Source organism: Nerophis ophidion, linkage group LG14 (assembly GCF_033978795.1).
Source record: "Nerophis ophidion isolate RoL-2023_Sa linkage group LG14, RoL_Noph_v1.0, whole genome shotgun sequence".
Lineage (NCBI taxonomy): Eukaryota > Metazoa > Chordata > Actinopteri > Syngnathiformes > Syngnathidae > Nerophis > Nerophis ophidion.
In genome coordinates, this window is record NC_084624.1 from 7,052,141 (window position 1) to 7,121,278 (window position 69,138).

The following is a 69,138-nucleotide window of genomic DNA, read 5'->3' on the forward strand; positions in this document are numbered from 1 at the left end:
GCTCAACAGCCATACAGGTCACACTGAGGGTGGCCGTATAAACAAGTTTAACACTGTTACAAATATGCGCCACACTGTGAATCCACACCAAACAAGGACAAACATGTTTCGGGAGAACATCCGCACTGTAACACAATAGAAACACAACAGGACAAATACCCAGAATCCCTTGCAGCACTAACTCTTCCGGTATGCTATTCAGAGAATATGAATGATAACACAAAAACCTTTCTGCCACTCATGCTTAATGGTTGTGTGAAGCCATTTATTGGCATTCTGTGTTTACCCTTTTTAAATCAATATGACAAAAGAAAGTACCCAAATGACCCTGATCAAAAGTTGACACACCCCAGTGACTTTGATCTGATAACATACACGAGCATGTTTGAATGGCTAATCAAGGTTCCAATCCTCACCTGTGACCTGTTTGTTTGGAATTAGTGTGTGTGTATGAAAGGTCAGTGAGTTTCTGGGCTTCTGACAGACCAGTGCGTCTTTCATCCAGTGCTGCACACATCTTTCTGGATTCTGAGTCATGCGGAAGGCAAAAGAATCGTCAAAGGATCTGCGAGAAAAGGCCATTGAACAGCATAAAACAGGAAAGAGGTATAAAAAGATATCCAAGGAATTAACAATGCCAATCAGCAGTGTCCAGACGCCGATTAAGAAGTGGAAAATTAGGGATTCAGGTAGACCAGCAAAGATTTCAGTCACAACTGCCAGGAAAATTTTTCGAGATGCAAAAAACTTCAGCTAAAACACAGGACTCTCTGAAAAAAATGTGTGGCTGTTTCAAGATGCACAATAAGGATGCGCTTGAAGAAAAATGGGCTGCATGGTTGAGTCACCAGAGGAAAGCCATTTCTGCTCAAATGTCACAAAGCTTCCCGCTTACGTTACGCCAAACCGCACAGAGACAAGCCTCAAAACTTCTGGAACAAAGTCATTTGGAGTGATGAGACCAACATTGATCTTTATGGCCACTCGACCATGCAGCCCATTTTTTTTTATTTTGTGCCAACTTTTGTGCATGTTATCAGATCAAAGTCACTTGGGTATGTCAACTTTTGATCAGGGTCATTTGGGTACTTTCTTTTGTTTCATTTTGATTTAAAAAGAGTAAACACAGTTTGCCAATAAATAGCTTCAGACAACCATTAAGCATTGTAAACTTTTGCAGAGGGTCATTTGGGTACTTTCTTTCGTCATTTTGATTTAAAAAGAGTAAACACAGTTTGCCAATAAATAGCTTCACACAACCTATAAGCATGAGTGGAAGAAAGGTTTTTGTGTTATCATTCATATTCTCCGAAAAATGGCCAAGAAATTATACATTCTCCCAGGGTATGCAAACTTATGAGCACGACTGTATTTTAAGTCATGACCCACCTGGAGGTTGGGGTAACTCCCACAATCGCCCTGAACTTTATTTCGATTGAAAACTTAATATTGTAACGCACATCCGTCATATACGTCACATTTATTCTCCTCTTTACTGTCACAAACTTCTTGTACTTGATACTTCTACTGGGTAGAACAGAGAGTCTGTTATTTTAACAGAGCACCGCCGCCACCGAGCTCATCGTTCTAACATGAATACTAGACTGAAAGCACTGTTTGTTAATATACATCAGGGTTTGGCAATCCAAAGTGTAGAAAGAGCCATATTGGACCAAAAATACAAAAACAAATCTGTCTGGAGCCGCAAAAAATTAAAAGCCATATTACATACAGAGTGTGTGTCATGAGGTATAAATTGAATTGAGAGGACTTAAAGGAAATTAAATGAGCTCAAATATAGCAACAAATGAGGCATAATGATGCAATATGTACATATAGTTAGCCTAAATAGCATGTTAGCATCGATTAGCTTGCAGTGACCAAATATGTCTGTTTAGCACTCCACGTGAGTCAATAACATCAACAAAACTCACCTTTGTGCACTCATGCACAACGTTGAAAGTTTGGTGGACAAAATGAGACGGGAAAAAGAAGTGGCATAAAACACGTCCTAGAAAGTCGGAGAAAGTTATACATGTAAACCAGGGTTGTTCAAAGTGCGGCCACATTTTAAAAATACTATGGGAAAAAATCAAAACATAAAAAGTGGTATAAAAGAGCAAGTAAGAAATGTAACAAACATTTTGCAATGTTTACTCTAATAACACAAAGCTGCCATGCAGGCTGTTTTTTTCTTTAAAAAATAATAATGAATCAAAATCAATGTATTTATGATTGATTGATTGATTGATACTTTTATTAGTAGATTGCACAGTTCAGTACATATTCCGTACAATTGACCACTAAATGGTAACACCCCAATAAGTTTTTCAACTTGTTTAAGTCGGGGTCCACGTTAATCAATTCATGGTACAAATATATACTATCAACATAATACAGTCATCACACAAGTTAATCATCATAGTATGTACATTGAATTATTTACATTAGTTACAATCCGGGGGGTGGGATGAGGAGCTTTGGTTGATATCAGAACTTCAGTCATCAACAATTGCATCAACAGAGAAATGTGGACATTAAAACAGTGTAGGTCTTATTTAGTAGGATATGTACAGCCAGCAGAGAACATAGTGAGTTCACATAGCATAAGAACAAGTATATACATTCGAAGTACATTTGAGTTGTTTATAACCCGGGGAGATGGGATGTGAATGGAGGAGGGTATTAGTAAAGTGTTGAAGTTGCCTGGAGGTGTTGTTTTAGAGCGGTTTTGAAGGAATATAGAGATGCACTTACTTTTATACCTGTTGGGAGTGCATTCCACATTGATGTGGCATAGAAAGAGAATGAGTTAAGACCTTTGTTAGATCGAAATCTGGGTTTAACGTGGTTTGTGGAGCTCCCCCTGGTGTTGTGGTTATGGCGGTCATTTACGTTAAGGAAGTAATTTGACATGTACTTCGGGATCAAGGAGGTGTAGCGGATTTTATAGACTAGGCTCAGTGCAAGTTGTTTTACTCTGTCCTCCACCCTGAGCCAGCCCACTTTGGAGAAGTGGGTTGGATTGAGGTGTGATCTGGGGTGGAGGTCTAAAAGTAACCGGATTAGCTTATTCTGGGATGTTTGGAGTCTAGATTTGAGGGTTTTGGAGGTGCTGGGGTACCAGGAGGTGCAAGCGTAATCGAAGAAGGGTTGAATGAGAGTTCCCGCTAGAATCCTCAAGGTGTTTTTGTTGACCAGAGAGGAGATTCTGTAGAGGAATCTCGTTCTTTGGTTGACCTTTTTGATCACCTTGGTTGCCATTTTATCACAGGAAAGATTAGCCTCTAGAATGGAACCTAGGTAGGCGATCTCATCCTTCCTGGTGATAACAATGTCACCCACTTTTATAGTGAAGTCACTGACCTTCTTAAGTTTGATATGGGACCCAAATAGGATGGATTCCGTTTTACCTAAGTGTATGGATAGCTTGTTGTCAGCGAGCCAGGTGCAAATATTGAGGAGTTCAGCACTGAGGATTTGTTCCACCTGTGACTTGTCCTTGCCGGATACCAGCAGGGCCGAGTCATCCGCAAACAGGAACAATTCAGAGTGGCATGCTGATGGCATGTCATTCACGTATATTAGGAACAGTAAAGGTCCTAGTATACTCCCCTGAGGGACTCCACAGCTTACTGAGAGGGGAGGGGACATGGTGCCGTTCACCTCTACCACCTGTTTCCTCCCCTCCAAGTAAGATTGCATCCAGCTTGATGAGGTTTCGTCGAATCCGATTGCTTGGAGCTTATCCAACAGAATAGCATGGTTAACGGTGTCAAAGGCCTTCTGAATGTCCAGCATGACCATGCCGCAGTATTTGCCCGCGTCCACCTCATGTTTGATGTGGTCGGTCAGATAGAGAAGGCATGTGTCAGTGGAGTGGTTAGTTCTGAAGCCGGATTGGAATTTGTACATTAGTTTATTAGTAGCAAGGTATCTATCAACCTGTTCATAAACTATTTTCTCCATTACTTTTGAAATGGAACTGAGAATAGAAACAGGTCGGTAGTTACCAGGTTCTAATTTGCTTCCTTTTTTATAAAGGGGGGTTACTCTTGCTATCTTGAAATCCTTGGGTACTTGGCCTTGTTTGATTGAGAGGTTTATTATATGAGTGATTATTGGGGCAATGGTGGTGGCAGAGTCCATGAGGAATCTGGAGGGGATATTGTCAAGGCCGGTGGCCTTGTTTGGGTGGAGCGCGCTCAATTTATTAAGCACCTCGTTAGCTGAGACCATTTCTAATTTGAAATTGTTGTTGACTACTCCTAGCTTTCTGTAGAAGGCTTTAATGTGTTCTACACCAAAGCGACCAGAATGTTGTGATAGCTTGTTTACGAGAGTTGTGGCTATGTTGGTGAAAAAGATGTTAAGTCTGCTTGCTACCTCTATTTTGTCTGTAATGAGGGCGTCACCGTCCTTGATGTTGATGTTGGTGAGTTTCATATATATACACGTATATACACATACATATATATATACGTATATATACACGTATATACACATACATATACATATATACATATATATACACGTATATACACATACATATATATATATACACGTATATACACATACATATATATATACGTATATATACACGTATATACACATACATATACATATATATACACGTATATACACATACATATATATATATATACACGTATATACACATACATATATACATATATATACACGTATATACACATTGTTGACCTATTCAAAGCTCCAATTACGTCACATTAATTATTCCACTTTGAGATATTTTTGTGGGCAAATGTTGGATATTTTGTGTTTGCCATATAAAAAAACTGACTAAATACTTTTTTGACCCACTGTATATATATACACATACATATATACATATATATACATGTATGTACACATACATATATACATATATATACACGTATATACACATACATATATACATATATATACACATATATACACATATACATATATATACACGTATATACACATACATAATTACATATATACACGTATATACACATACATATATATATACACGTATATACACATACATACATACATACATATATGTACACGTATATACACATACATATATATACACGTATATACACATACATATATATATACATATGTCTTGATTGGATTATCCAGAGAATAGTGCTCGATACCGTGGTAGAGCGCAATATGTAGGTGTGGGAAAAAAATCACAAGACTACTTCATCTCTACAGATCTGTTTCATGAGGGGTTCCCTCAATCATCAGGAGAAATCTCCTGATGATTGAGGGAACCCCTCATGAAACAGATCTGTAGAGATGAAGTAGTCTTGTGATTTTTTTTCCCACACCTACATATATATACATATATATACACGTATATACACATACATATATACATATATATATATACACGTATATACACATACATATATATATACGTATATATACACGTATATACACATACATATACATATATACATATATATACACGTATATACACATACATATATATATACACGTATATACACATACATATATACATATATATACACGTATATACACATACATATATATATATACATATATATACATGTATATACACATACATATATACATATATACACACGTATATACACATACATATATATATACACGTATATACACATACATATATACATATATATACACGTATATACACATACATATATACATATATATACACGTATATACACATACATATATACACATATATACACATACATATATACATATATATATACACGTATATACACATACATATATACATATATAAAAACATACATATATATATACACGTATATACACATACATATATACATATATATACACGTATATACACATACATATATACATATATATACACGTATATACACATACATATATATATACATATATATACACTCATATATACACATACATATATACATATATATACACGTATATACACATACATATATACATATATATACACACATATACAGTCACGATCAAAAGTTTACATACACTTGTAAAGAAGATAATGTCATGGCTGTATTGAGTTTCCAATCATTTCTACAACTCTTATTTTTTTGTAATGTAGTGATTGGAGCACATACTTGTTGGTCACAAAAACATTCATGAAGTTTGCTTCTTTTGTGAATTTATTATGGCTCTACTGAAAATGTGAGCAATCAAAAGTATACATACAGCAATGTTAATATTTGCTTACATGTCCCTTGGCAAGTTTCACTGTAATAAGGCGCATTTGGTAGCCATCCACAAGCTTCTGCTTGCATTTTTCACCACAAAATCGGTGCAGTTCAGCTAAATGTGTTGGTTTTCTGACATGGACTTGTTTCTTCAGCATTGTCCACACGTTTAAGTCAGGACTTTGGGAAGGCCATTCTAAAACTTTCATTCTAGCCTGATTTAGCCATTCCTTTACCACTTTTGATCGGTGTTTGGGGTCATTGTCCTGTTGGAACACCCAACTGTGCCCAAGACCCAACCTGCGGGCAGATGATTTTAGCTTGTCCTGAAAACTTTGGAGGTAATCCTCCTTTTTTTCAGTGTCCCATTTACTCTCTGTAAAGCAGCAGTTCCATTAGCAGCAAAACAGGCCCAGAGCATACTACTACCACCACCATGCTTGACGGTAGGAGTGGTGTTCCTGGGATTAAAGGCCTCACCTTTTCTCCTCCAAACATATTGCTGGGTATTGTGGCCAAACGGCTCCATTTTTTGTTTCTTCTAACCACAGAACTTTCCTCCAGAAGGTTTTATCTTTGTCCTTGTGATGTCAGATGACAGGACGATGACCCCAAACACACGTCAAAAGTGGTAAAGGAATGGCTAAATCAGGCTAGAGTTAAGGTTTTAAAATGGCATTCCCAAACTTAAACGTGTGGACAATGCTGAAGAAACAAGTCCATGTCAGAAAACCAACACATTTAGCTGAACTGCACCGATTTTGTGGATGGCTACCAAAAGTGCCTTATTGCAGTGAAACTTGCCAATATTAACATTGCTGTATGTATACTTTTGAGCAAAAGCACATTTGCTGGCATTTTAAAGGCCTACTGAAAGGAGATGTTCTTATTCAAACGGGGATAGCAGGTCCATTCTATGTGTCATACTTGATCATTTCGCCATATTGCCATATTTTTGCTGAAAGGATTTAGTAGAGAACATCGATGATCATGTTGGCAACTTTCGGTCGCTAATAAAAAAGCCTTGCCTGTACCGGAAGTAGCAGACGATGTGCGCGTGACGTCACGGGTTGTGGAGCTCTTCACATCTGAACATTGTTTACAATCATGGCCACCAGCAGCGAGAGCGATTCGGTTCGAGAAAGCGACGATTTCCCCATTATTTTGAGCGAGGATGAAAGATTTGTGGATGAGGAAAGTGAGAGTGAAGGACTAGAAAAAAAAAAAACTATACAGTGGGAGCGATTCAGATGTTATTAGACACATTTACTAGTGTAGACGAGTGTCCTGGGTTTGCCTTTACAGTGTACTTATATAGTAAAATAATAAACAGGAGACATTAGAGCAGGTCCGGTAGCCACCGCTTCTTTAACGTGAACTCCTTTACACCTCTCTCTCCACAACCACACACCCTACGTCACAGCCACACACAACTCTGAAAGGACAAAACTCCTCCTCCTCCTTATACTCTCTGTTAACTTGGGACACCCTGAACTGTTTGTTACACCGATTGTGGAAAATCCCTTATCTGCTTATTGTGTTCCTAGTGTTTTAGTGAGATTATATGGTAGTACATGTAAGTCGGAGGGGTGTTGTGGCCGCCAGTGTCTCCATGGGAAGCCACATTTCTCGACCAGGCAAGGCAGCCGGGCTGAGATTTTTTTTTTCCCCCTCCTTTATGGTGTAGTTTAGTTTAGTTTAGTTTATTAAAGATCCCCATTAGTCTACACCGCAGTGGAAACTATTCTTCCTGCGGTGTAAGTATCCGACGGTCGGGGGCGGCCATTGGGAGGAGGCAAGAGAATTCGCAGCTGCAGGAAGAACCACGCAAACTCTCCGCTCATGTCTACGGTAAGAGCCGACCTATTGCCACCATTTTCTCACCGAAACCTGCCGGTTGACATGTGGTGGGGAACCGTGTTCGCTTGACCGCTCTGTTCCATAGTATAGATTCACCGTCATCTTTAGGGAATGCAAACAAAGAAAAAACGGTTGTGTTTGTGTTACTACAGCCGGCCACAATACACCGCTTTCCACCTACAGCTTTCTTCTTTGACATCTCCATTATTCATTGAACAAATTGCAAAAGATTCAGCAAGACAGATGTCCAGAATACTGTGGAATTAAAAAAATCTCAGCCCGGCTGCCTTGCCTGGTCGAGAAACGTGGCTTCCCATGGAGACACTGGCGGTCACAACACCCCTCCGACTTACATGTACCACCATATAATCTCACTAAAACACTAGTAACACAATAAGCAGATAAAGGATTTTCCACAATTGGTGTAACAAAGAGTTCAGGGTGTCCCATGTTAACAGAGAGTATAAGGAGAAGGAGGAGGAGGAGTGTTGTCCTTTCAGAGTTGCCGTGGGGCTGTGACGTAGGGTGTGTGGTTGTGGAGAGAGAGGTGTAAAGGAGTTCACGTTAAAGAAGCGGTGGCTACCGGACCTGCTCTAATGTCTCCCGTTTATTATTTTATTATATAAGTACACTGTAAAGGCAAACCCAGGACACTCGGCTACACTAGTAAATGTGTCTAATATCTGAATCGCTCCCACTGTATAGTCTTTTTTTTTTTTCTAGTCCTTCACTCTCACTTTCCTCATCCACAAATCTTTCATCCTCGCTCAAAATAATGGGGAAATCGTCGCTTTCTCGAACCGAATCGCTCTCGCTGCTGGTGGCCATGATTGGAAACAATGTTCAGATGTGAGGAGCTCCACAACCCGTGACGTCACGCGCACATCGTCTGCTACTTCCGGTACAGGCAAGGCTTTTTTATTAGCGACCGAAAGTTGCCAACTTTATCGTCGATCTTCTCTACTAAATCCTTTCAGCAAAAATATGGCAATATGGCGAAATGATCAAGTATGATACATAGAATGGACCTGCTATCCCCGTTTAAATAAGAAAATCTCATTTCAGACTACTTATAGCTGGGATCGGTACTGGATGAAAATTTTCGCTACAATCCGTGACGTCATGCGTACGCGTCATCATTGCGCGACCTTTTCAGCAGGATAATTTGTGCGAAATTTAAAATTGTAATTTAGTAAACCAAACCGGCCGTATTGGCATGTGTTGCAATGTTAATATTTCATCATTGATATATAAACTATCAGACTGCGTGGTCGCTAGTGGTGGCTTTCAGTAGGCCTTTAATTAGAGCCATAATAAATTCATAAAAGAAGCAACCCTCATTAATGTAGTTCTTATGAGCAACAATTATGTGCTCCAATCACTACATCACAAAAAAAATAAGAGTTGTAGAAATTATTGGCAACTCAAGACAGCCATGACATGATGACTGTGATTATCCCATCAAGCATCATTTAATAATTAAAAAAAAAAAAATATTGCAGCGTATCGTATCCCAGATCTGGGTGCGGTTTACTCGCCGTTGCAACCGCGCCTTTTCCGGCCCGTGCGCGCGCACGTCAGTCAGGTCAGCTGACACATCGGCGGGCACGAGCAGGAAGAAGAAGCCCCGAATAGCGGCCGCGAGCACCGGAGGGGACGCACGCCTACTCTCATTTAAGCCACAGCGGAGGCCGAGCGGGGGGACTGCCGGTGGAACGTGGGGTGAGTTCAACACCGTCAAAAATGGCGAAGACGTCCGAGGGGAGAAATGAGGTTGTTTATACCCGGGCTAAACCTTCCATTCTCGGGTCGTGCTAATGTTAGCTGCCGCTGGCGACAAGCTCGCGTTAACATAGCCTGGTAACGGAACTGCGGAGGTTTTTCCCTTTCAAATTAAAAGTTCAAAACGTCGAACTTGTACTAGTTTTTATAATATGAACATTGGTATATGCAGCCTTGTGTTTGCATTTATATATCTGCATGGATATTTGTAGTGTTTTAAAGAAAAACACGACGGTGGCGCTTCTGACGGGTTTTATTTTATCGTACCGGAAATCAATTTAAAACGTCGCAGCTGCTCAACATGGCGGAAATTAGCCAGCTAACGCCACATCTCATTCCCGGGTTAGTCTCATCCATCAGTTAGTTGAAGGTCAGGCCTGCTGTCGTTTATCGAGCCTTTTCCCCGCAAATATAGTGAATGTAGCCGCCTTGGAAATGAGGAAAACCGGCAACATTTATGAACGCCGAGAGAAAAAAAAACGGGCCCGAACGAGCAGACATCTTGACTCCGGCTGATTAGACGCATTAAAGTCGGGTTTTGTGTGTGGGGTCACGACGCGGTGATTTCCCGCTTCCTTTTGACGCCGTGTCCGTGTTTGTTTAACCGTCGCTCAATCCATCAATGTTTATTTATATAGCCCTAAATCACAAGTGTCTCAAAGGGCTGCACAAGCCACAATGAGCCCACATAAGGGCAAGGAAAAACTCACCCTTGTGGGGGCGTCGACAATGACAGTGAGAAACCTTGGAGAGGACTGCATATGTGGGCAACCCCAACCCCAAAGGGACCGAAAGCAATGGATGTCGAGCGGCTCTAACATGATATTGTGAAAGTCCAATCCATAGTGGATCTAACATAACCGTGAGAATCTAGACCAGGGGTCGGCAACCCGCGGCTCTTTAACAACTCTGATGCGGCTCAGCTGCACAATCGCCGACCCCCCAGATTGTTGCGGGGCGATTCCGGAATTCAATGCCTCTCCCGGACATCACCAATTTTCACTCTGACTACAAAATTAAGGGTGTGCCGTGATGATATTACTCTTCACCTCCTCTTGAACGTCATCGCGCCCGCCATTCACGGAATGCTAGTTGCGTCCTCTTGAACGTCATCACGCCCGCCATTCACGGAATGCTATTTGCGTGCCGACCGGACACATGCATTTCGCTGCTTCTATCGGCACATGTATGAGATTGCAAGGCATACTGGGTGACACAGAGTACACTGACGGTGGTGATATAAACAACTTTAACACTCCTACTAATACGCGCCACATTGTGAACCCACACAAAAGAAGAATGACAAACACATTTCGGGAGAAACTCCTCACAGTAACACAACATAAACGCAACACAGCAAATACCCAGAATCCTTTGCATCCATGACAATTCCTGACTATGTTACACATCCCGCGAGCACCAACCCCCCCCCCCCCCCCCCTCCCTGCGTGGTTGAGATGTGCGGGGCTTGGTGCTCGCGGGGTGTATAACGTAGTCAGGAATCGTCATGGATGCAAAGGATTCTGGGTATTGTGTTGTGTTACTGTGAGGATTTTCTCCCGAAATGTGTTTTTCATTCTTCTTTTGTGTGGGTTCACAGTGTGGCGCATATTCGGACAAGTGTTAAAGTTGTTTATTTCACAACCGTCAGTGTACTCTGTGTCACCCAGTATGCCTTCCAGTCGTGTGCGTGCATCTGCTGAAGCTTCTCACAACATTTTGCTGGACTGGCAAGCAGTTTGTTCATGTTGTAGAAGGTGTTTAAGGCAATGGCTTCATAGCATGCCCTTATTCTTGTCATCTGGGTGACCACCAGCTGATATTGGCGAGAATAGTTGCGGCTCCCATTGTCTTCCTCATTTTGTGGAACGGGTCGAGATGGCTCTTTGAGTGGTAAAGGTTGCCGACCCCTGATCTAGACCAAAGTGGATCTAATATAGTAGCGAGAGTCCCGTCCAAAGTGGAGCCAGCAGGAAACCATCCCAAGCGGAGGCGGATTAGCAGCGCAGAGATGTCCCCAACCGATACACAGGCGAGCGGTCCATCCTGGGTCCCGACTGTGGACGAGCGGTCCATCGTGGGTCCCGACTGTGGACGAGCGGTCCATCGTGGGTCCCGACTGTGGACGAGCGGTCCATCGTGGGTCCCGACTGTGGACGAGCGGTCCATCGTGGGTCCCGACTCTGGACGAGCGGTCCATCCTGGGTCCCGACTCTGGACGAGCGGTCCATCCTGGGTCCCGACTCTGGACGAGCGGTCCATCCTGGGTCCCGACTCTGGACGAGCGGTCCATCCTGGGTCCCGACTCTGGACGAGCGGTCCATCCTGGGTCCCGACTCTGGACGAGCGGTCCATCCTGGGTCCCGACTCTGGACGAGCGGTCCATCCTGGGTCCCGACTCTGGACGAGCGGTCCATCCTGGGTCCCGACTCTGGACGAGCGGTCCATCCCGGGTCCCGACTCCGGACGAGCGGTCCATCCCGGGTCCCGACTCCGGACGAGCGGTCCATCCCGGGTCCCGACGCCGGACGAGCGGTCCATCCCGGGTCCCGACGCCGGACGAGCGGTCCATCCCGGGTCCCGACGCCGGACGAGCGGTCCATCCCGGGTCCCGACGCCGGACGAGCGGTCCATCCCGGGTCCCGACGCCGGACGAGCGGTCCATCCCGGGTCCCGACGCCGGACGAGCGGTCCATCCCGGGTCCCGACGCCGGACGAGCGGTCCATCCCGGGTCCCGACGCCGGACGAGCGGTCCATCCCGGGTCCCGACGCCGGACGAGCGGTCCATCCCGGGTCCCGACGCCGGACGAGCGGTCCATCCCGGGTCCCGACGCCGGACGAGCGGTCCATCCCGGGTCCCGACGCCGGACGAGCGGTCCATCCCGGGTCCCGACGCCGGACGAGCGGTCCATCCCGGGTCCCGACGCCGGACGAGCGGTCCATCCCGGGTCCCGACGCCGGACGAGCGGTCCATCCCGGGTCCCGACGCCGGACGAGCGGTCCATCCCGGGTCCCGACGCCGGACGAGCGGTCCATCCCGGGTCCCGACGCCGGACGAGCGGTCCATCCCGGGTCCCGACGCCGGACGAGCGGTCCATCCCGGGTCCCGACGCCGGACGAGCGGTCCATCCCGGGTCCCGACGCCGGACGAGCGGTCGCTCTAGGTCCCGACTCTGGACACCCAGTACTTCATCCATGGCCACCGGACCGGTCCAATCCAACCGTGTTCGTTTGACATCTGACATATTACAGGCGGTTTAGCTCGGTTGGTAGAGCGGCCGTGCCAGCAACCTGAGGGTTGCTGGTTCAATTCCCGCATCCGCCATCCTAGTCACTGCCGTTGTGTCCTTGGGCAAGACACTTTACCCACCTGCTCCCAGTGCCACCCACACTGGTTTGAATGTAACTTAGAGATTGGGTTTCACTATGTAAAGCGCTTTGAGTCACTAGAGAAAAAGCGCTGTATAAATATAATTCACTTCACTTCATCTCTGTTCCGTAGTAGAGCTTGACTGTCATCTTTCGGGAATGTAAACAATGGAACACGGGCTGTGTTTGTGTTGCTAAAGTCGGCCGCAATACACCGCTTCTCCCCTACAGCTTTCTTCTTTGATGTCTCCATTGTTCATTGAACAAATTGCAAAAGATTCAGCAAAACAGATTCCAGAATACTGTGGAATATTGCGATGAAAACAGATGACTTAATAGCTGGGCACGACGCTGGCACAAAATGTCCTCTACAATCTGTGACATCACGCGCAGGCGTCATCATACCGAGACGTTTTCAGCAGGATTTTTCCTCGCGAAATTTACAATTGCACTTTAGTAAATTAACCCGGCCGTATTGGCATGTGTTGCAATGTTGAGATTTCATCATTGATATATAAAATATCAGACTGCGTGGTCACTAGTAGTGGGTTTCAGTAGAAGAAGAATTATGAGAACCACCGTCCATCTTATTGAAAATGGGATATTCTTCATCTCAGTATGTTTATCATGACTGACTTAATTATTTACTACAACAACTGTTGTATTAATCATTCATTGTGCTACACAAATAAGTCAAATGTATGTATGTGTTTTGTAAACACTCTGAAGTGGGAAAGGGTTTAGGATTAAATAAGCCTTGCTACTTCCTACTCCTTTTCGAACATGATGTAAAGTGAAATAAGAAATTGTGTGATGTATTATGCTGTAAGTGTGTTCATGTTCTAAATAAACTAAAGAAAGACAGCAAGTAATGGTAGCCACTAGTGCCAATATGTAGTTGGTGTCATGGAGCTCCACACTGGTAATCCGGTGTTAATCTCACAGTGGACGTAAACACTGAGGCGAGAAAGGCAGACATAATGTGTAATTTCCACGCAATGTTTGGATTTGCGTGCGCCACACGTGTCCCCCCCAGTGTGCAGCTGCAGGCTAGAGTCAAGCAGCCATGAAATGGTGTGTAGGAGCCAGAGATAGCGGATGTAAAGGACAACCGTCTCCCTGTCTTGATGGCCGCTAACTCCGCGCTTTCACTTCTTCCTCATCACCCCATTTTCCATCCCCCTTCTTCCATTTCCTTCCTCCCTCAAACGCCTGTTGTGTGTCCTCTCAGGCGGAGTTTGGTTTCATCATGGCCTGTGGGGTCTGAGAAGCAGCCACGATGATTGGAGGATTGTTCATCTACAACCACAAAGGGGAGGTCCTCATCTCCAGGGTCTACCGAGATGATATAGGGTAGGTTTTTTTTTTTTTTTTTTAGCTTTTCGGGGGACACCCAGATTGCAGCCTGGTTGAACAATGCTCCAAATAAAGGAAGGAGGAGGTGTTTTTTTTTTTTTTTTTACCTCTTTCTGAAAATGCTCGATGCCAGAGGTCCATAACCTTTATGACTTCGAGGCCCAATTGTTCCACTTAATTTGGAACTGCACTTTAAAAAAAAAAAAATGTTTCTGTCCACAATCATTGTGAGAGACAAGAGCACACGTGTCTTTTTTTTTGGTTAGGATCTAGGACCGTTGTAGCCTTCAGAACCCTCCATCCCCTTTTTATATACACACAGCCAGTATATGTATATTGTGGTAACAGACACCTTCATAACAATATGTACAATATACACACTGCAGATATATATATAATGTAGTAACAGACACCTTCATAACAATATGTAATATGTACAATATACACACTGCAAATATATATATATATAATGTATTAACAGACACCTTCATAACAATATGTAATATGTACAATATACACACTGCAAGTATATATATAATGTTGTAACAGACGCCTTCATAACAATATGTAATATGTACAATATACACACTGCAAGTATATATATATATAATGTAGTAACAGACACCTTCATAACAATATGGAATATGTACAATATACAAACCGCAAGTATATATATAATGTATTAACAGACACTTTCATAACAATATGTAATATGTACAATATACAAACTGCAAGTATATATATAATGTATTAACAGACACTTTCATAACATGTAATATGTTCAATATACACATTGCAAGTATATATATATATATATATATATATATATATATATATATATATATAAAATGTAGTAACAGAGACATTCATAACAATATGTAATATTTTATACACACACAGCAAGTGTGTGTGTGTATATATATATGTATGTATGTATGTATGTGTGTATATATATATATATATATATATATATATATATATATATATATATATAAAATGTAGTAACAGACACTATTATAACAGTATGTACAATATACAAACTGCAAGTGTGTGTGTGTATATATATATATATATATATATATATATATATATATATATATATATATATATATATAAATACATGTAGTAACAGACACCTTCATAAGAATATTAACTGTAATTTGGTCATTCTATGCACAGCCAGAACTAATTATTTGCCCCATTTCCATAGCAGCGCACTTCCGACTTCCCGCAACAAATATATTCCTACTCCCGGATTTAAACGCGAGTGTGTTCTAATCATGGCAGACTTGGTAACATACAACACAGACGACTATTTTTGTACAAATGGGGATTCACAACCTTATGTTTTTGAGGATGAATATACGGAGGAGGAACTGCTGCTTATAGACGCGAGCACAAAGAAGAGGCTGAAACGTTGGAGCAGATGGAAGCCGAAAGAGTGCGACATGGTCACACTGCAAATCTGGAACTTTTGAGCCAAGCTATGCCAAATTAATGGATTGCTTACCCAAATCAATTAGAAACAGGCAATTGTCCATGGAGTGAGTCACTATAATATTGATCATGATACATGCAGCACATCACCGTACACTACAGTACATACACTGTCTGGCTAGCTGTGTACACACAAAACATGAAATAATACTTTACAAACACTGTAATATGATTGTTAATGTTTGTCACTTAGTGCACATTGGTGTTCTATCACAGTGTTGTGTATAACAAACTCAAACGCCTTTCGTGTTGACGTAGGAGCTCGCTTATCTCTTTCCGTAGTTGTACTTGTCTCTCATAAGGATTGAACGATAAGCTAAATCCAAAAACTTGCAGTTCCCCTTTAACTTTTACTAACTCAGAGGCGATGCAGGAGCTCACTGGCTTAGTATGTCAATATAGCAGCATGAGCTAGTTGGCGCTCTGTGATCAAGGCGCCGCTAACAAAAAGTCCCTCACGTAAGCACTTGAAATAACAATATTGGTAATACTTGGTTAATACTCAGGTCACGAGATGTAAATGGAGTATTGTTGCTGTTTTTGCACGTTTTTTTTTTTTATATTGGGAATAGACGAAGTGACGTCATTTTCTGTCTTACTTTATGGATTGTGAATAATAGGCAACATTCTAAAAATAAAAGTGCAGCTCCTCTTTAGGATTGTTTTTATAGATACATGTAGGGCTGGCCTTTTATTAATGTTATCATTATTTTTAGGCCATATCGCGATACACCATATATATCTCCATATTTTGCCTTAGCCTTGAATGAACACTTGATGCATATAATCACAGCATTATGATGATTCTATGTGTCTACATTAAAACATTCTTCTTCATATTGCATTAATATATACTCATTTTAAAATTTCATGCAGCGGGCACCCGGACTTAAACAAGTTGAAAAACTTCTTCGGGTGTTACCTTTTAGTGGTCAATTGCACAGAATATGTACTGTACTGTGGAATCTACTAAGAAAGGTTTCAAGCAATCAAAGAGGGAAATCACAACTAAGTCAATTTCCCAAAAGTGTATTTATTATACAGTTAAGCAGTGGCACAAACATTCATGGCATTTCAAAACAAAAAGTGCAAGATTGTCAGACATTTTAAAACAAGCTATTAGTGCACTTTTGTGCATGATGTCACACAAGATATTTCAATAAGTTTCAAATAAAAATGAGCTGCATAATAGGAAATCAAATCGTGTATGTCTTTCGCTACTTGGTAGGTTCCTGCAGATGTTATCTCCTTCTGTTGACAATTTTTTTATACGGTGTTGATCTGGAATTGGTTGCATGGGCATTTTGTGGATGTGGCACCGAACGGAGATGTTGACATGCAGAGTTTCAAGTCGTCCTCAACCTCTTTGGCTGAGAGAGCCATAGAAGCCAAATATTTTAAAAAGTATTTCCGTGAGAGCCATATAATATTTTTTTTTTAAGACTGAACACAACTAAATGCGTGCATTTTTAAGTAAAACCAACATTTTTATAGTATAATAAGTCTCTTATTCTTTTTAATAACACTGTTATACTGAAGCGAACCAACAATACATAAAATACTTCTTACCATTAATGTGACTTCTTAAACTGGTGCGGTAGAAACCAGATGGATTGATTAAAATGCATGAGAATGTTTTATATTTTGAATGTTATTTTTGACACTATGACTACCAGCGGAATTATTAATTACTTATCGTGTTAAGCAATGTCAGCTAAGATTTATCTGAGAGCCAGGTGCAGTTATCAAAAGAGCCACATCTGGCTCTAGAGCCATAGGTTCCCTACTCCTGCTCTAGCGGGTGACTTTTCAAATGATGCTACAAATTAGCAGTGCTGCTAGTTTTTGTAGCAACGCTTTTGCCGCATACTTGATATATTACTGTTCAACATCTTCCCGCTTGAAGCCAAACCACTGCCAGACGATGAACTGTTTTTCTTGGGAATTAATTCTTCCTTCATTTGTTACTAGATTCGCACCTTCTTTCTCTGAAAGAATGTTTTAATGTTGACTCATAGAATCATCATACTGCTTTGATTATATGCATCAAGTGTTCATTCAAGGCTAAGGCAAAATATCGAGACATATCTTGCATCGTGACATAGCATAAAAATATTGCGATATTAATAAAAGGTCATATCACTCAAGGCTATTTTATTTTTAAATGTGTAACTGACAAAATAGACCAACAATGTCTGCTACAGAGAATGCTGGTTATCAGAATTAGAATAATAAAGAATGGAAAAGTCGGGCTCACCAGTCGTTAGTTTTTTGGAATCATTGCCCCTGGAACAATTTAGTTGAACAACCCTGATACAGTAGTGACTCCAAAATAACTCTCTTTCTCTGCAAAAAATGACATGTTGTCACACACACACACACACACACACATACACATACACACATACACAGACCAGTGACCTTGAGAGATGCAACTCTTAACAGAGAGCTGCTCAAAAAGTGTGTCAAAGGTCGGGCAGGATGGCAAACAGAGTGTTATTATTGAGATGATCGTGATCAGTGAAGCAGCTGATAGACATCATTGATACAAATATGATTTCACTGATACTGAAGGATCATTAGTTTTATCTGAGAAATATTTTTCAAAACTATTTTTTTAAACAAGGGCCGTCTTACTTTCTGAAAATATCCTATAAGTGGTAGTGGGTTCAGGTTCGATCCTAAATGGCATTGTGGTATCACAGCTGGTAAAAAGGCAGAGCGTTAACTTACTGACAATGTCTTAGTCATGCAGGCTTCAAGAGCATTCGCATTTTTATCGGCTTTGTGCGTTTGTACCAAGCGACGTGAACAGAAGGTGAATGATCTTTGACTCTTTGTGCAGTGACGCTAGCATCACACAGTGCAACTAGTTAGCATGTAGCAGCTAACATGGATAAAATGATCACAAAACCAAAGGCCACCGCACAAATGTGGGAATATTTCAGTTTAAACCTTTGGAACAAGATGAGACTATCAAGACCGAGGAACCAGTTTGCCAAATTCGCGCGAATACAACAACGCTTACTCGAAATACAACTACTCGGCAGTCCAAACTCACTTCCTGTTCGGTGAATGTTAACAAGATAGTGCTGCCATTTAATACGGTTTTAAAACTAGCATTTTTTTAAAAGTGTTGTCATGTTGGTGTTCCTCACTCGGAATCTGCCAAACTTAATTTTGTTTTGCATATAACCGTTAATAGAGCTGCTTAAAGTGTAGTGTTTGTATTGGTACTTTGCACTTTTGCTTAAGAAGGTCTGAACTTGATTGTCAGTTAAGTCATGTTCAACTCTACCTCTGCCTGCACGTTCAATACTGAAGTGTAACGTTGTTTGTCCATACTTTACTTAGCTATTTTATTTATTGTTACGGCTATGTATATTTCAGCCTCCCATCACCCTCTTTGGGATATTTAATTAATTAATTAAACTATATATGTGCAAAGTTTTGGTAACCGACGAAGTATATTTGTTTTATTTTACATGGATATTTAAATGTTGCCATTTCAAATACAATTTTAAAATACACATACAAGTTTACTGCATTTTACAGTTAATACATGCATTATTATTAGGTATTATTAAATCAATGGTTGATTGGGTCTCATAAAAAAATAATGGCAATAGTATCATTTATCGGGAATGATTTTTTCGTCAAACAAAATGTGTCTTTGGCCCAGCCCTGCTGACACTCGCAGAAACCCGGCTTGGTTTTGTTTGCATGTATGCGTCTAGCGTGTTGTCTGCTGGTGGTATTTCTGTGTAAAGAGTACAATATAACTTGATCCATAAGTGCACCAGGTTGTTTGCTGGTTTATTGTCCGCATATATAGGACATTTCTCAGCAAAAAGGACAATGTTGCTTCATGGTTGTTAGTTCTTGTATACAGAAACCTACTTTCCGTTTACATTCTGTGACCCATAAAGGAAGAAGGAGACCAATGTTTTTTGGTTGGGGGCGGGGGGGTACTTTTAAGCCAGTGATTTAACACCTGGTCAGGTAAGTAGGGCTGCACGATTAATCACTTTTAAATTGTAATCTGATTAATCAATTATGATGTCAAAAGAAAATCATTACATTTTCCTCATGCCTTGTGACGTATTCGCCTGGTGAACGGAATATCTGCCTCCACAAGCCCAGAAAGTGTGCCTAAAACAGCATGCAAAGCGTGTAGAATGTTATATGGTTTCAATACCGCACTATCAGCAACAAAAGAACTTATGTACAACTCTGTGGTATACTCTCATATGGATATTTATACTTCCTCGTATCACCACTAGTACTATCGTCTACACTTCCAGTTTTGCTCTACTGCTAAGACTTCTGGGTAATGCAGTTACTCTACAAGTACTATCACACAGAAAACCTCCAGAAGAATCCCAACTTTTATTCACTTAGATTCAGTAAGTGCTAAGAAGTTGAAGACACAGTTTAGAGCAGGGGTGTCAAATGTACGACCCGCGGTCCGCAAGGTCAGTTTTTTAAATATAAAAAATGAGCTTTTAAATAAACTGCTGTTCTAAATGTGTCCACTGGATGACGCAATAGCAATTCAAGTGTAACCTACGTCACACATGACAGTGTTTAAAGATGACATGTCAGCTGACTTTAAGCGCCCTCTGGCTGGGCTGCCAATACTTTAATAAGCGCAGGTGCTAGCAATCAGCTGCTCCCGTTGGCGGGAGTGTCGACGCACAATACCTTCTTTCATTGTAAATTATCCACTCAACGAATGAAATAGCCAAACGGTAAGATGCTTAGACTATAGTAAACATGACTATCATCTTTGTAGTTAGTGTTCCATGTAGGGCTCGCAATTGGTTGGATGCTCGATACGCACCCTGAACTCCATTGTAAAAATGTGTGTTTCTACATTTGTTGTGATTGATATATTTTATTTCATACTTAAATCTACTATGTTCACATTGGTTAAGTTTGTAGTTATTTTACCCTAAGCTTCGGACACCATGTTTAATTATCATTGTAGTATTTGAATGATTATAAATGAATGTGCTGTGGCCGTATTCACATTTCACCATGGCAGCGGTTTGAGTAAACAATCGTTTGCTTTTCTAAACGTTTTTAATGAACTGCCAACACGAGAATGCTAAACAGGAAGTGCTTAAAGTTAAATGGCGCTGTAAAAACTCTTAGGCAAAGTCCAAGTTCATTGTGTTCTTCATGGTGTTCAACTGCAACAGAGTTCCAAGTGTTTTGCCAAGAGGATTATTTTTAGCGTGTACAGTATTTTTGGGATTATAAATCGCAGTTTTCTTCATAGTTTGGCGAGGGGTGTGATTTATACTCTGGACCGACATGTTTGTGAAATTATTAACACATTACCGTAAAATATCAAATATTATTTAGCTCATTCACGTAAGAGTCTAGATGTATATCAGCAATCGTCACACACACGTCAACCAATAAAAATTTGGCAGGGGCGGATCATGGCAGAAGTGCATTGTGAAAAAAAAGATGCTACCTGCTACTACTTCAGTACCTATGAAAATTGATCATTTCAGCATTGGCGGTAATTTAGGGAATGGCGTGGCGCAGTGGGAGAGTGGCCGTGCGCAACCCGAGGGGCCCTGGTTCAAATCCCACCTAGTACCAACCTCGTCACGTCCGTTGTGTCCTGAGCAAGACACTTCACCCTTGCTCCTGATGGGTGCTGGTTGGCGCCTTGCATGGCAGCTCCCTCCATCAGTGTGTGAATGTGTGTGTGAATGGGTAAATGTGGAAGTAGTGTCAAAGCGCTTTGAGTACCTTGAAGGTAGAAAAGCGCTATACAAGTACAACCCATTTATTTATTTAATATTTATTTATTTAATTTATAAAAACTGAGATTAGCGATTAGGAGTGACAGATTGTTTGGTAAAGGTTTAGCATGTTCTATATGTTTATAGTTATTTGAATGACTCTTACCATAATATGTTAGGTTAACATACCAGGCATGTTCTCAGTCCGTTATTTATGCTTCATATAACGTACACTTACTTATTATTGTTGTTCACTATTCTTTATTTTAAATTGCCTTTCAAATGTCTATTCTTGGTGTTGGATTTTATCGAATAAATTTCCCCCAAAAATGCGACTTATACTCTAGTGCGACTTATGTTTTTCTTTATTTATTATGCATTTTCGACTGGTGTGCCTTATACTCCGGAGCGATTCATAATCCGAAAAATACGGTATATTTTCTGAATGTGCTTGTTCTATATTTGGCCAAAGTAAAACAAAGAAAAGAATATGAAGTTGTGTTTATTTTTTAAGTTAATGTGCCATGAATTTCGTGGTCCGGCCCGTGTGGGAATAGATTTTTCTTCATGCGGCCTCTGAGCTAAAATGAGTTTGACACCCCAGGCTTAGACACACTCGTCGATCGTTTGGTAACACTATGCCCTCCGTTTTCTACCGCTTGTCCCTTTTGGGGTCGTGGGGTGTGCTGGAGCCTATCTCAGCTGCATTCAGGCGGAAGGCGGGGTACATCCTGATCCTGGACAAGTCGCCACCTCATCACAGGGCCAACACAGACGACATTTACACTCACATTCACACACTAGGGACCATTTAGTGTTGCCAATCAACTTATCGCCAGGTGCATGTCTTTGGAGGTGGGAGGAAGCCGGAGTACCCGGAGGGAACCCACGCAGTCACGGGGAGAACATGCAAACTCCACATAGAAAGATCCCGAGCCTGGGATTAAACTCAGGACTACTCAGGACCTTCGTATTGTGAGGCACATGCACTTAACCCCCCGTTTCACCGTGCTGCTATATATGTTAACCAGTGCTGCTCAAAGTGTGGCCCAAGGGCCATTTATTTAATGCAGCGTTTTTATATGTTTTTAATGTAGAACATTGTAGAAACAAAATAAACATCCATCCATCATCTTCCACTTATCCGAGGTCGGGTCGCTGGGGCAGCAGCCTAAGCAGGAAAGCCCTGACTTCCCTCTCCCCAGCCACTCCGTCTAGCTCTTCCTGGGGGATCCTGAGGCGTTCCCATGCCAGCCGGTAGACATAGTCTTCCCAACGTGTCCTGGGTCTTCCCCGTGGCCTCCTACCGGTCGGACGTGCCCGAAACACCTCCCTAAGGAGGTGTTCGGGTGGCATCCTGACCAGATGCCCGAGCCATCTCATCTGGCTCTTCTCAATGTGGAGGAGCAGCGACTTTACTTTGAGCTCCTCCCAGATGGCAGAGCTTCTCACCCTATCTCTAAGGGAGAGCCCTTACGTAACCAAAACAATACAAAGAGAATGCCATCGTATGTTAATAATACTAACAGAGACACTCGTCAACGCGTTAACATATTAGTTCATGTTGATTACTTTACGATAGCACGTACAAATGTGTGTGAAAACACTCCTACAGTAATCACACATGGGATGGTTTAGTAAGTATGAATTGTTTTAGTTGTATTGTAAAACTTACAAAAGTTGCTTGGAGAGAAGAAACGCTATAGACAATTAGTAGTCGGAACGGGATAGATACAACAAGAAGTACATTTGCAACATGCAGCACCTGTATCAGCACCTACTTAGTGGTCTAGTGGTTAGAGTGTCCACCCTGAGATCGGTAGGTTGGGAGTTCAAACCCCGGCCGAGTCATACCAAAGACTACAAAAAAATGGGACCCATTGCCTCCCTGCTTGGCACTTGGAACTATGGGTTAAATCACCATAAATGATTCCCGGGCGGGGCACCGGTGCTGCTCACTGCTCCCCTCACTTCCCAGGGGGTGATCAAGGGGATGGGTCAAATGCAGACGACAAATTTCACCACACCTAGTGTGTGTGTGACAATCATTGGTACTTTTTTAAGTTTAGTTAACAAATATGTCAGAAAGATGGCACCATAGCACACACCTGTTTAGTGCCTCTGTCGGTCATGAAAACTATTTGTTGAATACAAAACATTATTGCCGTTAGCAAAGAAAAACCCACCAATTAGGTGCACGTTTTATAAGCCGCAGGTGTAGATAAAAAGTAGCGGCTTGATGTCAGAAAAATATGGTTATTTGCCGCCTTGGAGGCACTGTGGAGGGACGTTAGCCGTTAGCGTTTGTTACAGCTTGAGGCGGTCAAATCTGAGACTTTCTCATCAACACGCATTATCACAACATAGGGAGGTTTAGCTCGGTTGGTAGAGTGGCCGTGCCAGCAACTTGAGGGTTGCAGGTTCGATTCCCGCTTCTGCCAACCTAGTCACTGCCACTGTGTCCTTGGGCAAGACACTTTAACCACATGCTCCCAGTGCCACCCACACTGGTTTGAATGTACTTAGATATTGGGTTTCACTATGTAAAGCGCTTTGAGTCACCAGAGAAAAAGCGCTATATAAATATAATTCACAATTCACTTCACTAATAGTATTAAAAGATCCATCGTCGGCCACATTTATATGGAGTAACCCTATTATAGACATACAAAATTATATTTGTACCCTTTGTGTGACTCAAGCAACATGCTAACTCAGCCATTTTCTTCTTTAAACACCAAGTTCAATAGAAAAATGTCAAATCTGTGTTAGCGCAGGTTTGTGCCTCATAGAATCTTCTCGTCCTGATCTTCTTTCTGGTTGAGCCACACCGCTTTGAAAGTCCACGGACTACCCAATACGACCATGTTTACTTCAACTCACCCTCATTTTGTCTTGCAGTAAAGAGCCATTGTTAGGGCAAATTCTCTCCTGATGATATCATGATCAACACCACCTGTCTGCGTGTACGCCATGCACGAAAATGTCTCTTGTGCATTTTTGCTGCTCTTCATCCTCTTTTCCTCTTTTATCACCATTTCCCCCGATCCGTCCGTAACGGCCCATGTAGGAATAGGTAAGCCAAGTGCACGCATGATCTCTCCGTCCCCGTTTTCTAAATAGTTCCTACTATTCTAAACTGCATGCCCATTATTTCCTCCCAGCATGAGTCACCTGCCATGAACCGAACCCATCACACAAGAGTAACGAACAAAAGCCAGCTAGTCATTATTTATTTGTTGGGTACGAGCAACGAAGTTCGCATGGAGTTTGCGCATGAGATATGATGGTTGTTGAAGGGGAACTGCACTTTCTGTGGAATTTTAACTGTCAGTCACAGTCCGACTGTGGACAGGAACACATGTGTTTCCTTCTTTATGCATTCTAACTCATTAAAGAAAGCTCTCAAAAGTAGCTAACAATGGAGGTGGTTGGCAACAATGTAGCTAACAATGGAGGTAGTTGGTAACAAATGGAGGTAGTTGGTAACAAATGGAGGTAGTTGGTAACAAATGGAGGTAGTTAGTAACAATGGAGGTAATTGGTAACAATGGAGGTAATTGGTAACAATGGAGGTAGTTGGTAACAATGGAGGTGGTTGGCAACAATGGAGTCAGTTGGTAACAATGGAGGTAGTTGGCAACTACGTAGCTAACAATGGAGGTAGTTGGTAACAAGGTAGCTAACAATGGAGGTGGTTGGCAACAATGTAGCTAACAATGGAGGTAGTTGGCAACAAATGGAGGTAGTTGGCAACAATGGAGGTAGTTGGCTACAATGTCGCTAACATATGGAGGTAGTTGGTAACACATGGAGGTAGTTGGTAACAATGTAGCTAACAAATGGAGGTAGTTGGTAACACATGGAGGTAGTTGGTAACAATGTAGCTAACAAATGGAGGTAGTTGGTAACAAATGGAGGTAGTTGGTAACAATGTAGCTAACAAATGGAGGTAGTTGGTAACAAATGGAGGTAGTTGGTAACAATGTAGCTAACAAATGGAGGTAGTTGGTAACAAATGGAGGTAGTTGGTAATAATGTAGCTAACAATGGAGGTAGTTGGTAACAATGTCGCTAACAATGGAGGTAGTTGGTAACAATGTCGCTAACAATGGAGGTAGTTGGCAACAATGGAGGTAGTTGACAAAAATGTAGCTAACAATGGAGGTAGTTGGCAACAATTCAGCATATAAAGAACTCTTTTGTATACATGCTGTAAGTGTAACGTTTAAACTGGCACATTTATAATATGTAATATTTACATGATTTGGTCATTTCAAGCATATTTTCTCAGGAACATCACAAAGTTCGCTATTAATGACTGACTTAATGAGAGCCGACAACTACTACTTTGGAACAAATTATGATCCAGAACCTTATATTTTTTAGCCTGAACCTAAGGAGGATGAACTCCCAAGTTTTAAAAGCCAAGTGCTTTGCAGATCCAGCATTGCTAAGCAAAAAAAAAAAAAAAACGAAACAAGAAATACAAAACAATCACTTGCCGAGATGCTGACTGATGGGATATTGATATCTTCCTGTTTGAATGAAGAATGGATGATACTCCTCACGCAAGTAAAACAAAAAACAAGTACTATAAGAGTGTGAGGCATGAATTCTAATCCAGCACAAACATTTAACTACTCTGAGGCGATGCAGCAGCTCAATAGCTGCACAAGCTAATTACCTCTCTCTGATCACGGTGCCACTAAAAGTAGTTCTTCCGCATTAGGGCTTATAATAACAATACTTTCCCTATTACTTCACAGGCAGGTCACGACATGTAAATGGAGTTTTGTCGGTGGTTTTTGGGTGTTTTTATAGGGCTTTATGGGCGCAATGTATTACTCCTATTACCTTTATTGTTAGCCACTGCCGTATTTTACACGTTAGAGTGCCTCAAAAAAGAAAACCATGTTTATGTTTTCTTGTCTTGCATTGAGATTGTGAATGATAGGCCAAAAAAATAAAGTGCAGTTCCCCTGTGAAGCAGAAGCTCATTTGTAGGATCGCAACGAAATTGGATTGACTTATTTAGGCTCTTGGAAGTGCAAACATTTGCTTTTTATATACTTTTTACATACAAGGTTTGTCTCGAGGCAAACTATTATGTTAGTTGACAAGAAGGGCTGTAAAATGGTTGTGAAGATCGCTAAAGATGTCGCTTGGAATGTTTATTTATGCCTTTTTTCTCTGTGAGCATCACACTTGTTGCCGACCCCTGATCTAGACCAAAGTGGATCTAATATAGTAGCGAGAGTCCCGTCCAAAGTGGAGCCAGCAGGAAACCATCCCAAGCGGAGGCGGATCAGCAGCACAGAGATGTCCCCAACCGATACACAACCGAGCGGTCCATCCTGGGTCCCGACTCTGGACGAGCGGTCCATCCTGGGTCCCGACTCTGGACGAGCGGTCCATCCTGGGTCCCGACTCTGGACGAGCGGTCCATCCTGGGTCCCGACTCTGGACGAGCGGTCCATCCTGGGTCCCGACTCTGGACGAGCGGTCCATCCTGGGTCCCGACTCTGGACGAGCGGTCCATCCTGGGTCCCGACTCTGGACGAGCGGTCCATCCTGGGTCCCGACTCTGGACGAGCGGTCCATCCCGGGTCCCGACTCTGGACGAGCGGTCCATCCCGGGTCCCGACTCTGGACGAGCGGTCCATCCCGGGTCCCGACTCTGGACGAGCGGTCCATCCCGGGTCCCGACTCTGGACGAGCGGTCCATCCCGGGTCCCGACTCTGGACGAGCGGTCCATCCCGGGTCCCGACTCTGGACGAGCGGTCCATCCCGGGTCCCGACTCTGGACGAGCGGTCCATCCCGGGTCCCGACTCTGGACGAGCGGTCCATCCCGGGTCCCGACTCTGGACGAGCGGTCCATCCCGGGTCCCGACTCTGGACGAGCGGTCCATCCCGGGTCCCGACTCTGGACGAGCGGTCCATCCCGGGTCCCGACTCTGGACGAGCGGTCCATCCCGGGTCCCGACTCTGGACGAGCGGTCCATCCCGGGTCCCGTCTCTGGACGAGCGGTCCATCCCGGGTCCCGACTCTGGACGAGCGGTCCATCCCGGGTCCCGACTCTGGACGAGCGGTCCATCCCGGGTCCCGACTCTGGACGAGCGGTCCATCCCGGGTCCCGACTCTGGACGAGCGGTCCATCCCGGGTCCCGACTCTGGACGAGCGGTCCATCCCGGGTCCCGACTCTGGACGAGCGGTCCATCCCGGGTCCCGACTCTGGACGAGCGGTCCATCCCGGGTCCCGACTCTGGACGAGCGGTCCATCCCGGGTCCCGACTCTGGACGAGCGGTCCATCCCGGGTCCCGACTCTGGACGAGCGGTCCATCCCGGGTCCCGACTCAGGACGAGCGGTCCATCCCGGGTCCCGACTCAGGACGAGCGGTCCATCCCGGGTCCCGACTCAGGACGAGCGGTCCATCCCGGGTCCCGACTCAGGACGAGCGGTCCATCCCGGGTCCCGACTCAGGACGAGCGGTCCATCCCGGGTCCCGACTCAGGACGAGCGGTCCATCCCGGGTCCCGACTCTGGACACCCAGTACTTCATCCATGGCCACCGGACCAGTCCAATCCAACCGTGTTCGTTTGACATCTGACATATTACAGGCGGTTTAGCTCGGTTGGTAGAGTGGCCGTGCCAGCAACCTGAGGGTTGCAGGTTCGATTCCCGCTTCCGCCATCCTAGTCATTGCCGTTGTGTCCTTGGGCAAGACACTTTACCCACCTGCTCCCAGTGCCACCCACACTGGTTTGAATGTAACTTAGATATTGGGTTTCACTATGTAAAGCGCTTTGAGTCACTAGAGAAAAAGCGCTATATAAATATAATTCACTTCACTTCACTTACAAGAGATCTATGTTCTAACTTCCAGCTAAGTTCCTCTCCCGTCTTGCCTCCTTGCCAATCCAGACGCAACGCGGTGGACGCGTTCCGCGTGAACGTGATCCACGCGCGGCAGCAGGTGCGCTCTCCGGTGACCAACATCGCCCGCACCAGCTTCTTCCACGTGAAGCGCTCCAACATCTGGTTGGCGGCCGTCACCAAGCAGAACGTCAACGCCGCCATGGTGTTCGAGTTCCTCTACAAGATGTGCGACGTCATGACGGCCTACTTTGGCAAGATCAGCGAGGAGAACATCAAGAACAACTTTGTGCTCATCTACGAGCTGCTCGACGGTAAGAAGTCCAAACTCCCCGGATCAGATGCATGTTGTCCTACTTTGTCTCTTATTGGAACTTTCATTTTTTGTTTGTTCACACAGAGATTCTGGACTTTGGATACCCCCAGAACTCAGAAACTGGAGCACTGAAGACCTTCATCACTCAGCAAGGCATTAAGGGACAGGTCAGTGTCCTCAATGATCTAAGTTTTCAGCTCTTTTTTTTTTTTATAGTTGTATCTATGGTTCTTATTTCCTTCAGGACTATTTAGGGCCTAATATCTCGATATTTTTAGGCCACGGTATATATCTCGATATTTTGCCTTGGCCTTGAATGAACACTTGATGCATATAATCACAGCAGTATGATGATTCTATGTGTCTACATTAAAACATTCTTCTTCATACTGCATGAATGTATGCTACTTATAAACTTTCATGCAGAGAGAGATATCACAACTAAGTCAATTCACCAAAAGTGTATTTATTAGGGGTGTAACGCTACGTGTATTTGTATCGAGGACCGAGCACCATCGGACGGGGTGCTGATGGCGAGACACAGCTGGCCGGTGATTAGATTTCACAGATGGTACGTGGTAATCTTATCTGTATTATTTAACAGTAAGCGGCCGGGAGCAGGAGAGGAGAGAGGATACGGACGTGACTGAAAAGTCACGTTCTGGGGTAGAAAGACTTTTGATGAAACCTATGTACGTTAAAACCTTTGTTAAAAACTGCACGCTTAGCTCTTGTGCCGTGTCTACAGTGGAACTGCGAGGAAGCAACTTCCACTGTCACAAATTTCGCTGACGAGAGGCTAGTAAAAGTCTCAAACACCCATTTTTATATTCTTAACAGGAAGTCGTAAACTGGGTAACACAAGGCATATTGACAGAGCTTAAACCATTGTTACTATAACAATATACAAGATTAATATAGGTTGCCTCTCTCTCTTCCCTTTCATCTTTCGGTATTCCTTCTTTTTTCTTTTCTTTTTTTTTAATTTATTTATTTATATTATCTTTCTAGCTATCATTATGTATACGTATCGTTGCATTTGAACAACTTTATTGTTGATAATAGTGGTAATCTATTGGTTTTGTTCATGATCAATAGCGCTTTTTCTATTTGTATTTGTATTGCTCCAGTTTTAGTGTAAAAATGCTCATTGTCGTTACTATATTATTTATTTCACTAACTGCTTATTTGCTATCACTTTTACGATCATATTTGTACATATTATGTATGTGCTGGTGTTGTTCTATTGTTGTTGTTGTTATTGTTGTATTTGCTGTTGTTGTTTTTGTCTCTCTGTCTAATCCCCCTCTTATCCCCACAATTTCCCCCTCTGTCTTCCTTTTTTTCTCTTTCTATCCCCTCCTGCTCCGGCCCGGCTGCACCAAATGATAATATAAATACATTTAATAAAGTCACATTCAAATAAGACAACAAGAGAAGTATCTTACACTTCTCTTTTGTAAAGTAAATCTGAACAGCCGATATGGGCATTTACATCAACTATATGATTTGCCTGAGAAGCTGGACAGGACAAAAAAAAAAAAAAAATAATTTAAAAAATAACAGGAAGTCGGCCATCTCTTGCCCAAAAGCAGGAGTTGTACTTTTAACAAACTTCTCCAAAGGACTTTGACTAAATCAACCGCGGTTGAAATGACTGATACTTGAGAGATGGGCGAAGATAAATTGCGAAGGAATTTTGTCTGCGTCTTAATATGTGGGCGTGGCTTGGCGCCAAACTTTGATATGATGGTTCACCACAAAATGTTCAACATTTGTACGACAAATTCAGATCTTAATCATAATTGGTTCAAGTGATGATGATGCCACTTGAAGTTCTAGATGTGCCACTAACAATTTGTACCCACTCGTAGTGGGCAGAGCCTGGCGGGAAAAAAAACTTACCTGACTTTAAAGGATCCAATCTCCTTCCAGACTGTTGTAAGGACTTTAAGGTCAGGAACTAATCATGACTAGATGTTTAAAAAGACACTAGGATTGCCCCCTTTTGCTAGAAAACTAAAACAGAGGTAACGTCCTATCACATGCTCCAGTTTTCCCATTTTCACGAATGACGTGACGGCATGCGTCATTCGCCAACTTGTGCAAACCCTGAGGTGCACGAGGGCCCATTCAACGCTGCTTGCAACTTTAAAGGGGAACATTATCACCAGACCTACGTAAGCGTCAATATATACCTTGAAGGTGCAGAAAAAAGACCATATATTTTTTTAACCGATTTCCGAACTCTAAATGGGTGATTTTTTGCGAATTAAACACCTTTCTGTTTATCGCGCTGGAGGCGATGACGTCAGAATGTGACGTCGCCGAGGTAACACAGCCGCCATTTTCATTTTCAACACATTACAAACACCGGGTCTCAGCTCTGTTATTTTCCGTTTTTTTGACTATTTTTGGGAACCTTGGAGACATCATGCCTCGTCGGTGTGTTGTCAGAGGGTGTAACAACACTAACAGGGAGGGATTCAAGTTGCACCACTGGCCCGAAGATGCCAAAGTGTCTGCCGCCAGACCCCCATTGAATGTGCCGGAGTGTATCCACATTTTACCGGCGATGCTAAGGCAGACATGGCACAGAGATGTATGGATAACCTGCAGATGCATTTGCAACGATAGTCAACGAAATCACAAAGGTGAGTTTTGTTGATGTTGACTGCCAGGTAATCGATGCTAACATGCTACGCTAATCGATGCTAACATGCTATTTACCGGCGGTGCTAAAGCAGACATGGAACAGAGATGTATGGATAACTTGCAGATGCATTTGCAACTATATTACGTTTCCTTCCACCCACATTTAATGTGAAAAAAACACCAATCGACGGATTTAAGTTGCTCCAGTGTCAAAAGATGCGAAAGTCCTGATCGTTTGGTCCGCACATTTTACCGGTGATGCTAACGCAGCTATTCGGCCATGCTATCTATGGCTATGAATAGCGTCAATAGCTATTCGCTCAATAGCTTCAGTTTCTTCTTCAATACTTTCATACTCCAACCATCCGTTTCAATACATGCGTAATCTGTTGAATCGCTTAAGTCGCTGAAATCCGAGTTTGAATCCGAGCTAAAGTCACTATATCTTGCTGTGGTATTCCCATTGTTTGTTTACATTGGCAGCACTGTGTGACATCACAGGGAAATGGATAGTGGTTTCGAAGATAGCGAAAATAAGGCACGTTAAAGCTTTATTTAGGGATATACCGAGACAGGTAAAATTTTGAAAAAAAATTTAAAAAAATACAACAAGCCACTGGGAACTGATTTTTATTGTTTTTAACCCTTTTGAAATCGTGATAATGTTCCCCTTTCAATTGGAAATATGTTTGTTATTTTTCTCACGTGTCATTTTCTTCCACATGCATTCCTTCCTACATCTGGACTGGATTACCATTTCCTGCTTCAGCACCAGGTAATAAAAACATTCTCTTTTTCCCTCCTTGCCAGCTGCAGCGCACGGCCATCTGCTCTCTTTTCCAGCGTCGCCTTTCAGAGTTGTCTGACGCTAATGAGGTTCCCAATCTTGTCTTCAGACAAAAGAGGAGCAGTCTCAGATCACCAGCCAGGTGACGGGGCAGATCGGCTGGCGTCGCGAGGGCATCAAATATCGTCGCAATGAACTCTTTCTGGATGTGCTGGAGAGCGTCAACCTGCTCATGTCACCGCAAGGTTTGTTTGATAGTCATCAACATATTGCCCCGTTTTGACCAAACCAAAATGTCATTCAAATGTTTGGAGTAGAGTGATAGTAAAATATCTCTCCCCATCAGTCAGAATGTGTTAAAGTGACACTGAGGCATAAGAGTTTGCCTTTAAAATAATCGGTGGTATGGATTGGAAAACCCAAGCTTAAGTCCTTTTTAAAATTGGACAATGAAACAAAATAAAATTGGTATTTTACAAGATTTTATGTTAAAATCAGGCATTCCAAAAATGTGCTATTTGGAGACGCTTGGCCACACTTGGGAAAAGTTTTCACTAAGTCCCTGACACCATGGCTTGTCTTTCAAGACACTTTTGGCATGATTGTTTGAAAAATAAAGACAGAAACTCCAAGGCGCAAAGTTGATGAACTGTTGACATTTAGTCAACATTTTTCTGCTGCGTTCATGACAAAAGCCTGCTTAACAACCAACTAGGACTCATTTTAGTAAATCAAGTCATTCAATTTGCTCAAGTACCATATTTTTCCAAACATAGGGCGCACCAGATCTCCCGTCCAAAGGCAAAACCCAGTAACTAAATTTTGGTCAAAACTGATCTGATAATAATTTTGGAGTTCCTAGGTGATATCCTTTACATTAGTGTATGCGATATTGTAATTTGTTGCGTAAGTAAGCTGTTACGCGCATGACAGGACCTAGCAACTACCACATAACCGCGTAGATACAACAGAAAAACCTAGTATCTCAAGGGACAAATCGGAGCTTCTTTGTCGGTCGCCTTATTGTCTTTAATGAGACTTTTGCAGGAATGGGGGCCGACGGTCAAGCTGATTATGTGATGTTATGGCACGAAGGGATATTTGGAAGATTGGCCCAGGACGTTGCAAGCACCTTCATTAAATGTATTGTTCTTGATTCTTCCCCTTGCATACTCTTTTGGGCAGATAACTGTGGAGGTCAAAACAAAAACTGGACGTTGTACACGGCTCTTGCCCAATGTGCAAACGCAGAATGGGGCCCACCCGAGATTGTGATCAAATATCTGGAGAAAGGGCACACGTTCATGAGAGCAGATTCAATCCATGGCTCAATCGGCAAGAAAATGAAAGCTGAAGAAAACATCTATACGTTTGATGACTTTGTAGATCTTTGTAAGACAGCATCAAGATAGATTGGTTTTCCTTTGTTTTCTCAAAATCAGCTAGAAGTGAGTTACTAGGTTTTGCCTTTGGACGGGAGAGATTGTAAGGCACACTGCCGATGAGCGGGTCTAATCAGGTCTATTTATAAAGTGAATCCATCCATCCATTTTCTACCGCCTGTCCCTTATGGGGTGGTGGGTGGTGCTGGAGCCTGTAATATATTTTCTGCATTCAAAACACTTCCTTGTTCCTTACATAACATGTACCTTATTTTTCGGCTTATAAGTCGCTCCGGAGTATATTTCACACCGGCTGAAAATGCATAATAAAGAAGGAAAAAAACATATATACGTCGCACTGGAGTATAAGTCGCATTTTTGGGGGAAATTTATTTGATAAAATCCCACACCAAGAATAGACATTTAAAAGGCAATTTAAAATAAATAAAGAATAGTGAACAACAGGCTGAATAAGTGTACCTTATATGAGGCATAAATAACCAACTGAGAAGGTGCCTGCTATGTTAACCTAACATATTATGGTAAGAGTCATTCAAATAACTATAACATATACAACATTCTATACCTTTACCAAACAATCTGTCACTCTTAATCGATAAATCCCATGAAATCTTCTTCCTCGATGTCACTTCTAAACAACTCTGCCAACTCCAGAGGTATGCGCCGCTTCCTCTTGTCCTTTTCTGCTGCATATTTCACTACGTCCAGCTTGTAATCTGCAGTACATGATTTCCTTTTCGGTACCATTTTTGTTCAGCCCTCCTCAGTTTTTATAAGTTACCGCCAACGATGAAATGATCCATTTTAATAGCTACGGCAGTAGCATATAGCAGTTAGCGTTCCATGACCCACAATGCACTTCTGCCATGACCCTCCACTGCCGAATTCTTATTGGTTGACGTGTGTGTGACAAGTGCTGACATTTTCTTTGTCTCTTCCGCGAATTAAATAAATAATATTATTTAATATTGTACGGTAATGTGTTAATAATTTCGCACATAAGTCGCTCCGGAGTATTTATCGCACCCCCGGCCAAACTATGAAAAAAAAAAAATGCGACTTATAGTGTGGAAAATACGGTAATGGTGATTCTTTAGTAAAAATGTTGTGTAGATTGTTTCACAGAACATCTCAGGGTTTCCCCTAGATCAGTGGTTCTTAACCTGGGTTCGATCGAACCCTCCGCTACGGAGGTCAAGACACACCCGACTCATCATGTAAATAAAAACTTTTCCCTATCGGCATACTAAGGATACGGCAACAGCAGAAGTCACACTGATTTGCAGGTGTGTCATTTGATGGGAGTTCACGCACTGTCTTCATGCACAGTTCATTTTGTGCACCAGTAAAAAAAAAACATAACGTTGTCTTGAATTAAAAAAAACCCCAATTCTTTTTCGCTAAAAAAGGGTTCGGTGAATGCGCATATGAAACTGGTGGGGTTCGGTACCTCCAACAAAGTTAAGAACCACTGCCCAAGATTGTCACTATATACATGGCAATGGGGGCTTGGTTAATATGACATCATCATATATATGACACCATGATAATGTTGGATTTTACACGATTTTCTCATGTTACAATCAGGCATTCCAAAAGTGTGCTATTTGGAGACCCTTGGCCACAAGCAAAGTTTTCACTAAGTCCCTGACACCATGTCTTGTCTTTCAAGACATTTTTGGCATGATTGTTTGAAAATTTAAAGACAGGAAAAATAAGCTCCAAGGCACAAAGTTGATGAACTGTTGATATTTAGTCTACATTTTTCTGCAGCGTTCATGACAAAGGCCTGCTTAGCAACCAAATAGTACTGCAGCTAGATTTAGATTAGATTAGATAGTACTTTATTTATTCCGTCAGGAGAGTTCCTTCAGGAAAATTAAAATTTTCAGCACAATCCCATTCAAGATCAGACAAACATTACAGGGAGACAGAACAGGATTGCTGACGGGTCTGCCGGCTTTCAGCGCCCCTTACAAAAAAGATGAGATACAGGTAAACAAGGGGCAGGGGATGGGAGAAAAAAATAGAATATTAAAATAAAATTAAGAAAAATCGGTCTTAGCCTGGGTCCTGGAGAGGGGGTGCAGACTGAGGCCAAGGGAAAAAAAACAACTCATAGCCATAGAACACGTACACACATCTTACATGTGTGTAAGATGTAAACATCAAAGAACACAGAGGACATTAAAGACATTAAAGCAGCAGATACAAGCAGACACTTCTACATACAGCTAGGAATAAAAAGTAAAAGAAACATATCCACTGTGGGGGCCTCTGCGGTGTTCCACGCCATCGTCCGCTGGGGTGGAGGAGGGAGCATGGCCAGAGCTACGCAATATTTTAGTAAATCAAGCCAATTTGCTCAAGTAACGTATTTTTCGAAACATAGGACGCACTAGATTATAAGGCGCATTGCCGATAAGCAGGTCTATTCAGGCCGTTTTATAAAGTCCATTAAAGGAATAATATTATGATTTATTTTTTTCTACAGTTCCTTGTGGTCTACATCAGGCTTCCCCGAACCTTTTTTCCACCAGGGACCAGGTTAATGTATGAATTATTTTCACGGATCGGCTTCTTGTACGTGTGGCAGACAAAAAGAGCAAAAGAATTAGCATGAAAAATGTGCCTTTGGGTACAATTTGGCACATTGACATTTTATATGTCCTTACTATACATTGTCCAATGTACTATAACAAAGGAGGTGTAATAGCATCTGTTAAAGGGGAACATTATCACAATTTCAAAAGGGTTAAAAACAATGAAAATCAGTTCCCAGTGGCTTGTTTTATTTTTCAAATTTTTTTTCTAAATTTTACACCTCCCGGAATAGCCCTAAAAAAGCTTTAAAGTTCTTGATTTTCACTATTTGCGATGCGACTGTCCATTTCCCTGTGACGTCATACAGGGCTGCCAATACAAACAACATGGCGGTTACCACAGCAAGATATAGCGACATTAGCTCGGATTCAGACTCGGATTTCAGCGGTTTAAGCGATTCAACAGATTGATTACGCACGTATTGAAACAGATGGTCGGAGTATGGAGGCAGATAGCGAAAATGAAATTGAAGCTATTGAACGAATAGCCATTGACGCTATTCGGCCATAGTATGGGTGTACTTAATGAAGTGGCCCATAGCATGGCTGCCTTATTAGCATCGCTGGTAAAATGTGCTGACCAAACGATCAGGACTTTCGCATCTTGTGACACTGGAGCAACTTAAATCCGTCGATTGGTAAGTGTTTGTTTCACGTTAAATGTGGGTATCTAGTTTCAAATGTACATACAGCTAGCGTAAATAGCATGTTAGCATCGATTAGGGACGGCGTGGCGCAGTGGGGAGAGTGGCCATGCGCAACCCGAGCGTCCCTGGTTCAATTCCCACCTAGTACCAACCTCGTCACGTCCGTTGTGTCCTGAGCAAGACACTTCACCCTTGCTCCTGATGTGTGCTGGTTGGCGCCTTGCATGGCAGCTCCCTCCATCAGTGTGTGAATGTGTGTGTGAATGGGTAAATGTGGAAGTAGTGTCAAAGCGCTTTGAGTACCTTGAAGGTAGAAAAGCGCTATACAAGTACAACCCATTTATCATTTATTTAGCTGGCAGTCATGCTGCGACCAAATATGTCTGATTAGCACATAAGTCAACAACATCAACAAAACTCACCTTCGTGAATTTGTTGACTTAATCGTTGCAAATGCATCTGCAGGTTATCCATACATCTCTGTGCCATGTCTGTCTTAGCATCGCCGGTCAAATGTGAAGACACTTTGGTACATTCAATGGGGGTCTGGCAGCAGATTTCTTGCCAGTGGTGCAACTTGAATCCCTCCCTGTTGGTGTTGTTACACCCTCCGACAACACACTGACGAGGCATGATGTCTCCAAGGTTCCAAAAAATAGTTGAAAATACGGAAAACAACAGAGCTGAGACCCGGTGTTTGTAATGGCGGGTGTGTTACCTCGGTGACGTCACGTTCTGACGTCATCGCTAAAAGACCGATAAACAGAAAGGTGTTTAATTTGCCAAAATTCACCCATTTAGAATTCGGAAATCGGTTAAAAAAATACATGGTCTTTTTTCTGCAACATCAAGGTATATATTGACGCTTGCATAGGTTTGGTGATAACGTTCCCCTTTAACAGGCTTATTGGTGTGTTTAGTGGGACAGGCCAAAGTTAAGTCGGATAAGATGCGGGATAGTTTATAAATTGTTTCTGTGCGGCCTGGTAGCAAATGCGTCACCGACCGGTACCAGTCCCCGGACCAGTGTTTGGGAACCACTGGTCTACATAACATGTAATGGTGATTGTTTAGTAAAAATGTTGCATAGATTGTTTCACAGGCCATCTCAGGGTTGACCCTAGATTGCCACTATATATGTGGCGTGCGTACCTAATGTTGTGGCCCGTCAGTGTGTATTCACACTGGACGTCCGTAAATATCTGATGTACTCTTTCAGGTCAGGTCCTCAGCGCCCACGTGTCAGGCCGAGTCGTGATGAAGAGTTACCTCAGCGGGATGCCCGAGTGCAAATTCGGCATGAACGACAAGATCGTCATCGACAAGCAAGGCAAGGGAGGCGCGTCCGACGATGCTGGGAAGAGGTGAGCGCACCGCAGCAGGTCACAATCGGCCTCGGTGGAGGAGAAAGAAGCATCCTGTATGTCTGTGTGTCGTCTTGTTGTCACTTAACAAGACACAGAATGTACTATTTATTTTGATTTATTGTGTTTCCCCTTTTCCTTTTTTTTTTTGGTTGCATCTCTCCTCTCTGTCCCTGTCTTTCTTTTCTATGTGCTGTACCTCAGTGATTTAGGGGGAGGAAGGTACTGTACTGACAAGTGTCCTCACCCGTACATCTCATACGTACATCTCATGCACTGACGCAAGTCAACACTTCTTGCACCCCTGTGGTTGTTTCCTCTTTTGGTTTTCATCTTCCTGCTTGACCTCTTAACCCTTCACACAACCCCTAACAGGGACTGATTTCCACATCATTAATCTATTGCCATTATTTTATGTCTTCGAGCCAGCTGTTTCAGTGTGTGTTGACTTCATTGTCGCTAGTGTAGTCTTTCCCTCCAGGATTTTGCAACGTCAATTTGCGCAAATTTAACCAATCCCAGCGAATTATGCGTGACCTTCAAATTTAGTCCAATCCATGCAATTTCCCCACACATTTTGGCCAATCCGATTTGTCCCAGCAGCACTCAAAACGCAACTCAACTGTCAAACCAACCAAATGTCTCCCTGCATCGCCCCATGTGTTCGCTTCCTTGTTTACGTTGACAAAGATGCATTCATTCACTTGTTTATTGTTCATCATTCATTACTGAGCACTCTTTTATTTACCAACAAACATCATTGCCATTGACCGCTCTTAATATTCTCACCAAAAGCGGAGGTAAAGCAATGTGTTGGAACTAGGGATGCACCAAAATGACAATTTGTGGCCGAAGCCGAATAAAACTTAAACGCTTGGCCGAATAATGAATGCAGTTTTTCACAATTTTTTTTATATTGCACAAATAGCCTAGAATAAATATTTAGACATGTTTTTCAAATAAAGTAAGTTTTTATTGAATATTGACATTTTTTTAATATTCCAGTAGCCTTTGCTTTTCAAGAAAAGCACAAAGTTTTTCATTTATATTAGGCCTTCAAACAAAACATGCATTCCAAAAAAAAAAATAAAGTGGATAAACCAACAACAAATTAATTATTGTCCTTTTAGCAAAAGTCTGCTTAGCCACAGTAGATATGCTAATAATGTAAACAGAAGGCTCAAGTAAATCTCAATTAAGTGTGTGCTTGTAACCTCATACACTTATACAGGTAGCCTACACAACAGGCTAATAATGTCAACAGAGGACCCACTAAATCTCAATAAGTGTGTGCTCTATTGATAACCTCACTAACAACTTTAACGACGCCCTGCGCGAAACCATTGATAACATAGCACCGCTAAAGTTAAAAAAGGCTCCAAAAAAGCGCACCCCGTGGTTTACAGAAGACACTAGAGCTCAGAAATTATTATGTAGAAAGCTGGAACGCAAATGGCGCACGACTAAACTTGAGGTGCACCATCAAGCATGGAGTGATGGTTTAATAACTTATAAACGCATGCTTACCTTAGCTAAAGCTAAATATTACTCAAATCTCATCCACCGTAATAAAAACGATCCTAAATTTTTGTTTAGTACGGTAGCATCGCTAACCCAACAAGGGACTCCTTCCAGTAGCTCAACCCACTCAGCTGATGACTTTATGCAATTCTTTAGTAAGAAAATTGAAGTCATTAGAAAGGAGATTAAAGACAATGCGTCCCAGCTACAACGGGGTTCTATTAACACTGACACGATTGTATATACGGCGGATACTGCCCTCCAAAATAGTTTCTCTCGTTTTGAGGAAATAACATTAGAGGAATTGTTACAACGTGTAAATGGAATAAAACAGACAACATGTTTACTTGACCCTCTTCCTGGGAAACTGATCAAGGAGCTCTTTGTATTATTAGGTCCATCAGTGCTAAATATTATAAACTTATCACTCTCCTCGGGCACTGTTCCCCTAGCATTCAAAAAAGCGGTTATTCATCCTCTTCTTAAAAGACCTAACCTCGATCCTGACCTCATGGTAAACTACCGACCGGTGTCTCACCTTCCCTTTATTTCAAAAATCCTTGAAAAAATTGTTGCGGAGCAGTTAAATGAACACTTAGCGTCTAACAATCTATGTGAAACCTTTCAATCCGGTTTCAGGGCAAATCACTCCACGGAGACAGCCCTCGCAAAAATGACTAATGATCTATTGCTAACGATGGATTCTGATGCGTCATCTATGTTGCTGCTCCTCGATCTTAGCGCTGCTTTCGATACCGTCGATCATAATATTTTATTAGAACGTATCAAAACACGAATTGGTATGTCAGACTTAGCCCTGTCTTGGTTTAACTCTTATCTTACTGATAGGATGCAGTGTGTCTCCCATAACAATGTGACCTCGGACTACGTTAAGGTAACGTGTGGAGTTCCCCAGGGTTCGGTCCTTGGCCCTGCACTCTTCAGCATCTACATGCTGCCGCTAGGTGACATCATACGCAAATACGGTATTAGCTTTCACTGTTATGCTGATGACACCCAACTCTACATGCCCCTAAAGCTGACCAACACGCCGGATTGTAGTCAGCTGGAGGCGTGTCTTAATGAAATTAAACAATGGATGTCCGCTAACTTTTTGCAACTCAACGCCAAAAAAACGGAAATGCTGATTATCGGTCCTGCTAGACACCGAACTCTATTTAATAATACAACTCTAACATTTGACAACCAAACAATTAAACAAGGCGACACGGTAAAGAATCTGGGTGTTATCTTCGACCCAACTCTCTCCTTTGAGGCACACATTAAAAGCGTTACTAAAACGGCCTTCTTTCATCTCCGTAATATCGCTAAAATTCGCTCCATTCTGTCCACTAAAGACGCTGAGATCATTATCCATGCGTTTGTTACGTCTCGCCTCGACTACTGTAACGTATTATTTTCGGGTCTCCCCATGTCTAGCATTAAAAGATTACAGTTGGTACAAAATGCGGCTGCTAGACTTTTGACAAGAACAAGAAAGTTTGATCACATTACGCCTGTACTGGCTCACCTGCACTGGCTTCCTGTGCACTTAAGATGTGACTTTAAGGTTTTACTACTTACGTATAAAATACTACACGGTCTAGCTCCATCTTATCTTGCCGATTGTATTGTACCATATGTCCCGGCAAGAAATCTGCGTTCAAAAGACTCCTGCTTATTAGTGATTCCCAAAGCCCAAAAAAAGTCTGCGGGCTATAGAGCATTTTCCGTTCGGGCTCCAGTACTCTGGAATGCCCTCCCGGTAACAGTTCGCGATGCCACCTCAGTAGAAGCATTTAAGTCTCACCTTAAAACTCATTTGTATACTCTAGCCTTTAAATAGACTCCCTTTTTAGACCAGTTGATCTGCCGTTTCTTTTCTTTTTCTTCTATGTCCCACTCTCCCGTGTGGAGGGGGTCCGGTCCGATCCGGTGGCCATGTACTGCTCGCCTGTGTATCGGCTGGGGACATCTCTGCGCTGCTGGTCCGCCTACGCTTGGGATGGTTTCCTGCTGGCTCCGCTGTGAACGGGACTCTCGCTGCTGTGTCTTGGATCCTCTTTGGACTGGACTCTCGCGACTGTGTTGTATCCATTGTGGATTGAACTTTCACAGTATCATGTTAGACCCGCTCGACATCCATTGCTTTCCTCCTCTCTAAGGTTCTCATAGTCATCATTGTCACCGACGTCCCACTGGGTCATTATTGTCACCAATGTCCCACTGGGTGTGAGTTTTCCTACCGAGGATGTCGTGGTGGTTTGTGCAGCCCTTTGAGACACTAGTGATTTAGGGCTATATAAGTAAACATTGATTGATTGATTGATACAGGTACACAACATATCCCAACGTCACTGCACGTTGGTTGATTGCGTCACCGCGTCAAAAAATTGCATCACACGCAACTATTCGGCCTAGTTTTTAACTCATTCCACCGAAGGCCGAATGTGGCTTTTTTTGCCATATTCGGCCGAATATATTCGGTTACCGATTAATCGGTGCATCCCTAGTTGGAACATCAACAAAGTTTACCGTATTTTTGGGATTATAAATCGCTCCGGAGTATACGCCGAAAATGCATAATAAAGAAGGAAAAAAACATATACACGTCACACTGGAGTATAAGTCGCATTTTTTGGGGAAATTTATTTGATAAAATCCAACACCAAGAATAGACATTTGCAAGGCAATTTAAAATAAATAAAAAATAGTGAACAACAGGCTGAATAAGTGTACGTTACAGAGGGGCAACAAAGTATTTAGTCAGCCACCGATTGTGCGAGTTCTCCCACTTAAATTGATGAAAAAGGTCTGTAATTTTCGTCATAAGTACACTTTAACTGTGAGAGACAGAATATATATTTAAAAAAAAATCCAGGAATTCACATTGTAGAAATTTTAAAGATTTTTTTTGTAAATTATGGTGGAAAATAAGTATTTGGTCACTTCAAACAAGGAAGATCTCTGGCTCTCACAGACCTGTAACTTCCTCTTTAAGAAGCTCTTCTGTCCTCCGCTCATTACCTATATTAATGGAACGTGTTTGAACTCGTTATCTGTATAAAAGACACCTGTCCAAAGCCTCAAACAGTCAGACTCCAAACTCCACTACGGCCAAGGCCAAAGAGCTGTCGAAAGACACCATGAAAAGAATTGTAGACCTGCACCAGACTGGGAAGAGTGAATCTACAATAGGAAAGCAGCTTGGTGTTTTGAAAAAATCAACTGTGGGAGCAATTATCAGAAAATGGAGGACATACAAGACCACTGATAATCTCCCTCGATCTGGGGCTCCACGCAAGATCTCATCCCGTGGGGTCAAAATGATTATGAGAACGGTGAGCAAAAATCCCAGAACCACACGGGGGCACCTGGTGAATGACCTGCAGAGAGCTAAGGTTACCATCAGTAACACACTACGCCGACAGAGAATCAAATCCTGGAGTGCCAGACGTGTCCCCCTGCTTAAGCCAGTGCATGTCCAGGCCCGTCTGAAGTTTGCCAGAGAGCACATGGATGATACAACAGAGGATTGGGAGAATGTCATGTGGTCAGATGAAAGCAAAATAGCACTTTTTGGTATAAACTCAACTCGACGTGTTTGGAGGAAGAAGAATACTGAGTTGCATCCCAAGAACACCATACCTACTGTGAAGCATGGGGGTGGAAACATCATGCTTTGGGGCTGTTTTTCTGCTAAGGGGACAGGACGATTGATCCGTGTTAAGGAAAGAAGGAATGGGGCCATGTATCGTGAGATTTTGAGCCAAAACCTCCTTCCATCAGTGAGAGCTTTGAAGATGAAACGTGGCTGGGTCTTCCAGCATGACAATGATCCCAAACACACCGCCCGGGCAACGAAGCAGTGGCTCCGTAAGAAGCATTTGGAGTAACCCCGCCAGTCTCCAGACCTCAACCCCATTGAAAATCTGTGGAGGGAGTTAAAAGTCTGTGTTGCTTGGCGACAGCCCCAAAACATCACTGCTCTCGAGAAGATCTGCATAGAGGAATGGGCCGAAATACCAGCTACAATGTGTGCAAACCTGGTAAAGACTTATAGTAATCGTTTGACCGCTGTTATTGCCAACAAAGGTTATATTACAAAGTATTGAGTTGAATTTTTGTTATTCACCAAATACTTATTTTCTACCATAATTTACAAATATATTCTTTAAAATTCCTACAATGTGAATTCCTGGATTTTTTTTGTTCACATTCTGTCTCTCACAGTTGAAGTGTACCTATGATGAAAATTACAGACCTCTGTCATCATTTTAAGTGGGAGAACTTGCACAATCGCTGGCTGACTAAATACTTTTTTGCCCCACTGTATATGAGGCATAAATAACCAACTGAGAAGGTGCCTGGTATGTTAACCTAACATATTATGGTAAGAGTCATTCAAATAACTATAACATATAGAACATGCTGTACCTTTACCAAACAATCCGTCACTCTTAATCGATAAATCCCATGAAATCTTCTTCCTCCATGTCGCTTCTAAACAACTCTGCCAACTCCAAAGGTATGCGCCGCTTCCTCTTGTCGTTTTCTGCTGCATATTTCACTACGTCCAGCTTGTAATCTGCAGTACATGACTTCCTGTGCCATTTTTGTTCATTCCTTCTCAGCTTTTATAAGTTAAAGCCAACGATGAAATTATCCATTTTAATAGCTACGGCAGTAGCATATAGCAGTTAGCATTCTATGACCCACAATGCACTTCTGCCATGACCCTCCCCCACCGAATTCTTATTGGTTGACGTGTGAGTGACGCTTGCTGACATTTTCTTCGTCTCTTCCACGAATAAGATAATATTTGATATTGTGTAATCTGCAGTACATGACTTCCTTTTCGGTGCCATTTTTGTTCAGCCCTTCTCAGTTTTTTTAAGCTACTATCAATGATGAAATGATAAATTTTAATAGCTACGGCAGTAGCATATAGCATATAGCAGTTAGCATTCCATGACCCACAATGCACTTCTGCTATGACCCTCCCCCGCCGAATTCATATTGGTCGACGTGAGTGTGACGATTGCTGACATTTTCTTCGCCTCTTCCGCGAATGAGATAAATAATATTATTTGATATTTTACGGTAATGTGTTAATAATTTCTCACACAAGTCGTTACGGAGTATATGTCGCACCCCCGGCCAAATTTTGAAAAAAAACTGCAACTTATAGTCCGAAAAGTACGGACTTCAAAACAGGATGTGCACGGAAGGATAATATGGCAGGGGTTTCAAACTCATTTTCATGGAGGTCCACATCGCAGTAAGAGGGCCGTTTTTTTTTAAATAAATTGTAATCTGTGATAAATCATGATTAATCGAAATGCATATGCATTTTAATTATTTTTTTAGTATTCATATGGCTTTAACATCATAAATAAAGGTGACAAGCAGATATTTAACAATCTGTTTTTATCTCACAAAAATAGTTTTGCAATACAGTATATAATAATATAATTGGCATGATCAAATATTATTCAGATCAGATAATGCATTTTTTTTCCTGTCAAAACTGAAAGAACGTATGCATTTAGTAATAAAAGTTTTATTGAAACCCATTTTTCCCAGGCTACGTGGGCCACATAAAATGATGTAGCGGGCCAGAACTGGCCACCGGACCTTGAATTTGACACTGGTGCGATAAGGCATCATAATAACAAAATAAAACAGCCTTTGGTGCCGTTTGTTTAACAAACTATGCACGCATGTTTGAATTGGTCACATGTGTAGACAGTAAGCATGCCAGCAGATGGCGTACACTGTTGGTTAAGCTATTTAGGAAATAAACTAAACACAAATTTACGCTGCACGATTATTCTACATTGGATCGTTATTGTGGTTTTGATTAGTGTGGAAAATGTCCCCATTTTTCTCCGCTGTCAGTGGCACATGAGCAAAGGCGTACAAAGTAACAAATATGAGGAGAAAAAATATGATAAGAAAGCCAAATGAGCCGTTGTAGGAATATTTCATTTTGAACCAGGGTGGGCAATATGAGCCCATCAACACAGGCAAACGAGCGAGAATGCCGTGGTTACATGATCGCAACAAAAAGGCGACCCAAAGTAGACTTTCCCACTGGAAAAAAATGAACTTGAAGATATTCCATAGAAATTTAAGTTCAACATTTGTTCACATAGATGGAAGTCAATTTATATAATTACATTTTTTTTTTTTAACAACAAATTTAGAGAAGACAAATGTCTGTGGGCCGGTATATCCATTTTTATGAACACTAATACAAAACCTCACAATAATGTCTGATTGAATGCTAAAAACGTAATGACAGACCGCCTTAAAAATGGAATGGAATTTTTTGCATTTTTTTACTGAATGAGACACCCAGTATGTACATGAAAATAAAGAAACAAACAATCGGAAAATCCCCGTTACTGAGGTGGTTAACCATGATGCGTGCAGTTTATCAAAGCAACAAACAAACAATCGGAAAATTCCTGTCGTATCAATTCCTAGATATGGTCGTAACTATACTAAATGCACTGGGCATAATAAACACAACATTATTAATATTGCTACTACGGATAATTTGATCAAAAACTCCCTAAAACAGCCCACTACCTATAATATAGGTTTTTTAAACATAAGATCATTGTCTCCCAAAACGTTATTAGTTAATGATATTATCAGAGACAACAATCTTAACGTCATCGGTCTCAGCGAAACCTGGCTTAAACCAAACGACTTTTTTGCGCTAAATGAGGCATGTCCTCCTAATTTTACACATGCGCATATTGCCCGTCCGCTTAAAAGGGGTGGGGGGGTCGCACTAATATACAACGAAAACTTTAACCTTAGTCCTAACATAAATAATAAATATAAATCGTTTGAGGTGCTTACTATGAAGTCTGTCACACCGCTGCCTCTACACCTGGCTGTTATCTACCGCCCCCCACGGCCCTATTCGGACTTTATCAATGAATTCTCAGAGTTCGTTGCTGATCTAGTGACACACGCCGATAATATAATCATAATGGGGGACTTTAATATCCATATGAATACCCCATCGGACCCACCGTGCGTAGCGCTCCAGACTGTAATTGATAGCTGTGGTCTCACACAAATAATAAATGAACCCACGCATCGCAACGGTAATACGATAGACCTAGTGCTTGTCAGGGGCATCACCGTCTCCAAAGTTACGATACTCCCGTATACTAAAGTATTGTCCGATCATTACCTTATAAAATTTGAGGTTCAGACGCATGTTCGTCAAACTAATAATAATAATAACTGCTATAGCAGCCGCAACATTAATACGGCCACAACGACAACTCTTGCTGACCTACTGCCCTCGGTAATGGCACCATTCCCAAAGTATGTGGGCTCTATTGATAACCTCACTAACAACTTTAACGACACCCTGCGCGAAACCATTGATAACATAGCACCGCTAAAGTTAAAAAAGGCTCCAAAAAAGCGCACCCCGTGGTTTACAGAAGAAACTAGAGCTCAGAAATTATTATGTAGAAAGCTGGAACGCAAATGGCGCACGACTAAACTTGAGGTGCACCATCAAGCATGGAGTGATGGTTTAATAACTTATAAACGCATGCTTACCTTAGCTAAAGCTAAATATTACTCAAATCTCATCCACCGTAATAAAAACGATCCTAAATTTTTGTTTAGTACGGTAGCATCGCTAACCCAACAAGGGACCCCTTCCAGTAGCTCAACCCACTCAGCTGATGACTTTATGCAATTCTTTAGTAAGAAAATTGAAGTCATTAGAAAGGAGATTAAAGACAATGCGTCCCAGCTACAACGGGGTTCTATTAACACTGATACGATGGTATATACGGCGGATACTGCCCTCCAAAATAGTTTCTCTCGTTTTGAGGAAATAACATTAGAGGAATTGTTACAACGTGTAAATGGAATAAAACAGACAACATGCTTACTTGACCCTCTTCCTGGGAAACTGATCAAGGAGCTCTTTGTATTATTAGGTCCATCAGTGCTAAATATTATAAACTTATCACTCTCCTCGGGCACTGTTCCCCTAGCATTCAAAAAAGCGGTTATTCATCCTCTTCTTAAAAGACCTAACCTCGATCCTGACCTCATGGTAAACTACCGACCGGTGTCTCACCTTCCCTTTATTTCAAAAATCCTTGAAAAAATTGTTGCGGAGCAGTTAAATGAACACTTAGCGTCTAACAATCTATGTGAAACCTTTCAATCCGGTTTCAGAGCAAATCACTCCACGGAGACAGCCCTCGCAAAAATGACTAATGATCTATTGCTAACGATGGATTCTGATGCGTCATCTATGTTGCTGCTCCTCGATCTTAGCGCTGCTTTCGATACCGTCGATCATAATATTTTATTAGAACGTATCAAAACACGAATTGGTATGTCAGACTTAGCCCTGTCTTGGTTTAACTCTTATCTTACTGATAGGATGCAGTGTGTCTCCCATAACAATGTGACCTCGGACTACGTTAAGGTAACGTGTGGAGTTCCCCAGGGTTCGGTCCTTGGCCCTGCACTCTTCAGCATCTACATGCTGCCGCTAGGTGACATCATACGCAAATACGGTGTTAGCTTTCACTGTTATGCTGATGACACCCAACTCTACATGCCCCTAAAGCTGACCAACACACCGGATTGTAGTCAGCTGGAGGCGTGTCTTAATGAAATTAAACAATGGATGTCCGCTAACTTTTTGCAACTCAACGCCAAAAAAACGGAAATGCTGATTATCGGTCCTGCTAGACACCGAACTCTATTTAATAATACAACTCTAACATTTGACAACCAAACAATTAAACAAGGCGACACGGTAAAGAATCTGGGTATTATCTTCGACCCAACTCTCTCCTTTGAGGCACACATTAAAAGCGTTACTAAAACGGCCTTCTTTCATCTCCGTAATATCGCTAAAATTCGCTCCATTCTGTCCACTAAAGACGCTGAGATCATTATCCATGCGTTTGTTACGTCTCGCCTCGACTACTGTAACGTATTATTTTCGGGTCTCCCCATGTCTAGCATTAAAAGATTACAGTTGGTACAAAATGCGGCTGCTAGACTTTTGACAAGAACAAGAAAGTTTGATCACATTACGCCTGTACTGGCTCACCTGCACTGGCTTCCTGTGCACTTAAGATGTGACTTTAAGGTTTTACTACTTACGTATAAAATACTACACGGTCTAGCTCCATCCTATCTTGCCGATTGTATTGTACCATATGTCCCGGCAAGAAATCTGCGTTCAAAGGACTCCGGCTTGTTAGTGATTCCCAAAGCCCAAAAAAAGTCTGCGGGCTATAGAGCGTTTTCCGTTCGGGCTCCAGTACTCTGGAATGCCCTCCCGGTAACAGTTCGAGATGCCACCTCAGTAGAAGCATTTAAGTCTCACCTTAAAACTCATTTGTATACTCTAGCCTTTAAATAGACTCCCTTTTTAGACCAGTTGATCTGCTGTTTCTTTTCTTTTTCTTCTATGTCCCACTCTCCCCTGTGGAGGGGGTCCGGTCCGATCCGGTGGCCATGTACTGCTTGCCTGTGTATCGGCTGGGGACATCTCTGCGCTGCTGATCCGCCTCCGCTTGGGATGGTTTCCTGCTGGCTGTGAACTGGACTCTCGCTGCTGTGTTGGATCCGCTTTGGACTGGACTCTCGCGACTGTGTTGGATCCATTGTGTATTGAACTTTCACAGTATCATGTTAGACCCGCTCGACATCCATTGCTTTCCTCCTCTCTAAGGTTCTCATAGTCATTATTGTCACTGACGTCCCACTGGGTGTGAGTTTTCCTTGCCCTTATGTGGGCCTACCGAGGATGTCGTGGTGGTTTGTGCAGCCCTTTGAGACACTAGTGATTTAGGGCTATATAAGTAAACATTGATTGATTGATTGATTTTCAATATTAATTATGGAGGATAAAGCACTGAATGCTAACATCACACCCCCTCCCGATCGACATTTTACAATCAAGTGAAACGCTACAAAAATGCAACAAACACAGCAAAGTATGAATGCTAAGGAAAAAAAAAAACTCCTAAAATTTGGTATCACTTAGATTTAGAACTTTGTTGTAAAAATCTCTTTCCACGTCTGTCCCTGACACCCACATTTCAGGCTCTGGAAACACTGGAAACGCTCCCCACCCACACTGCTCGGTGCCTTGTCTGAGCTGCTGTGACTTATATTACCATAGTAACTAATTAGATGACCATAGTTACGAATATATCATGCAAAAGATAGATGGATAGATAGTACTTTATTGATTCCTTCAGGAGAGTTCCTTCAGGAAAATAAAAATTCCAGGAGCATTGTACAGAGTTCAAATCAATTTAAAAAAAGGAAATGATGGGGGTTTAAATGGAAACAAAATAGAGAAATATTACAAAAAGAATTGAAAATAAAAAGCAACAATGGGAATAAAAATATAACAGTAAAGTAAGAATATAACAAGAGAAAGTAGGCAGTAGTGACCGTATTATGAAAACGTATTGCACTGTTATTGTTTTGCATCCCCTGTCATCCTAGTACCCCCCGCCCCAGAGAGGAGTTGTACAGTCTAATGGCGTGTGGGACAAAGGAGTTTTTGAGTCTATTAGTCCTGCACTTGGGATGAAGCAGTCTAGAACTGAACAGGCTCCTCTGGCTACTGATAACGCTATGCAGAGGGTGACTGGCATCATCCAGGATGCTCACTAGTTTGTCAACAGTCCTCTGGGGCGGCATAGCTCGGTTGATAGAGTGGCCGTGCCAATAACTTGAGGGTTGCAGGTTCGATTCCCGCTTCCGCCATCCTAGTCACTGCCATTGTGTCCTTGGGCAAGGCACTTTACCCACCTGCTCCCAGTGCCACCCACACTTGTTTAAATGTAACTTAGATGTTGGGTTTCACTATGTAAAGCGCTTTGAGTCACTAGAGAAAAGCGCTGTATAAATATAATTCACTTTACTTCACTGTTCTCTGCCACCTTCACCAGTGAGTCCAGTTTCATTCCCATTGTAGAATCGGCCCGCCTGATCAGTTTCTCAAGTCTGGAGCTGTCCTTCTTAGATGTACTGCCCCCCCAGCACACTACCATGTAGAACAGAACACTGGCAACCACAGACTGGTAGTACATCCACAGTGCGGATTCCAACCATTGAAATACTTCATACAGTTCAAGACTTACGGTATTTTGAAAACATCACTGCACATGATAATGGCCACTACAGTTTTAATCTTAATGATCTAAAAAAAATAATTTGGGAATGTCCGACGAGCCAGATCAAAAGGCTTAACAGGGCTCATGTGTCCCCCGGGCTTTAACTTGCCCAAGTCTGCTCTATACAGTATATAATATGGATAGATAGATAGTACTTTATTGATTCCTTCAGGAGAGTTCCTTCAGGAAAATTAAAAATTCCAGCAGCAGTGTACAGAGTTGAGCTCAATTAAAGACTACAAAGTGTATAATGGAAACAAAACTGAAAAATATTACAATAAGAGTAAAAAGCAATAATGAGAATAAAGTTATAACAGTAAAATAAGAATATAAGATGAGAAACCAGGCAGTAGTGACCATGTCCTGCTAGACACCGACCTCTATTTAATAATACAACTCTAACATTTGACAATTAAACAAGGCGACACGGTAAAAAATCTGGGTATTATCTTCGACCCAACTCTCTCCTTTGAGTCACATATTAAAAGCGTCACTAAAACGGCCTTCTTTCATCTCCGTAATATCGCTAAAATTCGCTCCATTCTGTCCACTAAAGACGCTGAGATCATTATCCATGCATTTGTTACGTCTCGTCTCGACTACTGTAACGTATTATTTTCGGGTCTCCCCATGTCTAGCATTAAAAGATTACAGTTGGTACAAAATGCGGCTGCTAGACTTTTGACAAGAACAAGAAAGTTTGATCACATTACGCCTGTACTGGCTCACCTGCACTGGCTTCCTGTGCACTTAAGATGTGACTTTAAGGTTTTACTACTTACGTATAAAATACTACACGGTCTAGCTCCATCCTATCTTGCCGATTGTATTGTACCATACGTTCCGGCAAGAAATCTGCGTTCAAAGGACTCCGGCTTATTAGTGATTCCCAAAGCCCAAAAAAAGTCTGCGGGCTATAGAGCGTTTTCATTTCGGGCTCCAGTACTCTGGAATGCCCTCCCGGTAACAGTTCGAGATGCCACCTCAGTAGAAGCATTTAAGTCTCACCTTAAAACTAATTTGTATACTCTAGCCTTTAAATAGACTCCCTTTTTAGACCAGTTGATCTGCCGTTTCTTTTCTTTTTCTTCTATGTCCCACTCTCCCTTGTGGAGGGGGTCCGGTCCGATCTGTTTGCCATGTACTGCTTGCCTGTGTATCGGCTGGGGACATCTCTGCGCTGCTGATCCGCCTCCGCTTGGGATGTTTTCCTGCTGGCTCCGCTGTGAACGAGACTCTCGCTGCTGTGTTGGATCCGCTTTGGACTGGACTCTCGCGACTGTGTGGATCCATTATGGATTGAACTTTCACAGTATCATGTTAGACCCGCTCGACATCCATTGCTTTCCTCCTCTCCAAGGTTCTCATAGTCATCATTGTCACCGACGTCCCACTGGGTGTGAGTTTTCCTTGCCCTTATGTGGGCCTACCGAGGATGTGGTAGTGGTTTGTGCAGCCCTTTGAGACACTAGTGATTTAGGGCTATATAAGTAAACATTGATTGATTGATTGATGTTATGAAAATGCAGCTCCTCTCTCGAATAACAAAGAAAGCTGGCTCCTGGTCTTTTAAAACTGCCAAAAGTATCCATTAGATGTACAGGGATTCACTGTCTAAAAAAGATAAAGGATAAAAAATACAATATAAGTTTATTAGATCTAATAAATAATAATTAAATATTAAAGGTAAAAGATAAGGGGGCTTCACGGTGGCAGAGGGGTTAGTGTGTCTGCCTCACAATACGAAGGTCCTGCAGTTCTGGGTTCAAATCCAGGCTCGGGATCTTTCTGTGTGGAGTTTGCATGTTCTCCCCGTGAATGCGTGGGTTCCCTCCGGGTACTCCGGCTTCCTCCCACTTCCAAAGACATGCACCTGGGGATAGGTTGATTGGCAACACTAAATGGTCCCTAGTGTGTGAATGTGAGTGTGAATGTTATTTGTCTATCTGTGTTGGCCCTGCGATGAGGTGGCGACTTGTCCAGGGTGTACCCCGCCTTCCGCCCGATTGTAGCTGACATAGGCGCCAGCGCCCCCCGCGACCCCAAAAAGGGATTAAGCGGTAGAAAATGGATGGATGGATGGTAAAAGATAAGGTTAAAGGATCTACAACTACAGAGCTACTGGAGATGCAGCTGCATTCCACAGTGCAAACAGCAAAAAAATAAATAAATATATATATATATATAATACTAATGAAGTACCAAAATGAAGCACCAACCTGAAACCTTCCATCAAGCCACAAAAAATCCATATGCAATACATGATATGCATATAGACAACAAAAAGGTTTCATTTAAGATGAAAATCAAGCATATTTTGTTGGATCTGTTTAATTTCTGAACTTTCTGGGGTGCAAAAAACACTGATTACAAATTCAAAAAATCACTAGATGTAATGTTATTTAAAAAAAAATAAAGTGACATCTGGCATTTTAGGCGGCGACAATCTTGGAGGGACTGAGTCGTGCTTGTATGTTGTAGCACTAGAGCATCGTCCTTCTGCTAGTTGCTATTTGGAAGTCATTGCACTGATTGTTGTCATGTCTCGCAGTGGCAAGCAGTCCATCGCCATCGACGACTGCACCTTCCACCAGTGTGTGCGTCTCAGCAAGTTCGACTCGGAGCGCAGCATCAGCTTCATCCCCCCCGACGGAGAGTACGAGCTCATGAGGTCAGCGCGAGTGTGACGACGGGACGGGCGAGATGAACGTGCGTCACGAGACCCTCTCCTCTCTCGTTCGTAGGTACCGCACCACTAAGGACATCATCCTGCCCTTCCGCGTCATCCCTCTGGTCCGCGAAGTGGGGCGCACTAAACTCGAGGTGAAGGTGGTCATCAAGTCCAACTTCAAACCATCGCTGCTGGCTCAGAAGATCGAGGTGAGAGTGACATACAACATTAGGACCATCTGCACATTTCAATACTGGAGCTACCTTTACAAAGGTAATCATGCTCAGTTTTCATTGACACTGATAAAAAGAGAGAGAGAGAGAGAGAGAGAGAGTACCTAAAACAGGGGTCACCAACGTGGTGCCCGCGGGCCCGTAAGAACCAGATGAGTCGCCCGCTGGCCTGTTCTAAAAATAGCTCAAATAGCAGCACTTACCAGTGAGCTGCCTCTATTTTTTAAATGAAATATTTCTAGTTTTTTTCACAGCTAGTTTTTCTCTTCTTTTTTTCGGTAGAATTCTGAATTTTAAAGAGTCGGAATTGAAGAGAAACTATGTTTCAAAATTTAATTTTCATTTTTTTCCTGTTTTCTCCTATTTTAAACCGTTCGATTAAGTGTTTTTTTCATCATTTATTCCCTACAATAAACCTTCCGTATATATTTATCTGTTTCTATATATATTTATTGTGAGAAATCATTAAGATGATTAGTGTTTATACAAAGATCCATCCTTTTTCTACCGCTTATTCCCTTTTGAGGTTGCAGGGGGCGCTGGCGCCTATCTCAGCTACAATCGGGCGGAAGGCGGGTACACCCTGGACAAGTCGCCACCTCATTGCAGACAAAGATAAATATCATTTATTATTAATAATTAATGGCAAAGATAAATATCATTAATTATTAATAAGAACATAGAGTTAAAGGTAAATTGAGCAAATTGGCTATTTCTGGCAATTTATTTAAGTGTGTATCAAACTGCTAGCCCTTCCCAATAATCAGTAGCCAAGAAGTAGCTCTTGGTTTCAAAAAGGTTGGTGACCCCTGTTATAGAATATGTAATGCCGCCAAAGCATCTTTATTATCGCTATACCTTGAAAATAAGTTTTTTTTTTACTTGAAAAGAAATTAAAGTGATATATTGTTGTCCTTAGAAGAAATAACATTAACTTTTATTATTAATCTTATGACAACAAAAGGCGCAAATTCCAACAGGTTTTTCCTCCCGTACTTCCCCGGACACACAACAACACTTCCTGATTCTCAGCCAATCAGCCTTCAGGCATGTACGGTGTGTTTGCAAACATGGGAAAAACTAACATCAAATCCAAACCACACGGACATAAAAACCTAACATTAGCTGTTCGTTACAGTATGAATTGATATTTTTTTGCCTATTATTTACGCACTATTGACAAGTGGTGTACTGAAGAAATACTTCAATCACTGCGCTACCGAAACCGGATGTAAACAAAACGCACTGTCTGGAGCGTTGTTGGCAAACTGTGTGTGGACGGGATTTTTATATATACAGTAGTGCAGATATACCCGCGGACAGTCATCAACAAAATATGCAAATATTAAGATGACAAAACAATCATGGACTATGCAGTTCTACTTGTCTAAAGTGTCTTTTAATACAACTCTGGAATAAGATTGTTGTTTAGTGCGTGTAAGTCTCCTTCCTCTTCACCTTCTGTTCATCATACGCCCATGCAGGTCCGCATCCCCACGCCGCTCAACACCAGCGGCGTGCAGGTGATCTGCATGAAGGGAAAAGCCAAGTACAAGGCCAGCGAGAACGCCATCGTATGGAAGTGAGTCACACGCCTGCCTTGGAAGTCTGCTGTGCTTTCTGAAGACTGCTGGATCTTCACTCGCACGCCGCCTTAACGCCAGTAAGTGGAGTTGTTGCCCTTGTGTGCAGGATCAAACGCATGGCAGGAATGAAGGAGTCTCAGATCAGCGCTGAGATTGAGCTGCTGCCCACCAACGACAAGAAGAAGTGGGCCAGACCCCCCATCTCCATGAACTTTGAGGTCAGCATTGTGGTGTCGTTTTGCCAAAACACGATTAGAAAATATTAACTTAGACAAAACACTTTTGTTAGAAAATAATAACTGGGCCAAAACACTATTGTTAAAAAATAATAACTGGGCCAAAACACTATTATTCGAAAACAATAACTTGGACAAAACACTATTATTAGAAAATAATAACTTGGACAAAACACTATTATTAGAAAATAATAACTGGGCCAAAACACTATTATTAGAAAACAATAACTGGGCCAAAACACTATTATTCGAAAACAATAACTTGGACAAAACACTATTATTAGAAAATAATAACTTGGACAAAACAATATTATTAGAAAACAATAACTTGGACAAAACACTATTATTAGAAAATAATAACTTGGACAAAACGCTATTATTAGAAAATAATAACTGGGCCAAAACACTATTATTAGAAAACAATAACTGGGCCAAAACACTCTTATAAGAAAATAATAACTTGGTCAAAACACTATTATTATCAAGTAATAACTGGACCAAAACACCATTATTAGAAAATAATAACTGGGACAAAACACTATTATAAGAAAATAATAACCGGGACAAAACACTATTATTAGAACATAATAACTTGGACAAAACACTATTATTAGAAAAATAAGAACTGTGACAAAGCACTATTTTAAGAGAATAAAAACTTGACGAAAACACTACTATTAGAACATAATAACTGGGCCAAAACACTGCTATTAGAACATAATAACTGGGCCAAAACACTATTATTAGAAAATAATAACTGGGCCAAAACACTATTATAAGAAAATAATAACTGGGACAAAACACTATTATAAGAAAATGATAACCGGGACAAAACACTATTATTAGAACATAATAACTGGGCCAAAACACTATTATTAGAACATAATAACTTGGACAAAACACTATTATTAGAACTTAATAACTTGGACAAAACACTATTATTAGAAAAATAAGAACTGTGACAAAGCACTATTTTAAGAGAATAAAAACTTGACGAAAACACTACTATTAGAACATAACTGGGCCAAAACACTATTATTAGAAAATAAAAACTGGGCCAAAACACTACTATTAGAAAATAATAACTGGGCCAAAACACTATTATTAGAAAACAATAACTTGGTCAAAACACTATTATTATCAAGTAATAACTGGACCAAAAGACTATTATTAGAAAATAATAACTGGGACAAAACACTATTATAAGAAAATAATAACTGGGACAAAACACTATTATAAGAGAATGATAACCGGGACAAAACACTATTATTAGAACATAATAACTTGGGCAAAACACTATTATTAGAACTTAATAACTTGGACAAAACCCTATTAGAAAAATAAGAACTGTGACAAAACACTATTATAAGAGAATAAAAACTTGACGAAAACACTACTATTAGAACATAATAACTGGGCCAAAACACTATTATTAGAAAATAATAACTGGGCCGAAACACTACTATTAGAAAATAATAACTGGGCCAAAACACTATTATTAGAAAACAATAACTTGGTCAAAACACTATTATTATCAAGTAATAACTGGACCAAAAGACTATTATTAGAAAATAATAACTGGGACAAAACACTATTATAAGAAAATGATAACTGGGACAAAACACTATTATAAGAGAATGATAACCGGGACAAAACACTATTATTAGAACATAATAACTTGGGCAAAACACTATTATTAGAACTTAATAACTTGGACAAAACCCTATTAGAAAAATAAGAACTGTGACAAAACACTATTATAAGAGAATAAAAACTTGACGAAAACACTATTATTAGAACATAACTGGGCCAAAACACTGCTATTAGAAAATAACTTGGACAAAACACTATTATTAGAACATAACTGGGCCAAAACACTATTATTAGAAAATAACTTGGACAAAACACTATTATAAGAAAATAATAACTGGGCTAAAACACTATTATTAGAAAATAAAAACTTGGGGAAAACACTACTATTAGAACATAATAACTTGGACAAAACACTATTATAAGAAAATAATAACTGGGCCAAAACACTATTATTAGAAAACAATAACTTGGCCAAAACATTATTATAACAAAATAATAACTGGACGAAAAACATTATTATTAGAAAATAATAACTGAGACAAAACACTATTATAACAAAATAACTGGGACAAAACACTATTATTAGAACATAATAACTTGGCCAAAACAATATTATTATCGAATAATAACTGGGCCAAAACACTATTATTACAACATAAAAACTTGGACAAAACACTATTATTAGAAAAATAAGAACTGGGACAAAGCACTATTATAAGAAAATAAAAACTTGACGAAAACACTACTATTAGAACATAATAATTGGGCCAAAACACTGCTATTAGAAAATAAAAACTTGGCGAAAACACTACTATTAGAACATAATAACTGGGCCAAAACACTGCTATTAGAAAATAAAAACTTGGCGAAAACACTACTATTAGAACATAATAACTTGGCCAAAACACTATTATTAGAAAATAATAAATGGGCCAAAACACTATTATTAGAAAACAATAACTTGGCCAACACATTATTATAAGAAAATAATAACTGGACCAAAACATTATTATTAGAAAATAATAACTGAGACAAAACACTATTATAACAAAATAACTGGGACAAAACACTATTATTAGAACATAATAACTTGGCCAAAACACTATTATTATCAAATAATAACTGGGCCAAAACACTATTATAAGAAAAAAATAACTGGGCCAAAACAATATTATTATCAAATAATAACTGAGCCAAAACACTACTATTATTAAATAATAACTTGGCCAAAACACTATTATTAGAAAATAACTAGGACAAAAAAATATTATTAGAAAATAATAATTAGGCAAAAAAAACTACTATTAGAACATAACTGGGCCAAAACACTATTATTACAAAATAAGAACTGGGCCAAAACATTATTGTTATCAAATAATAACTGGGACAAAACACTATTATAAGAAAATAACTTGGACAAAACACTATTATAAGAAAATAACTTGGACAAAACACTATTATAAGAAAATAATAACCGGGACCAAACATTATCATAAGAAAATAAAATCTTGGCCAAAACACTATTATTAGAAAATAATAACGTGGACAAAACACTACTATTATCAAATATTAACTGGGCCAAAACACTACTATTATCAAATAATAACTTGGACAAAACACTATTATCAAATATTAACTGGGCCAAAACACTATTATTATCAAATAATTACATGTCCGCACGCAACAGAATGGCCCGATAGTCCAAAAGGAGACAGGACACATGCGTGCTAAATAAAATGGTTGTTATAGTTAACATGTTATTATGGCGTTAGTGTTTGACAGCCCTGTAGTTGTTATGGAAGACTTTCTCATTGTTGTCCTCTGCCAGCCTGTTTTCTTCCTGCGTGTTCTGACTCGCCCTCCCTGCCTCTGCAGGTCCCGTTTGCCCCGTCCGGCCTCAAAGTTCGCTACTTGAAGGTGTTTGAGTCCAAGCTCAACTACAGCGACCACGACGTCATCAAATGGGTGCGCTACATCGGCCGCTCGGGCATCTACGAAACGCGCTGCTGAAGTGGCACGCCTGGTCTGCTCCTTCTTCTGAGTTTCCCTTCGCTCGTTATCTCTCCTCACATTTATTCTTACATCCTATCCACCTCCCCCCTCTCCTGACTAGGTGTAGGAGGCTGACTTGACATGGTTGAATAAAAAGACGACACTACGCACACTTGTATGCAAGATGTGAGCCGTTGTGTGGTAACTATCTGGTAGTGATGAGTAAATGGCCGAGGGGATAGGACAGCGGTTTGTATTCATTCAGTGTTATTCTTCTGCTATAAATTCAAATTTTATTAGTCGGCACAACTTTAAAGTCTCCCCTCCAGTAAGATGACGTGTAGCTGTTGTGGTTCCACATGGATCTTGTTCTCCTTCTCGTGTATGAGTAGTCCAAATTGTTGTTGACTGATGAGCCCAACTATCGGGGATAAATCACTTTTTAGCGTGCTGCTTTTGTGTAACACAGGACATTCCAGACAGACTTAATGAGCTTGGCTTTTATTTTGAAAGGACTCGTCCTAAACATATCTGAAGCACTAAGACCAAGGTCGTTCTTCCAGTGTCGAGTGTGACACGAAAGAAAGGCGTGTTGGAAAATCGGAACCTTGCCTTCCTGTCCCCCCCCTGCAGTGTCGTTTAGAGGCCACGTGTCCCCGGTGTTTACCTTCTCCATATTTGTAGTTCTGGTGACCGTTCTGTCCAATAAAATATCACCATGTATCCAGATTGGCTCAAAATCTGTATTTCTTTTTCTGTTTTTGTCACAAACCAATGTGGCAACCTTGTCACACCCGTCAACAACTAACAATTGAATAAAAGAACACTTTTCCCATGGGGCCATTTTTGGCTTTTGACATGATCGTCGCAAAATGTCCTATTTTTCACTTGTATTCTCTGGAAAGAGAAGCAACCTCATCCCTTCCTTTCACGGTTCCGGCAAATACCGTGAATTGTATCAAAGGTCTTTTTCGTAGAGGGTCAACTCATGCCTTTTTACAGGGAAATCATTTATTTCAGGTAGGTTTAATCTAACTTTGATGCTCAGTGAGATGGATGGGGCAACCTTTCCACACTCATCGGGGGTTCTGGCAACAGCAGGAATTGAGTAAAAGGTGACTTAGACACTTGGGGCCGACTGCATGTAAAGTAACTACATATACACCAGGGGTGCCCACACTTTTTCTGCAGGCGAGCTACTTTTCAATTGACCAACTCGAGGGGATCTACCTCATTTATATATATCATTTATATTTATTTATTTATGAAAGAGACATTTTTGTAAACAAGTTAAATGTGTTTAATGATAATACAAGCATGTGTAACACATATAGATGTCTTTCTTTCACAAAGACAAGAATATAAGTTGGTGTATTACCTGATTCTGATGACTTGCATTGATTGGAATCAGACAGTAATGATGATAACGCCGGTTTTTGGCATCTAATTCATCCAGCTTCCATACACTTTACAAGAAAAACATTGGCGGCAAATTCCGTAGCTTGCTTGATTGACATTCACGGCACCCGAGGGTCTTGTGAGATGACGCTGGCGGCTGCCAGTTCATTATTGTGAAAAAATGACAGAGAGGAAGGCGAGAAACACTTTTTATTTCAACAGACTTTCGCGCCGTCCCTTCCGTCAAAACTCTAAAGGCTGACTGCACATTTCCTATCTTCACAATAAAAGCCCTGCTTCATGCTGCCTGCGCTAACAAAATAAGAGTCTCGGAAAGCTGGCGTGCACAAGTGATGTGCACGCCAGCTTTCTGAGGGATCGCTTGTGCACGCCAGTTTTCCGAGACTCTGTATTTAGTTAGCGCAGGCAGCATGAAGCAGGGCTTTTATTGTGAAGATAGGAAATGTGCAGTCGGCCTTTAGAGTTTTGACGGAAGGTACGGCGCGAGAGTCTGTTGAAATAAAAAGTGTTTCTCGCCTTCCTCTCGGTCATATTTTCATAATAATGATCTTGCAGCAACCAGCGTCATCTCACCAGACCCTCCGGTACCGTGAATGTCATTTAAGTGACGTCTTGGTGAAGATTGATGATCACTAATTTTTAGGAAATATATATATTTTTTAAAAGCCTGGCTGGAGATCGACTGACACACCCCCCGCGGTCGACTGGTAGCTCGCGATCGACGTAATGGGCACCCCTGATATACACTATATTGCCAAAACTTAAAAGTGCCACCCCATTCCTAACCCATAGGATTCAATATGACCTTTTGCTGCTTTTACAGCTTCAACTCTTCTGGGATAAGGCTGTCCACAAGGTTGCAGAGTGTGTGTTTATAGGAATTCTCCACCATTCTTCCAAAAGCACATCGGTGAAGTCCCACATTGATGTCGGTGGAGAAGATCTGGTTCGCAGTCTCTGTTCTAATTCATCCCAAAGGTTCTATCACGTTCAGGTCAGGACTCTGTGCAGGCCAGTCAAGTTCATCCACACCAGACTCTGTCATCCATGTCTTTATGGACCTTGCTTTGTGCACTGGTGCACAGTCACGTTGGAAGAGGAAGGGGCTCGCTCCAGACTGTCCCCACAAGGTTGGGTGCATGGGATTGTCCAAAATGTTTTGGTATCCTAGAGCATTCAAAGTACCTTTCACTTGAACCAACTCCTGAAAAACAACCCCGCACCATAATTCCCCCTCCACCAAGTTTCACACTCAGCACAATGTAGTCCGAAATGTAGCGTTCTCCTAGCAACCTCCAAACCCAGACTGTCCATCAGATTGCCAGATGGAAAAGCGTGATTTATCACTCCAGAGAAGACACCATCCGACGGTTTGCATCGGACTTAGCGATTTATGGCTTGGATTCAGCGGGTCGGCCATGGAAAGGCATTCCATGAAGCTCTCTGCGTACTGTACGTGGGCTAATTGGAAGTTTGGAGCTCTGTAGCAACCGACTGTGCAGAAAGTCTTTGAACTATGCGCTGACCCCTGTCAGTTTACGAGGCCTCCCACTTGGTGGCTGAGTTGCTGTTGTTCCCAAACTCTTCACTTTTCTCGTAATAAAGCCAACAGTTGACTTTGGAATATTTAGGGGCCGAAGAAAACGTCAATTTCATGACAAATTTAGACATGAAATCCCTAATATCAATATTATTTAATGAATGCCAGACCTGGACACTCCTGGTAGGATCAGAACGAAAATGACAAGCCTTTGAAAACAAATGCCACAGAAGACTACTCAAGATAACATTCCACGAACACAAAACCAATGAGTGGAAAGACTCGTTGGTCACAAAGAGCCACTGCTCGCAATGGTCAAAAGAAGGAAATGATCCTGGTTTCGGCCACACATGCCACCAGGACACCTGTGCAAGACCATCATGCAGGACACACGAGAGGGTGGAAGGAAGGGATGAAGACCACGGTAATCCTGGACAGACCTGTCGACGGCGGCCACTAAGGACCGTGGGAACTGCCGCAGACTGGATGCTCCTTCATTGCAGTTATCCCCCCGACGACCTGACAGTCATGGGAAAAAGTGAGTGGTATATGTATATTATGTATGTATGTACATGTATACAGTACAGGACAAAAGTTTGGACACACCTTCTCATTTTAATGCGTTTTATTTTCATGACTAGGTGGGCGGGGTTGGGGGCGAGGGGGTGTAAAATATATTCAGGTTGTGTCACGGATACAAAGGATTATGGGTATTTGTTATGTTGCGTTTATGTTGTGTTACTGTGAGGATGTTCTCCCGAAATGTGTTTGTCAATCTTGTTGGGTGTGGCTTCACAGCGTGGCGCATATTAGTAAGTGTTAAAGTTGTTTATATCACAACCATCAGTGTACTCTGTATCACCCAGTATACCTTTCAATCTTGAACGTGTAATTGGGGAAACTTCACACAAGTTGCCGGACCAACAATCGGTTCATACATGTTGTTGGAGGTGTCTGAGGCAATGGCTTCACTGCACGCCCATATTCTTGTCATCAGGATGAACACAATTGGATAGTCGCGGGAACGTTAACAGCTCCAATTGTCATCATTACTCTGTGAAACAGGTTTAAATAGATCTGTGAGTGGTAAAGGCGGACAACCTCTGAAGTATTTCAGCCAGCGGTTGGCGGGCGGGTACGGTCCTGATAAAGTGTTTGTTCGGGTGGACGGCGGGTGGATGACGACTTTGGTTATGCGGATAATATAATTGCCTATCCGCGCACCTCTAGTCCGTATATAAATTAGGGGTGTGGGAAAAAATGTATTCAAATTTAAATCGCGATTCTCATGTTGTGCGATTCAGAATCGATTCACATTTTTAAAAAATCGATTTATTTTTTATTTTTTTTTATCAATCCAACAAACCACTACACAGCAATACCACAACAATGCAATCCAATTCCAAAACCAAACCTGACCCAGCAACACTCAGAACTGCAATAAACAGAGCAATTGAGAGGAGACACAAACACCACACAGAACAAACCAAAAGTAGTGAAACAAAAATATTATCAACAACAGTATCAATATTAGTTATAATTTCAGCATAGCAGTGATTAAAAATTGCTCATTGACATTATCCATCCATCCATCCATTTTCTACCGCTTATTCCCATTAAACATAAAAAAAAAAGAATAGTTGCTTACACTTGCATCGCATCTCATAAGCTTGACAACACACTGTGTCCAATGTTTTCACAAAGATAAAATAAGTCATATTTTTGGTTCGTTTAATAGTTAAAACTAATTTAGATCATTGCAATCAGTTGATAAAACATTGTCCTTTACAATTATAAAACCCTTTTTACAAAAATCTACTACTCTGCTAGCATGTCAGCAAACTAGGGTAGATCTTGCTGAAATCCTATGTATTGAATGAATAGTTGAAGCAAAATGAAGTTGAAAAACGTATTCGTAAGTTGAAAAACTTATTGGGGTGTTAAGGTTTAGTGGTCAATTGTATGGAATATGTACTGAACTGTGCAATCTACTATTAAAAGAATCAATCAATCAAAAAACGGAATCCTTTTAAATCGGGAAAAAATCGTTTTGGAATCGAGAATTGTGTTGAATTGAAAAAAAAATTCATTTTGAATCGAATCGTGACCCCAAGGATTGATATTGAATCGAATCGTGGGACACCTGAAAATTCGCAGCCCTAATATATATATATATATATATATATATATATATATATATATATATATATATATATATATATATATATATATATATATATATATACACATATACAGTGGGGCAAAAAAGTATATAGTCAGCCAGCGATTGTGCAAGTTCTCCCACTTAAAATGATGACAAAGGTCTGTAATTTTCATCATAGGTACACTTCAACTGTGAGAGACAGAATGTGAAAAAAAAAAATCCAGGAATTCACATTGTAGGAATTTTAAAGAATTTATTTGTAAATTATGGTGGAAAATAAGTATTTGGTCAAGCATTCAAAGCTCTCACTGATGGAAGGAAGTTCTGGCTCAAAATCTCACGATACATGGCCCCATTCATTCTTTCCTTAACACGGATCAATCGTCCTGTCCCTTTAGAAAAACAACCCCAAAGCATGATGTTTCCACCCCCATGCTTCACAGTAGGTGTGGTGTTCTTGGGATGCAACTCAGTATTCTTCTTCCTCCAAACACGACCAGTTGAGTTTCTACCAAAAAGTTCTATTTTGCTTTCATCTGACCACATGACATTCTCCCAATCCTCTGTTGTATCATCCATGTATCCATTTTGGTATAAACTCAACTTGTCGTGTTTGGAGGAAGAAGAATACTGAGTTGCATCCCAAGAACACCAAACCTACTGTGAAGCATGGGGGTGGAAACATCATGCTTTGGGGCTGTTTTTCTGCTAAGGGGACAGGACGATTGATCCGTGTTAAGGAAAGAATGAATGGGGGCAAGTATCGTGAGATTTTGAGCCAAAACCTCCTTCCATCAGTGAGAGCTTTGAATGGTTGACCAAAATACTCATTTTCCACTATAATTTACAAATAAATTCTTTATAATTCCTACAATGTGATTTTTTTTTTCACATTCTGTCTCTCACAGTTGAAGTGTACCTATGATGAAAATTACAGACCTCTGTCATCATTTTAAGTGGGAGAACTTGCACAATCGCTGGCTGAATAAATACTTTTTTGCCCCACTGTATGTAAACACCTGAAAGTCTTTATATCAGCTAAACCCACTAATCTGTTTTTTACAATGTTTATCTTCATCATTTAAGTATGACATTTTTAAATGTAATTAATTTAATTGACAAGCAATTCTATTATCGTCATACTCTTTGTTTGCCAGCGGCTACGATTTCAGTACTATTGAAGGTCTTTGCTCCTTCTCAACTATGTGGAAATTTTATTTTCACAAATTACAACCAAATGTACGTTAATGTTAAATCTTACTTGTGAAAAGTAATCCCCCGATTCCTATTCCCAACAGTCCACTCATTTGAGCAGGAAAACGCTTAACACCATCTATGTTTTCTAGCTCTCAACTGTCAGTTTAGGCCAGGGGTGTCAAACTCAAATACAGAGTGGGCCAAAATTTTAAACGGAACAAAGCCGCGGGCCAAGGTTGAACAAATTAACCTTTTAATAGGGACCCAAACAAGATTTGCATTAAAGCGGTTTAGCTCGGTTGGTAGAGCGGCCGTGCCAGCAACTGGAGGGTTGCAGGTTCGATTCCCACTTCCGCCATCCCAGTCACTGCCGTTGTGTCCTTGGGCAAGACACTTTACCCACCTACTCCCAGTGCCACCCACCCCACACTGGTTTAAATGTAACTTAGATATTGGGTTTCACTATGTAAAGCGCTTTGAGTCACTAGAGAAAAAGCGCTATATAAATATAATTCACTTCACTTCACAAATATTGAACAAGCAAGGCTTATATAACTTTAGTGACATGCGAAATCCAGTTTCAAATAATAATTAAACAAATATCAATGGCATATCAAATAAAATTTAAATAAATATGTAATGCATTTTTTTCTATTTTCAATCTTCTGAGGTAAATATAAACAATTTTCCACAGGCTAATAATACATTTGAAAATGAAATAACAATAATGAATGACCCAAACATTCAAGCTTTGACGTAGCAAGAGAAAATGCATGAATAAAACGTTAATCATTGCTCAGATTGCTGGAAGTTTCCCGGAAGTTAGTGCTGCAAGGGGTTCTGGGTATTTGTTCTGTTGTTACGGTGCGGATGTTCACCCGAAATGTGTTTGTCATTCTTGTTTGGTGTGGGTCCACAGTGTGGCGCATATTTGTAACAGTGCTAAAGTTGTTCATACGGCCACCCTCAGCGTGACCTGTATGGCTGTTGACCAAGTATGCATGCATTCACGTGTCTGTGTGTGTGTGTGTGTGTGTGTGTGTGTGTGTGTGTGTGTGTATATAAAAGCCACAAATATTATGTAACACGCTGTTAGTATAGAGGAAAAGCGGACTTCGTGAGCCTACTGGGAAAATTAGGAGGGTTGGCAAGTATGAGTATTAGTGGTGAATGCGGTGTAACAGCGGCACCGAAGCTGTATAACCCCGGCGGGCCAGCTCGAATGCTAAATTGAAATTGCCTCAAGGGCCAAAACAAATTACACGGCGGGCCAAATTTGGCCCACGGGCCAGAGTTTGACACCCATGGTTTAAGCCAGGGGTCGGGAACCTTTTTGGCTGAGAGAGCCAAGAATCCAAATATTTTAAAATGTATTTCCGTAAGAGCCATATAACATTTTTTTTAACACTGAACACAACTAAAACGCATGCATTTTTAAGTAAGACCAACATTTCTAGAGTATAATAGGTCTCTTATTCTTTGTAATAACATTGTTATTCTGAAGCTAACTGTGGAGGGGGCGTGGCCCGCGGGCCTGCAGCAAACTGGGGTGTGCCAGGATCGGCCTCGAAATCAGCGAGCGCTGCGTAGATGGCCCACCTGAGCCCTGTTATCTAATCACCTGTCGCTCTGCTATAAGCAGCAGCCAGGAGGAGAGACGGGGTTGGGGCTGGAGCCAGAGCGAGAACGAAAGAGAACAATTAAATTGCTGGAAAGCACCTGAGAGACTTATTGAAAAATTAAACAATATTGTAACCCTGAAACGGGCTCTCATGTCGGTGCTTGGTGGTCTGAAGAACCCCCAGGAGGACAAGCCCCACACTAACCAATAATAAATAAATAACTTCTTAACGCAACTTCTTGAACAGGTGCGGTAGTAAACGGATGGATGGACTAAAAATGCATGTGAATGTTTTATGTTTTGAACATTATTTTTAACACTTATTACAAGTGGAATTACCGATCCGTTGTGGTGAAGAAGGAGCTGAGCCGGAAGGCAAAGCTCTCAATTTACCGGTCTATCTACGTTCCCATCCTCACTTATGGTCATGAGCTTTGGGTCATGACCGAAAGGATAAGATCACGGGTACAAGCGGCCGAAATTAGTTTCCTCCGCCGTGTGGCGGGGCTCTCCCTTAGAGATAGGGTGAGAAGCTTTGCCATCCGGGAGGAACTCAAAGTAAAGCCGCTGCTCCTTCACATCGAGAGGAGCCAGATGAGGTGGTTCGGGCATCTGGTCAGGATGCCACCCGAACGCCTCCCTAGGGAGGTGTTTAGGGCACGTCCAACCGGTAAGACCCAGGACACGTTGGGAAGACTATGTCTCCCGGCTGGCCTGGGAATGCCTCGGGATCCCCCGGGAAGAGCTAGACGAAGTGGCTGGGGAGAGAGAAGTCTGGGTTTCCCTGCTTAGGCTGTTGCCCCCGCGACCCGACCTCGGATAAGCGGAAGAAGATGGATGGATGGATGGATGGATGGACAAGTGGAATTATTCATTACTTATTATGTTAAGCAATGTCAGCTCAGATTTATCCGAGAGCCAGATGCAGTCATCAAAAGAGCCACATCTGGCTCTAGAGCCATAGGTTCCCTACCCCTGGTTTAGGCTGTTCGCCGGCTCCTCATCACCACTTCAAGATGGCGACCGAATTTCTCGCGTCACAACAGCCAATGCTGCGTCTACCTATATGACGTCTATGGGGCAGCAATCTTGAAAGGAGACTTCGGAGGTCGTGCGGTAGGAGGCGTTGTTGTAGCTTTTTGTTGGAAATACGACTAAAAGAGCGACGAGGCGAAGAAGTGTGTGGTGTTGACGCCTATGTTACATGTAAGATGGCGGCCGGAGAGAACACTGGCAGGCCTCCTTGCCTCAACTTCGCCTGTCCGGGCCCGCTGGGTAACAGCCAGCCCAGCAACAGCGTCTTCTCCATGCCGGCTTCCAACGGCGGCTCGGGCGGGGGAGCGCAGGGAGCTACCCGGCGCCAGAACCCCCAGCTGGGGCCCGGCGGCGCGGAGGCTAACGGCGCTTCGAACACCGGAGCTCCGCTGCCCGCGCAGGCCTCCTCGCAGCCGTCCGGGGGGGCAGGTGCCGCGGCCACGGGAGGCATGGCCACCCCGGCCTCCAACATGGCGACTATCGCGCCGTCGAACGCCCCCGCGGCCCCCTCCGCTACACCGGCGGCGGCGTCCGTGCTGGTGTACCGGGAGCCGGTGTACAACTGGCAGGCGACGAAGAGCACCGTGAAGGAGAGGTTCGCCTTTCTCTTCAACAAC

The 69,138-nt window shown here is 41.8% G+C and overlaps 1 protein-coding gene across 1 annotated transcript; it reads left to right on the forward strand.

Annotated features, from left to right (window-relative positions):
• The first annotated feature begins 9,644 nt into the window (after positions 1-9,644).
• Positions 9,645-60,272, forward strand: LOC133568039 (AP-2 complex subunit mu-A-like). Its single transcript, XM_061919746.1, has 13 exons — positions 9,645-9,803; positions 14,465-14,586; positions 28,780-29,045; positions 29,132-29,214; positions 32,472-32,477; positions 32,599-32,734; positions 38,362-38,506; positions 38,711-38,728; positions 53,786-53,905; positions 53,979-54,114; positions 55,623-55,720; positions 55,831-55,942; positions 59,429-60,272. Exons 2-13 carry the CDS (start codon positions 14,513-14,515, stop codon positions 59,561-59,563), a joined length of 1,329 nt encoding a protein of 442 aa, XP_061775730.1. The 5' UTR covers positions 9,645-9,803; positions 14,465-14,512; the 3' UTR covers positions 59,564-60,272.
• The last annotated feature ends 8,866 nt before the right edge of the window (positions 60,273-69,138 follow it).

What these genes read in the sequence shown, in the direction of transcription:
- LOC133568039 (XM_061919746.1), top strand. Translation starts at nt 14,513, where the DNA reads ATGATTGGAGGATTGTTCATCTACAACCACAAAGGGGAGGTCCTCATC. An exon ending in GAGAACGCCATCGTATGGAA is followed by an intron (nt 55,721 to 55,830) that starts GTGAGTCACACG and finishes CCTTGTGTGCAG; the next exon opens with GATCAAACGCATGGCAGGAA. An exon ending in CCATCTCCATGAACTTTGAG is followed by an intron (nt 55,943 to 59,428) that starts GTCAGCATTGTG and finishes CTGCCTCTGCAG; the next exon opens with GTCCCGTTTGCCCCGTCCGG.